General features: G+C 43.4%; 2 protein-coding genes across 2 annotated transcripts; one reads left to right on the top strand and one right to left on the bottom strand.

Moving 5' to 3' along the window:
- The first annotated feature begins 5,268 nt into the window (after positions 1-5,268).
- Positions 5,269-22,483, top strand: LANCL2 (LanC lantibiotic synthetase component C-like 2 (bacterial)). The gene is made up of 8 exons (XM_010018902.1): positions 5,269-5,380; positions 8,133-8,340; positions 10,490-10,637; positions 11,240-11,386; positions 14,877-15,059; positions 17,171-17,347; positions 20,788-20,860; positions 22,053-22,483. The coding sequence occupies exons 1-8, from the start codon at positions 5,320-5,322 to the stop codon at positions 22,166-22,168; spliced, it is 1,113 nt and encodes a 370-aa protein (XP_010017204.1). The 5' UTR covers positions 5,269-5,319; the 3' UTR covers positions 22,169-22,483.
- A 9,367-nt stretch (positions 22,484-31,850) lies between these two features.
- Positions 31,851-58,838, bottom strand: VOPP1 (vesicular, overexpressed in cancer, prosurvival protein 1). Its single transcript, XM_010018901.1, has 5 exons — positions 58,812-58,838; positions 52,631-52,689; positions 38,360-38,437; positions 36,194-36,330; positions 31,851-32,330 (listed from the first exon to the last, which is right to left on the bottom strand). The coding sequence occupies exons 1-5, from the start codon at positions 58,836-58,838 to the stop codon at positions 32,149-32,151; spliced, it is 483 nt and encodes a 160-aa protein (XP_010017203.1). The 3' UTR covers positions 31,851-32,148.
- Positions 58,839-61,684: the final 2,846 nt, after the last annotated feature.

Genomic DNA, 61,684 nt, shown 5'->3' with positions numbered 1-61,684 from the left:
CCTTCCCCCTCATTTTCTTTTCTTCTTTATTTTTTCTTTTTTCCCCACTATCACTATATGCTAGATCACTGAAAAACAGAGCAATGTGTTCTACAGACAGCAGTGTTTCAAATCATTTATTAAACATGTGGTTTTGGAGAACTGGCATTCGTTTCTGGAAGGACCTATCTAAGTAGTAGCAGAGATCTGTGTTTAACTGTTTCAGAGGCTGGGTGATGAAGTTTCTTAACATCTGGTATTTTCAGAGATGAAAAAAATAAAAGCTGCTCTTGGAGCTGTAACAGTCTTTTAATTTAGATAAAACCAAAGTAAAATGTGTTTTCTGTACAAAAAGGCAGGTCACTTCCCAGATGTGGGATACTACTGCCATTCCTTCTGGTCTGCTGTTGCAGGAGCTTTGAAGAGGTGAGCATGAGACCTTATCCTGCTTCAGTAAATCCATGCTCCAATGCCATGAGTGTGAAACGTGGCTCCCTTACAGTCAGTGGCAAAGTTCCCAATGATTTCGGTACAGCCAGGATGTCTTGTTTCAGTAGAACTGTGAGTTGTCCTCCACCCCATTCTCCCTTACCAGCGTCTGTCGTGTCCCTTGTGCAGTCTTCTGCAAGTGTGGTTTTTGAATGAGTCCTTGCTGCAGTGCCAGCTTGAGCTGCATTTTCTTCTCTGTGAAATGCACTTTGGCTGAAAGAAAACTCAGCATCATGTTATGTCTCCTATTTGAACCAAGGTGAAATAAAAGTGCTTTTTTATTGGTCAGTAGGTAGCACTGTGGGTATAGGCCATCTTCTTGCTGCTTCTGCAGAATCAATCGCTTATTTCTTCAGTCTCATTTTGCACATAGCATCAGTCCCTCAAAAGCTGATGAAGTAAAATAGGGTGATAGCAAGATGTTGTTTTGGGAGCTGGTGGTGGCAAGAAAGACTGGTACGTTGGCAACTTGTGAACAAGCTGAGCTCACGTCTCCTTTGGCCTACCACGTGTCTGCGCAAGTTACTTGGCATAGATGTGTCATGATGCAAATAAATGCTGAGAGATGCTTTTGAAAAACACATCAGTATCTAAATGTCTTTTACAAAGGCAAATGAGATAACTCGCCCTGTGTCTGTCAAGCCGAAGTATTACTTCTAGCTGCTAAAAGAGTGCCATGAGGTCTCGCAGTTGCATTGTCAGACTTACGTAAGCACTGTGGTATCTGTCCAAGTGTGCATGCAAGAGTTTAAGTTACAGCCTTCTCTTACCTACCATAACTCATGATATAAAACATACACATAGCCACTTCTCTTTGCCACATCTGTTCTTGGTGCTGGTTTGTTTTAAAGCCACAGCTGTAAAGCTGAGTATGGCTGTAATGAAGAGGCAGGTCACTAAGAACTGATATGTTATTGTAGTAGCAACTGCAAGTGAAATGTGTGTTTAACTGAAGAGATTTTTATTTTGCAGCATGGTGTATTTCTTTGTAACCTGTGTGTGCAGTTTTAGTGCTGGCTTTACAAAAGAAGATGTAAGTTCTTTTTGAAACCCTACGAAAGAAAGAAAACAACTAGGGGAAACAGATATTGTTGACAAGAACAGCATGGTTTGGACACATGTCATTAGTGCCAGAGGTGGGTGATGTTACATATATGCTTACATGCCTTACATTTTTGGTGGCTTCAAAAGGCTTTGGATTGGGATGTAGCTTTGTGTACCACCTCACTGCAATGGAAAAAGTGATATGGTCCAAATAAATCACAAAACAATTCGCAAAACCAACATGTTTGCGTTTTTCTGCATGACTTTTATTTCATGCTGATAATGAGCCTTTCCAAGCACCATAATCAAATATGGTGTGGGGTTCTGTTGGGGAATGAGCTCTCATGTTTTGTGTTTTGGCCATGTAAAACTTGAGCAGTGGTTGGGATGATAATGGTTGTTCTTCGTGCAGCAGCAGAGAAGTAATGCAGCAGTTGAATTCCTGGAAAGAGCCTTTTCTAGTTAAAGATACTCTTTCAGCTCCTTTTATCACCCAGAGTACTGTGAACCAGGAGTAAATGTGGTAAAGGATATCAGAGGTCAGGCTTTCTGGTTTTTGTTTGTCTCTACAGGAATAACAGGAGTAACCTGCAGAAAAGGCTGAATGCCAGCTGGAACCATCCTCATGAAATGAATATGCTTCTCAAGAAAATCAATCTGTGCTCAACAAGAATTAGCATGCTTTATGCTCAGCTGTAAAGCTGCCATAAGATTCCTTTAAGGAGGTTTATAAATCTTCTAAAGCCACCTTTCAACATTCATTTCTTTATGTAATTAATTTATTCTAGTGCATGTAAGCATCTGTTACAAGCTTATAGTGGAATCTTATCAAACGAATACCGACAGTGCTCAGTTGTTAAAGTTTCAGAGCAACAGAGCAGTGGTGAAGTAACTGGGAAGAACTGTTGCCTCTCTTAACGTATTCACACTGGCATAAGCTTGGGAGTAGCTTTGGGCTGATAAGTAATAATAATAATAATATTTTAAAACCCTTTTATCTGTGCTTTTCCAAGCACTAAATCAAGACAGGTATGTTATAATTCCCATTTTAGAGATAGGGATGTGCCAACCTGAGCTAAATTGTTTGTATGGGATGGGTTTCAAAGCAGAACCAGGAGTCCTGATGTCCTATCCTAGTACTCCCCTCCTGCCTCTTAACTGATTTTATGTGGTGTTTGTTTGATAAAAAATACCCTGATTTGGTAGCAGCAAGTGTATTGGCAGAACAAAAAGGTAACCAGCCTGCTTGTGAGGAGCAGTAGGTAAATAAACTGGGAGTCTGCAACCTTAGTTCACTCTTGTCTGCTGTGCCTGGGCCCGTGTGGATATCCTCATGCTGTTTTACCATATGCCTTAGCATTGGCATAGCTGTCTTTTGAAGGAGAGGAGCCTTTGGGAAAGGTTTTGCTTTTTATTAAGACTTCACTGAACTAGTGAAAAGAGTGGGGGGATGTTGTGTGTGTGTGTGGTACAGAAAAGGGTGCTTAACGCCATATTAAGGGCAAAGAGTAATAGACATCAGATGCTTACTGTGTTTGGTTGCTATTTCTAGAGTTACTGGAGAAGGTTAAGGGGGCTCTAGCTTCTTCCTAGAGTGGTATGTGTGTGACATGAGATAATGGCACAATTTCCTTCTCCCTTCCTATCCTGCCATTGTAAAATGGATTTGAGTCATTGACCCTGAAAACTTCTGGTGTGTCAGAGGACTTGTGTAATTCCTGTTATCTTTCTGATTTCTGAATCTGTTTAGTGGATGTTTGAACTCACTGGGTTTTATTTGAAGTTCCGCTCTGAACAAGAGTACAAAGTGTGGTGTGTTTTGAGGAATAAGTTGCATGGTGGCATCCAGGACCCATCATTTATCTGAACCCTTCCCTTTTGGGATGTATTATAATCGAACAAGAACTTACCTTCCTAATGAGCTAATTTCTTCTTCTCCAGTAACAAAAAGAATCATAAATGTAGATGTGTTTAACACCAAACTAAGCCTTCACCGGTCTGCTTTGTTCCAGCGGTTCTTTGGGAGCAGGCTGAGGAAGCAAGAGTTGGAAGATCAAGCACTCTTAAGAAAACAGTAACTTAGTGTAAGCTGATAAGTAGCCCACTTGTGTAATGCCATTTTTCTGATGATTAACTGAGTTGTGGCTCTTGGTTTGGAAGGTGTGGAAGCTCTGCTGGCTTCCATGGTCCTAGGGGGTTTCTCTTCTGGCTGTTCCTGAATAACTAAGATATGGGTGGCAAGTGATGTTTGCCTGGGGCTTTTTATAGATGATGGAAAACACATTCAGGAAGTATTTTTGGGTGGCACAAGATTTGTGTACATCACTATTTTGTCAGAAGCTTTTCCCATAGCCCAGGAAGGGAAGAGGTTTTTCATTTCTTCATCTCTAGCACAATCTAGGTAGATTGTGCCATGAGTAAACCTAGCCCTTAAACTCTGAATACATAAAGTAGTTACTAATAAATGTGTTAATAGGAAAAGCTTATTAATAAGTGATTCTGTTTAATAAAATACCAAAAAACCACAAACATTTTTGACTGTTGGTCCTGATGATCCCACTCAAATCAGAATTGTCCTGAGAAGGGACTTCATGAACGCTCTTTCCTGTGGAAGTTAATAGGGCAGTAAATTACAGTTAATGGACTAATTCCACATTCCATAGGCTAAAAGGAGTAATCAGTAATGCATCTTCCCATACAGTGTGCTTAATAAGAGATTTTGGCAAGAGAAAGTGACCCCTGTTATATTTCATATATAGCGTCTCTATAAGCTTTTCTTTGTCAGAAGTAAAAGCAAGGAAGGTATAAGATCAAACATCTGTTTCTTCACCTTCATGCATGAGCTGAAGCTGCTGAGCTGCTTTTAACTTGTCCTCTTTGTGTCTAGCTCTTTCAGGTATTTTTTTGTACATCACTGCATTTAACAACCTCATCTCATGACAAAGCATGTCAATCCTAATACTGTTTTGGAGAGAGGAGAGAACAAGAAGCAGGAGGAAAGGCATTTAGGTGACCTGCCCTGTGTGTGGTGATTGCAAACACCAAAAAAAGTCTTGGATTTAAGAAGAAAATGTGAATACATCATGGGTGATGTGATTGAGCACATCATTAAACTCGACTTGATGTCAGCTTGGCTTGACTTTGACTTGATTGTCTCAAGTATGAGCATTTATTTTCCTATAGCTACTTCATGCTCCGTAGTGCCACAGAGGATGTGCAGGGACCTTGTGATGAGAGCAAGCACCGGTAACGTCGGGCTTGTAGGTTCACTGTGCTGTGTTCATCCATAACATGGTCTTGGTACCAGTACCCTGGATGGGGCACTGGCCTGTGGAGTAGCAGCAGATGGTTGTCTTCTGTTGGCTTCTATTCACCTTTTACTCAGCTCAGAGAAGGTTTGCTTATTGTGTTGAGAGCCTGAGATAAGCGGCAGTGTGCAATTACATACTGTCACAGTGTCCATAGCTGCTCTTCATGTGACTTTAAAGCATCCTCAGATGATTTTTGTCTAATGTAGTTCCTAGTAACTTACTCTAATATGTAATCAGAATGCATTACATGGGGCACACTTAAGATGAACCACCTTGACCTTGCCGATTGCTGTATATAGTATTTATTCCCTAGTTATTTTCTGTTTGTTTGGGTTTTGGTTTTGATTTTGATTTTTTTCCAGACAAGAAAGTGGAGCAGACAGTTTATATTCTTGGATTCTTTCATTTTCTGACTCAGTCTCCTGTCTCCCATTTTTAGGTCAGTGCTCGGTTCTCAAAACGGATCCAGGCAAAAATCAAGGACCTTCTGCAACAAATGGAGGAAGGGCTGAAGACAGCAGATCCACATGACTGCTCTGCCTATACTGGCTGGACTGGTGAGAAAGCTTGAGTTTGAATGAAGTGTGTTTGTTAAATGATGTAATTGGGTTTATTCACAGGAGGAGGTTCTCATATTCTCACAGGGGTGGCAGAAAGAGTCTGATAGAGGCATTTGTGTGAGCTGGTTTCTTTTAACTCAGTTCTAGGTCGCTACTGTCTGGAATGACTTTAGCAGATCAAGTTACAGAGAAATAATTGGCTTTTGTGTATGGAGATCTTTGTCTTGCTAAAGGAGTGGATTTTCTGAGGCTGCTCTTTCTTTCAGCTTGCCTCTCATTTCTTTAAAGTTTTCTTAAAACAAGTTATTTTCACCTTTTTCTTTTCAACTTTGCAGTTGCTAATGGTAACAACATGTTCTAATCATGGGGGGGAGGTGTTCTGTTCCCTTAAAATCTGAAATATGGATAGTTTGGCTCTGCTTGTTCTGTCTGTACAAAAATGGTAAAATGAACGTGTGAGGAGGGGGAGTGTGGAGGCGGGCTTGCAAGCTTGTGAAGTTCATGAAGATAAACAGGCGTGTGCAAGTGCTGGTTATTGCTAGGCACCATCGTTCATTTAGCATTGAATCAGTGGTGCTGTCCAAATGTGAATGAGCCCTTCGCATCCTTCAGGCAGAGCCTGCAGTTGACAAGCCTGATGCAGCCACTGCTCTTCAAGCTGCCAACACGCTTTTCCATCTAGGCCTCTTAAGTGCCACTTTGCTATTACAATGGCACGTTCTATTCCTGCTCTGTCTAGCTCACTCTTGAGGCATACTTATGCTTTTAGCACAGCATGTTTGAAATGTGCCCTGAGGAGGTCTATTCTTTTATCTTAGTGTTGTGAGGGGGAGCAGCTTGGGAAAACTGCTGGCTTTGACCATGCCGAGGCTTAATTCTGGCAACGAAAGGGTACCATCTCTTTGCTTTCTTCTTGATGTTTTGGTACAGGTGGTGCTGTGGGTGGATGGGTGGGGAAGTTTTGGACAACTCACACTTAAAAGGTAGATGTGTTTCAAGATCTGAAAGCGCATGGCTGCTGAGTGAGAGCGGATGATCCCCAGTGGTGGGCTTTATCGCACTGATGTTACAGAACGGCTCCCGGGGAGCTGTGTTCTGACACTGACTGACAACTGAAGTTATGGCTGATGAACCAGAATATGCTGAAAATGAGTCATAAGCTAAAAGTAACACAGCCATCGTTAGCTGAAACAAGAATATAGATGAACAAGTAATGCAGTCTAATGACAGTGGGGTTTTTCCACTCTGTAGAAGGATCACCAATTGCATCTGTTGCAAGCTGTAAACTTCTTTCAAGGCTCCTGTGGAAATAACTGTGAATAAAAATATCTAAGTGATCTGGCTTTTAACATACTCAGTGCAAATACTTCCTCCCAACTTGCTCTTTGCAGCATTTTGCTGGTGTACAAATCAGAAGGTAAAAGCAATGCTGAAAACAATTGCCTTGCTCTTTATGTACCAGGTCTAGAGAGTCTTATTGGCAGTGCAGTCCTGAGCATTGGCTTGTACTTTGTGAAACATCTTTAAAATCTTGGAGCATGTACTGTTGGCATGAAACAATCCTAAGATGCAGGTTAGAGCCCATCTTATACAAGTACTCTTTGTATGTGCCAGACATCTTGGAGGAGCCATTGTGAGGGTGTTGCACAAGGAAGAATTGGACGAACTGGCCCTTGTGGCTATGTTTCTGGTCATCCTTTGGTCAAGCCCAGATAGCTACACATTAGTTGCAACATAAAAAAGGGTTACAGAAATCCCAGTAAATAGCCCACAAACTCCCATACCAGTCTACTGGGCTCTGCAGCTCTCCTCTTGGACCCATCCAGAAAGGCCTGTTTAAATCCAGTCCAAAGAACATCTGAGGATGTATCAGCACTATTCTTCTGTGCTGTTCTTCTTGTGCTCCTCAGATGGCCTCTGTGGAGCTAAGTGGGCCTTATATCTACACAGCTTTAACTGTGGCTCAGGAGAGTGCTCTCCCTTTTCATAAACGAGTTTGAGGTGCAGTATGATCTGGAGGTAGAGGTTTTCCCTCTGCACACATGTGCTTGCAATTGGCCAATGTGCATCCACTTAAATGAAGAAATAGACTTTCTTCAGTCTGTATTGTTGCTATTTTTAAGGTTTGGTTTTGTTTTGATTCAAAACTGTGTAAGGAGTTTAATGGAGTGAAGCTTAGTATTAACTTTCTGGCATTCTCTGAGGGCTTGTTTGCTTTCCGGCTTTCACAGATCAGATTAGCTCATAATCGTGTTGTGAAATACGTTTATAAAGGACTTGGCAAGTTGAATCCAAAAGCTCATCAAAAGATCTTTTTACAAATCAAATGGAAGATAAGTCACTTCTTGCATGTAACAGACGAGTATTGTACAGTCTCTGTACTTGGTTGTACACATGCTTGTTAGCCTGCATTTTTGACTCTTCAGTGATCTCTTCACCAAGCATTGGTGCCTGTGTCATGGATTTTCTTCATTCTCTGCAAATTGTGAGTCTACTGTTGGGTTTCAGTCTGTTAATTCTTTAATATTTTAGATTTTTAAATTGTTGTCACTACCTGAATTGAAGTGTCATAAAACAGATGACCTGATGCCTTCCCATTGCACAAGCAAGGACCCTTGACTGACATGTTTTAGTTGCCCAAGTACCTGTTTGCACTCAAGTTACTGTTTCAGAGGCACTAAAGAGGGGAATATGATATACCTAAAAGGAGAAGTAAATGAAACTTTACTCTTTCACGTGGTTGTTCCAGGTATTGCCCTCTTATACCTTCAACTGTTCCGCGTGACAAAAAACCAGAGCCATTTGCAGCGATCTCTTGATTACGTGAAGAGAATCCTTCGCAATCTGAACGGCAGAAGAGTTACTTTCCTCTGTGGTGATGCTGGGCCATTGGCAGTGGGTGCAGTGGTTTATCACAAGCTGAAAATCGACGGTGAGTCTAAGGAATGTGTTGCCAGGTAAGTGGTTGATGTTGGAAAAAGCCATGCCCTTCACTTGCAGAGAGTGTTGGTTCAGTAGCATCAAGTGGGCAGTTTGGGAGGAGAGGATTAAAAATGGAGATGTCTTCTCCCCTGATACATTTTCAGCAGAAGAATACAGAACAGGCTTTATCTTTATTAAAGCTGGCTTACACTTGATTCATATTTCGTGGGTTATCTTGAGTCCTCTTATCGCTGTAAGGACAGGATGTCCTGGGCATATCTGTAGTGCCTGCACATTTTGATTTTGTCACATTGAAGTGACATTTAACAAAAGCTTCACGCTTGTCATCGACAATATGTCGTGCTTGTGCAGTATGTGATGCTTTCTGTGAAGAGTGGGTCTTAATTGTAGATTCATTACCAAAACACTTAGCTGCAGGGATCTGGAAGCATCCAGACAGGAACACAGTACAGCGGATTGATATGTAACAAAGATTTAATAACACCAAGAGGAGGTATTTGCTGAACTGTCAAAGACGAGGGCTTTAGTTAGGTCTGAGTATATGAAGGGTAGCCTGAAGAAATCCCAGCCCCTTTTCAAAGTAATCTAAATATAACAAACACCTTTAGAAATCCCATTTAGATGTAGAGCTTCCTTGGAGAACTGACTGTCCTTTTGCTGGCTTGGAGCTGATTGCTGTCGTGGTGAGGGGCTGTGGAAGCACTGGAGCCCTATGGTGGTTGCATTCAGCACCAGCAATCCACTTGCTAGCTGTCCAGCAGCATACCTTAGCTTGCCAGAATGTGGGGACTAGCCTTATGTTCTTATCTCCATTCTGGTTTATGTTTGGAAATATAATTGGTCTCTTTCTAATCTAGAATCCTAGAGTGATTAATCTCTGCTGCTGTTCCTGGATGAGTATCTCTCTTTTGAAATGGGTGGAAGGTTTAGGTGGGTTTTTTTTGCTTTTAGAACTGGCAGTAAACTTGGGCATGTCATTTTGGATGCAGCTGGGAAAGCAGTGTTGCTGTGAGGCATGAAGCATGAATATAGCAAAATGAGATTAGCAATAAATCTTTTAGTCTTGCCTCTCCTTGGAAAGTCATTTCTAGGAGGATTGAAAAGGAGATTAGTTGGATTATTTGTTCTTTTCTTCCTTTTTTTGTTTACAAATATATTCATGACGCCAGCTGGGTGGTACATTATAAATGTCAAAATGTAATCTATGCACTTCTAACATTTTATCTTGTAGCTGTCCAGGTGTATGATTTGAATAATAAAACTTACAATAGACAGTTTAAAAGAAAAAAATCTTAATTTTGTGAGTGGCTTTGGCCTGGTATTAAGCAGTGACAGCATAAACAAGCCATTGGGGTCAGTATTTTTGCTCTGGCGTGGTGCTAATGCTAACATTTCTGATGAATAATAGTGGCTGGGGCAATCTGGGAATTGAATTTGGTCTTAATCAAGATGGTCTTGCCCCCTCCCCCAGTTTAAAATGTGATCATTTCCATGGTTTCATCTCATTGCCAGTTTAATCACAAAAGATAGGAAGAGGCAGAGAGGGGTTAGGCAGAAGAACAGATCTCTGCTCCACCTCAATGCTAATGCAGACTGGTGGAGTAATAGCAGGGAGTCTCTTTGGAGAAAATGAGAGTTGCAGTGGCCAGTCCAAGATTTGGTTTTTTCCATTGCTAAACACATGTGGACAGTAGCAGTGCCCTTTTCAAAACTGAGCTGCTTAAATGCTTGAGACAACATGTTGTCTGTGAAGGGGGCATGCTGAAGGCTGGTATTGGGGGGTTTTGTTCCCTCATACACGTCTACAGTTAAGGGTCCTCCCTGGGGTGAAATTCCCAGAGCCTCCAGGAGGTTTCCCTGTTTGTTGGAGTAGCCTTTGGCCTCCTCCAGCTCCAGCCCTGCATGCCTATATGTGCTTCTGTCTGCACAAAAACCTGGTAATTGCACTAATGCTCACCTGGCCCTGGCTCAGGGTTGCCTGTCTGTCAGGGATGGCTCCTGTGAGTAAACCTGGCAGCCAGCAAAACTGGGGATGACTGAAGGGAAGTGGTGGGGCTTCACGCTCGTTCTGCTTCTCGTTTGGTTGATGGCTTGTAAAACTCATGGTCCAGTACGGTCTCTAGAGAAGAGGCTCTTTCTCCCCACCTTTCTTGTCTGATGCAGGTTGTTGCAGCTACACAGAACAGTCATAAGCACAGATGCTGAACTTCCAGATGAGCTGCTCTATGGCAGAGCAGGTTACCTGTATGCCTTGCTGTACCTGAATACTGAAATCGGTCCGGACACTGTCCCACAGTCTGTTATCAAAGAGGTAAGATACTCTTCTCTCTCCAGTGCCACAGCATCTGTAATCACTGTTTTGCATAATTCAAGGGGTTAAGAGGGGGATGCTGGAGAGGAGAGGAACCTAGAACTGGGAACTCAGTCTCCTCCATCCCTCCAGTCTTTTCCCCCTTTCCCTGCTGCCCACCTGGGGCTGAGGCAGGTCATTACAGGTGAGTCCATGGCAAGCCATGGAAATGGATCTGATCTGTAGCTAGTTTTGGAGCATTCGAGGATGGAAAATTGTTACAAAACACCTTCAGTCAGAAGTGTGGAAGCGTTTCAGTGAAAAGGAGGAGAATTCAGTGTGGGGAAGATGCGCTACTGTTCTGCTGATACCAGAGGAAGCAGGCCTGGGAAAAAAGTGATTAGAAATACTAATATATTAAATTTCTACACTTAGAAAGGTGTTTTTATCATTTAGGAAAAATTCCATTTCTACCTCAACGCCCGAGTCAGGTGAATTGAATATTACTGTTCTGTCACTGTTTATTGTGGGTTATTTTTTACGGTGGTTTTAGTCATGACAAAGTAAAACCTTCTGAACTAAAGCAAGTGAGACAGACAGAGGGGGTGTGTTCTCTTTCTTAGGTAATAGATGCTGTTATTGAATCGGGGAAAAACTTCTCGAAGGAGGAGCGGAAGACAGACCGTTGTCCTCTGTTGTACCAGTGGCACAGGAAGCAATATGTTGGGGCAGCCCATGGAGTGGCTGGGATCTATTACATGCTCATGCAGGTAAGAGCATGTTCTGTAGGCTGGGGTGAAACAACAGTGATTTCTGGTTTTGCATCAGAGGAGCTTATCTTCAGCTTTCATGCATGTGCAGTGTTGTGCTGGGTCAGGGTCTCACAATTTGGAGTTACTCTCTGTAGGACAGAACTATGCAGACATGCTAGCTCAGGTCCTGGTAGCAGAAGAAAACTGTGACTCGGGTATCCTCACATAAGAGTGAATTAACCCTTGAGTTGTGGTCCAGAGCACTGGCATTCCAGGAGCTGAAGTTTCCTACAGAGATAGTGAGGTGCCTTCCCTTATCCTCATACTTACTTCTGGTGCCTGAGGTTAGACCAGCTAAATATTCACTTACTCACCATCCATCACTCTTCAATTTTTTGCTGTTTTTAAATGAGTGCACTGCTGGTGCCTCCTGTCCTGTGCTCCATGTCCTTTCTCTCTCCTCTGGTGACTTGGTTTTATTTTCACTGTCCTGAAGCTTTTTGAAGACTACCCTTAGTCACATGTTAGTCTTCAGTATACTTTTATTCTATAGGTGTTCTTTTCCGTATCCCCTATCTCTCCCCCAAAAATCTGATGTTCCTTAGTGCATCTATGACCCCTGCTCTCCTCTTTCTATTGTCCTGAGCGAGACAGGACATATGCAGAAGAGAGGAACACTCTCTTCTGTATACCTCAGCATGTTCCTGTCTTCTGTATACCTCCTCTTTCCCACCCTTAAATACATTTTCTCCTGCCCTGAGATTCTCCCATAGGATTGTGATGTTTTTCAAAACAGACCTGTATATCTTACTTCTGTTGAGCAGTCAGCAAAAAGAACCTTAAGATTTCATTACGGAAGGTGACCACAGACCTGCAAAATTTGTGTTGTTCCTGTTTCTGTTTTTCAAAGGTGCTGCCAGTCTGTGCTTTTCTGTAAATGTTGATTTTCTTAGCAGCTCCTGCAGAATGACTTCCTTTCAGGACAGTGGAAGGACTGTACATCCTTGCAGCCTTCAGCTGCGTACAGATGTTCACTGCAGAAGTGACTGAGCTGGTATTTGGTGTTGCTGCTGTTCCTCGGTTGCAGTAGATGCTGTGATTTCTCCCCGTCTGTTTCACAGTAGCTCACACCAATTCCACCAGTAGCTCAGGCTGAAGAGGCTGACTTTGCTATGGAAGTGGCTACTCCTCTGCGCCTAGGGGGGTGTCTTAACCTTACCACAGCAGTGACCAACTCACTGGGGTCTTGGGCTGCTGTGATTTACTGGGCCTTTCACTTCCTGCTTTCTTCAGCAAGGATGTTTACTTCCTTCTGGCTCCTGCATCTTCATAGAATCATGGACTAGTTAGTATTGGAAAGGACCTTAAGATCATTTAGTTCCAACCCCCCTGCCATGGGCAGGGATGTCTCACACTAGACCATGTTGCTCAAGGCTCTGTCCAACCTGGCCTTGAACACTACCAGGGATGGAGCATTTGCCACTTCTCTAGGCAACCTGTGCCAGCGCCTCAGCACCCTCATGGTAGAGTTTCTTCCTTATACTTTACATCTTCCTGCTTCCATTTTTTTCCCTAGTTCTGCTGGATTTTCTGAAAAACATCTGGTCCTTTAAGGAAGCCTCTCACCCTTCATTTACTATTCAAGGCTGATGATAGCAGAAATAATCACACAGTGCTTTCTGGTTTAAGCAGAAGCTCATCTGCCTACATGTTAAAATTATAACTTTACATATAATTGCTGCTTTTAAGAATTACCACAAAGCCATTGTTTATGCAGCATTAGGTTACTGTCTTTTCACTGTACATTAAATATTGTGAGTCATGCAGAGTTGAGTCATCCACCACGGAAGCAGATGCCATATTGGAGTCCATCCTTTCCCCATCCCTCCCACGCCAAATGAGAAGGATTCTTATGTATTTTCAACAATGAATTCAAGAGATGGTTTGTTGAGTCCTTGTTTCATAACAAAAGAAGAGCATCCAGCATTGCACCTGAGATCATTTCTGTACAACACCTTTATGAGGAAACGTGTTGCTGGATTTATTTCCGGAAAACTACTGGAGGAATAAGACCTCAGTAGTGTTAAGTAACTTGTCCAGGAGGTAGAGGGGGGACTGTGAAGTGCTAGGTAGGGAATCTAATCCTAGCCCCTTTCACTAACTCTGAGGCAAAAATGACTGTTTGCACATCATTCTCTTGGCCAAAGAGTCAGGACACAGACCTGTAGGTTACTTTTGTAGGTTGGAAGTAGGTGCTGGGAACCTCAGCAGCTTGGGCAAAGAACTCACTTGTACTCAGATCTCCTCAGAAGCCCAAGGTGAGGAGGTGTGTAAAGAGCTCTGCTTTTCTTGGGTTTTCCTCCCAAGGACAGATGCGCTGGGCTGGGCTTGCCTTGCACAGCTCAAGACTGAAGGCATTTGTTGCTGGTACCATCCCTTTTACCTTCTGCTGCAGGGGTGCAGTGTGAAATCAGAGCCCCAAAACAAAGCTTCCCCCAGAGCCTCCCAACCCCACAGGTCAGTGAGTGAGGGCTGATCAGCTCTGGGGTGTTCTTCATGACAGACTGATGTGTACTCTGGTGTATTTCTGGTTAACAGCTTGAAGGTTTCTGTTCCAGTCACGAAAGTGCAGAGGTTGACTTTGAGGAACCTGGTAGGTAGAAGTCTGGCAGAACTTTCCTGAAATGAAGGCTTTTGGTTTTTTCCAGGTTACTGAAAATACAACTAAAGTCTTCTTTCATTTGGCTGTAGACTGTCAACAGTTGCAGACCCAACAGATACCTGGTTTCTAAACATTTATTTATAAGGAGCATGCAGGTTGATGGATGTATTCTCCTTTTGGGAAGGTTGTAAGCTAAATAGAGGAAATGAGAAAGAAAATTCAGAATAGCAATCTAAGGATGAGTTAGCAGTACAAAGACGTTTAGCTACCAGTAGCTCTTGCTTCTGAGATTGGAAATGCATATTTAGAGCCCATAACTTCAGGGAGTTCTGTTTATGATGGAAAATTTAACTTTCATAAGCCTTTGCCAGGTATGCCACTGCTTACACTCCTCTTCATTTACTGGGAAATAGGGCAGGTTTGTCTGTGTCAATTCTTTTTAAAACAAAATGTGTAACCCGTTGTGTTTTAAGTGTGTATTATGAGCAACATAGCTATAAACCATCTTTCTCCTGTAAGTGTTCTCTCTATTTAAAGGTATAAAGAGGGAGTCTTGAAATCCACATTCTGTTCTCAGTTCTTCCATAGTCTTTCTGTGTCACCTCCAGTAAGACAGGTAGCAACTTGGTGCCCCAGTTCCTTTGTCTCTCCAGTAGCTGTAAAAATGCTCTCCACAACTTAAGCAGACCTTAATTAAATCTGTATGAAGTGATTCAAAGTATTTGGATCAAGGGCACATATGTAGGATACTTGGAAGTAGATTATAAAACTAAGTGTCGACACACAGTTTGTTACGACTTCTGTTAATGGTTTTGGTGGGTTTTGTGGGTTTTTTGTATGTTTTAGCCAATTGCAAATGTGGACCAAGAGACGCTGACAGAGCTGGTGAAGCCAAGCATTGACTATGTGCGCCATAAGAAGTTCAGATCTGGGAATTACCCATCATCACTGAGCAATGAGACTGACAGACTGGTTCACTGGTGCCATGGTGCCCCCGGAGTCATCCACATGCTCATGCAAGCTTACAAGGTGAATCATTCTGTGTTCATATAGACCTCTGTTTTCAGAGGGACCTGTATGTAGGCCTGTTAGATTGTAAAGCTTGCACTTTACATCTTTCTGTATCTACTTTCAAACCAGAACCCAGGCTAGGCACCTAAAAATCTCAAAATACTTACATAGGTGTGTTTGTGAAGAGGAAATAAGTGGGTAAAAGTGCTTGTCAGGGTGCTGGTGGTTACTAGACTTTAGGTTCTCTTGGAAAAGGCTATGTATTTAAACAATTTTGAGTCCTGGGCGAGGATATTGACCTAAATTCTTTGAATCTTCATCCCAGGAGTGTTAAGAATGATGTTGGTTTTCAGAAGCGTAGGTTCATGTGCCAAAGAATGTCTTCCATAAATTACTCCATTAATGAGATAGAGCTCTTGGGAACTTACCATCAGAGCAAAGATCCCAGGCCCCTTCTAGGGCATAAATATAACCTCTGAGCTGCCACAAGCCTACTGTTTGCTTTTCTCCATCCTTAACTAGGTTTGCTATCTCTCTTGTGTTGTGCACTTCTGATTTGCATGGCATTTGAGAGAATGCCATTTAATTAAATTCATGCAAATTGATTCTTGCTTTTGACAGCCCTCCTTGGCAGATTCCCTGCTCGGCCTCTGGGTGGGCTGATGAAAAGCAGGCTTGGTATATGAAATAACTGCTCTTGCTGATACCTGAAATGTGAACTGTAAATCTCTTATAGCATCTTACAGCATCTCTTACTGCTGCATGGAGCAGCAGTCACAGTTGCTTTTTCTTTGGGCTGTGGTAGGAGGTTGATTTAACACTGCAGACTACTTGTTAAATTGATTTTCTCTTTTAATTCTTGTTCCCCCTTCTTTGTCACAGAACGGTTTGGGTTGGAAAGGACCTTGAGATGATCTAGTTCCAACCCCCCTGGCCAGGGGTAGAGACACCTCACCCTAGACCATGTCGGCCAAATGTGTTGCTTTCCCCAGCACAAAATATTTCATGGGAGATAAGAGGGATAGGGCCAATAACAGTCTCCTTTCTGGCCTCTTTTTATGTTTAAGGTGATGGGGATATGATGCTTTTCCTTTTATATCATGCTTTTTGAAGAAGCAATAAGAAAATTAGAGCACATTTTGCTGGCTGTGCTTTCCTTTCACACCAAGCACAGGGACTTGTGATAACAGGCAGCAGTGTTTGTCCTGGAAATCAAACGCTGTTGCCAGGCCTTAATTTGAACTGCTACAGCTAACAGCTAGCAGGCAAAACCCTGTTCAGAGAGAGAGACTTTATCAAGCTTGTGGATTTAAGTATCTTGCATGTTAATTGCTTCTTAAATAACCTGGCAGGGAAGCTGTTTCTACAGGACTAAGTAGCGCATCAGTTACTTGGTTTTGGTGTGTTCTTGATCTGTAGAGTGACTTAGGCAAAGGGAAGCAAAAAAGTAGCCTTACAAAGATGGGAATCTGGTGGTGTTCAGTTTAATGACTTGCTTTTGTTTTCTGCTGTCTTTATGGGCTCTCTATGTCCAAAATGCACTTCAGATGCAATAAACTTTGTAAAGTTGGACCTTTGCCCAAGTGGCTAGTGCTTCTGAGTATTTCTAATACAAATACTAATACTAATCAAGGTACTGGAGTGTTCCTACTTGTAGCTGTGACAGAGAAAAGAGCCCTCTGCTATGGAAAGAGATATATATCTTGTGCATTTTTGATGTGGAATTGAAGGCAGATATAATCAAGTCTGAGTGACCAGGAAGAATTACTCAGGCAGACCAGGACCTAGCCCTTTGGGATGAGATTTGAAGGCCAGTATTCTGTGTTACATTTCTTGGAGGCAAGAATTAGATTTCTGTATTTCAAATCAAATGATATTGTGGCTTGGGAACGGAGGGAAGAAACAAGAAAGGACCACATACCCTTCAAATGGCAAATATTATAGGTTGTAGAACCAAGGGCCTTGAACTTGGGGTCCTAATTTCAGAAACAAAAAGTTGAGAAGTTCTATCTGTTTCCATGCAGGGAAAGGCAAAACTCTACAACAGTAAAACATTGCTCAGGTCTAGTTTTCTTCTGTTTTCAGTAGTATTTCAATTTCTGTGTGTTTATTCTCTGTTTTTATTCCAGACTTTTAAAGAGGATAAATACTTGAAAGATGCTATGGATTGTAGCGATGTCATCTGGCAGAGAGGTTTATTGAGAAAAGGATATGGGATCTGCCATGGTACAGCTGGCAATGGCTACTCCTTCTTGTCTCTCTATAACCTAACTCAGGACAAAAAGTACCTCTACCGAGCTTGCAAGGTGAGCTCTGCACCATCCCAACAGAAGTACTGTTCCCTTTCACATCATAACACCTGTGCAAGAATAAGCTGTGATTGGAGCAGACTGTTGCGTGCTAGAGCTGGAACTGGCTGTGCTGCTGGTGGGACAACAGGGTCCCATCACTTGCTCCCAGTTTGTGTGTGTGAAACACAAGAATGTTCTGTAAAGAGGGATGAACTAAACACGTGCTCAGACACTGAGGCTGAAAATCAGCCTGCCTGAATAATAACAGACTGATGTTCTGTGCTGCTAATTATTCCATTGAGACATCCACTGTCATCCTCAGCTCCTCAAGCGATACTGTTTGTACTCTTTTGTAATTATTTGTTTCCAGACTAGTGTCTGTGTGGGGCTTTCAGAGCTCTGAGTTGCAGTGATTAAATTGCTCGCTTGGATTTTTTTCATTAGTGCAAATTGCAGAGAATGACACTCAGGATTTTTCCACTAGAGTTGTCCATGTTTCTGCTGTCAGCTCTGACTGCTAGCTGTTACCAAATAAGAACGCCTTCTCTGCCTCTGTTTCCTCATCTCATAAGACTTTGGTTGGGTTGGGTTTTGGTTTGGTTTGTCGGGGGTTTTTTTCAGCTTGATTCACTGATGTTAGGTTTTGCATTGCAAACACAGCTGTTCAGCTGTGGACTTTGTAAAAAGTATTGCAGTGGGAAATTAGATGAGTTGCTCCTTAGGTGCTTTTAGATGAGCACTGGCTGTGTGTAAAGCTATTGTATTTATAGAATCATAGAATGGTTTGGGTTAGAAGGGACCTTAGAGCTCATCCAGTTCCAACCCCCTGCCAGAGGCAGGGACACCTTCCACTAGAGCAGGTTGCTTCAAGCCCCATCCAGTATTCTAAGTTACCTGCCATCCATATCCATCCATTATCTACCATCAATATTATCTGCACTGTCAGCCGGTTCTCTGTCAGCAGAGCTTTAAAAAGTTGCTGCTTGTTTCACATTTACCCAGGCATCACACCATGAGGACACCTGTAGGCATACCTGCATCCTAGAGCACTCCCATGGCATTCGTGTGTCTGTCTTACATGTGGACTCACTCGCTGCTGTTGTGTGAGCCACAGCACGAAGCAGGCGTTGCTGTTGGCATAGCTGTTGGGCTCTGCCTCTCATCTTTCATCTTTTGTGGCTCTGTGCAGCATTTCTGGGCCAAGAGAGCCCTGACATTCTTCCATACCAACCTAGAGAAAAGCAACCACATCTGTTTTAAAGCCAAAAAAGGAGGAGAGTCAGTTACATACCTGAAATGCCTTTGAGAGGGAAGACGTGGCACAGTGGCCAGAGGCTGTTTGCTGGAAGTGGCCAGTATAGTCAGGTCTGGCAGCATATTTGCAGCCATTCTGCAGTTCAGCATCTCCGGCTTCAGTCAGGCCCTTCGGGCTCTTGCAGGGGAAATCTGGAAGCAGGGAGAGGAATTTGCTTGTCTGGCATTCTTGAAGTCTTTTCTTTCTGAGCCAGAGCATGCAGGGAAGCAAGCGTGCAGTTACGTTGGTACCTGAAGGGATGTAACTGGGAGAACTAGATGGCTCCCCTCCCAGGGGTGTTTGCTCACACCAAAAACATGAGGCCCAGGGGAAGGAGTCTCTCCAGGAATACCTGGTTACCTCTCAGGAGCCATGGAACACTCACAAGTGAGCCAGAAGAGCTCGAAAGGCCATGTCTCACAGAGACCCTCATGCTGCTTGCTTTTGGCTTTGCAGCTTTTCTCCAGCATTATCAGAGAGGCTCCCAGGAGGCTGAGCCTGCCTGGGAGAGGAGAGAGGGGCTGTGGTATCCTTGGCTGTGTGCAACAGAGAGCATCCGAGCTCTGTGCTGCTCAGCATTGTGATTAAACCACTGCTGATGGCAAGCGTGCCTGCTCTGTGTGACAAGTAATGGCAGATGTCATCCTGCTAGAAGAGATTTCTTTCTTTTTCCCCTTGGTTTAACCAAGATTAGTGTGGCTTACTGGTTCTGTGAGTTGTGCTGGAGCTGTGACCTTGTAAATGGTGGTTGTGCTTCAGTAGTCTGGGGTGCATTTGTTAAATCTCTGTTGCAGTTCCCAGGCTGGCAGTAATAAGAAAGGCTAATATGCAATAAGATGTGCATGTTGCAAGAACTGATTGTAGTCTGGAAACTTGCCATAAACGTGTTCAGTCCTCATAGATAAGATTACATGGAGGATTAAACCTTGGTTTGAAGATTTATACTTGGGGGGAGGGGGGGGCAGAAATGTTTCATTAGTTCTTAATAACAGTGTGGATCACAGTGTTTGTGTTTGTGGGGGTTTTGCTGGGTTTTCCTCACGACATTCACACACATGCACACATCCCTACTAAGGGAAGAAAAAATCCACCTCCCAGTAAACATTTAAACAGAACAAAGTGAGGGGAAGAAGGGAGGAGATGACACTCTTCATCCTCCTGTTGAACAGAGTGATGGCTGTGGCATGATGCTCACACCCCATATACTCTAACTGTATAGCTTGGGCACCCTTTAGTTAGTAGGATGTTAAGTTAGTAAGTTAACCCTCTGATTAGTTTGCTAGCAGGTTGCCCAAATTGCAGGGGGAGCTAGGAGAGACGTGTCTGTGCTTTGCTCTCCAGGAATCTTCACACTGTATTTTGAATAAGCAGTGGTTTGCTTCCCAGCACAGAAATGCCAGGGGGACTTGTAGCCCCTGGTATGCTCTGGGGAGCCATAAAGGAGGAATAGATGGTTGCTATTAAGTTGATCCAGATGCGATTCGTAAGTCATGTGTATCTGATGGTAGCTACTGCAGCAGTGTTGATCAGACACACTGTGAGCTCTTTTTAATGGTATTTCATCTTCTGCAGCAAAATATTGATGACCATAATTGTCTAACTGTATATATAACGATTTTTCATAAGGCTTGGGGAGAGCAAATAAATAATGCTAAGTAACAGCAGCTGGAGATTTAATACTCTAAATTGATGCAGAGGAGTGAACGAAAACCAAAATGCAACAAACAACCTTAAGTAAGTGCTGAGCACATGGATAAATTAAGCACCAAGACTAAGAAACTGGTATTATAGTATCAGAACAATTTTGCCCTTGAAACTGAATGTATCTGTTCTCACAGCATGTTTCATTGCTGTGTAGCAGGGTTGATGTATAGGAAACAGAAGTGAAATACAGCCCACCTAATGACTTTGTTATGGAACTGAAACTTCTGCTGTGGAAGTACATCTCCTAAAACCTAATTGCAGCCTTGTAACAGTTGAAGTGGGACAAAGTGATCTGGGACAGTGATATCTGTGTTGTCTCTGCTTACACTCTCTTACATTTAGTACCTGTTAAAGAGATGCAGATACTCAAGCTTTCACTTGACATTCTTAAATCAAAATAATGACTTAAAAAAAACCCAAACCCACTTTTGAGGTATTTATTTTTTGTGTTCTCCAGTTTGCTGAATGGTGTTTGGAGTATGGTGCACATGGATGTCGTATTCCTGACCGACCTTACTCTCTCTTTGAAGGTAAAGTGATGTTTTAAACGGCATGCATTATATGGGACACAGGACAACCTCACAGTTTTGGGTTCCTCTACTATTAAAAATAGTCTCACCCTGTACCAGTACTTCCATGTAAAAGAATTCTATTCCTTAGTTCATCTTTATGTTTGAGAAACATAAGGAATCATAGGCGTAAGGAGGATTTAAAGTAGTGCTGCTGCTTCGAGAAGAGTGAGCCTAGTGTGCCACCTACCAGAAATACCTGAAATTACAGCAGACCAAATAAATAGGATTATTTTAGGAAGAAGATAGTCCAGGGTGTGAATACAAGTAGTTATATACACCCCTTCTAAATGCTGCGTTATTATCTTAATATTTAAGGGGAGAAATATAAGTGTTCTTATTCCTGAGAGCTCCCTTGCATGCATAAGGGGAAAAAGCAAGCATATAATCTGTTGCATAACAGCTTTGAAATCTCTTGAGATGGTGAAGTAGTGCAGCAATAGGATGATTTGTGCTTTAACGTTGACGTACAGTTTTTTATTTAGTTTCTTAATTTGGGGGTCTTTTTGTATGAAGTTGTCCAATTCTGCATGTCCGTGCACATGTGCATCTTACAGAATTGTCTTGATTGTTTCATTTGCATCTGATGCTGTATTTCAGGAAAGTTCCTTTGTTTGTATGTGCTTAGCTGTTGATAGATTAGGATTTTAATGTTATAAAACTGACTATGTATTTCTATGCTCTCCTGCTTTAGGGTGCCTCTGTTTTTTGTTACCCCAAGAATCTTATTAGGTCATGCTGGTGTTTGTTAGTGCTTCAGGCTCTGTATAACTTCTTCATGAATAGCAAACAAATGAATCTGTACATCACAAGTATAATGAAGTTTTGCCTTTGTTTTTTAACCAGTGAAATGATGAGCAAGACCTGCTTGAATTCTGAGGGACAGCCCAAAATTGGGATTTACTTTCTTAATTGAAGTAGCATTGAGGTTGTGCAGCAGAAGAGATCCTGGTTCTTACCTTTCACCTTCTCAAGTGAAACTTAGTTTCCTGGGCAAAGTACAAATGAACTTGCCTTTCTATAGGCCCTAAGTTCACCTGTTCAGAAAAGGATCTGGTGAGGAGGTGTTCAAATGGGTGCTGTTGCCTTTGCTGTCACCTCTGCTATTTTAATGCCAAAGGTGCACAAAAATCCCTTTCTCCTTATGTTTTAGGCATGGCTGGAGCTATTCACTTCCTCTCAGATATTTCAGTACCGGAGACTTCCCGGTTTCCAGCATTTGAACTCGGACCTCAAAGGAGGGAAAACAAAGTGGAACAGGACTGCTAAAACAGCGTTTTGAAGGGAAACCGATGCCAAAAGAGATGAGACTGTTTAGTGCCTCTGAACCAGCTCGACCCTGAACTGATGGATGGATAAACCCCTTTTCTCACCCCACCCTTGCCCCAGAGGACCATGAAGTCATTAGAGCATGAACGGGAGAAGCCACATTTCGGTTCTGTTAAAGTGACAGCTTCAGACGTAGGACAAGAGAAGTCAAGTTTTGAACTTTCTCTCTACTGTTGTATTTGTCTTCTTCAGGTCTCTGACATGCTCTGCATGTTTTTTGGTGTTGTGTGTTGACTCGAGTCTTTTATTGTTAGCAAAAAGCTGGTCTCTGTGTGAATCTCTGTCCTGTACCTTCGTGCATGACTCACAACAGCAGTGTTGCCTTCTGCAGCATGGTTATCCAGAGAGCTCCACCTTATGCCAGAGTTCGCTGCAGGACGGTGCCCAGCTTCACTGCTGAGCTGGCAACTTCTAAAGAGATGAAAAACATGTTCATGTTCATATTTTTCTGCATTTTTCTCCATAGTTCCTACAAGGTAAGGTGATGGAGATCAGCCTTTTTTGGTGAAGAGGTATGTTTTCAGATGGGTTGAAAGGGACATGAATTGTCTTTTGCTGCTGTTGTGGGATGGTTTTGTTGAAAGCCTTAAAGAGAGGCTTCCTTTGGTACTTGCACCTGGTTAGTGTGTTAGGCACTTAGAACACCTCCCCACCTCTGCAAGCCCCAGCCCATGGTATGAGCTTAAACTGCAGGTGGTCACCTATGGGAACCTCCCACTGCCACCAGCAGCACAGCAGGGACAGCATTAACTGTGCTTTTCCTCTCTCGTACATGGCTTTGTAATAAACCTGTCCTGCAGCATCTAGAATGAGTATGGGAGGGTGCCAAGGCAGTTTCTCATACTGGTAACTCAGGATGGCTGTGGCTTCTGAACCAAGGCAGTGATTTGTTCTGGGCCCTTCCCTTCCTCTCCCAGCGCCCCTGCATTTAAGCCCATGTAGTATGACAGGAGCGATAAATAACAGCTGCTTGTGGAGGCCACAGAAGATTAATGAGCACTATGAAACCATTGCTAGAGGCTGTAACTGATGTTTATTTCATCTTAAAATCCAAATAGAAAAAGCCCTTTGCCCATACTTTTAACTGTGCTGCTAGTGCTTTGATTCACATTGTAGTGTGGTGGGGTTGTGAAATACTAGACCTGCCTCCCAGTGCTCCTGAGGCTCTTGGTTTGGGAGAAGTGGGACATACTCTGAGTACACTTACAGCAGGCTTATATGTACCAGATAGTAGATATACTTACTTACTGCTTGAGAAAGGTAAGTAAGTAAGTGTGGTGCGCTCTCACTCGCTCAAGCTCCGTTGTCATCCTTTCCCCAGTTCTCCCTGTGCTCTGTCATTCCAGGTGCTTATTTTAATGGATATCTTCTGTCGGGTGCAAGTGTGACAGATGACAGTTTGGCCTTTCAGGCACCCATCAGGCTATATGTGACCTATGGGCCATCTGCTGAGCTCCAGTGTTTGCAGACAGGCTTTGTTGCCTAAGTGACTTCCTTGAACCTTATAGAGTCTGTTCCCAAATCCATTGGGATGTTAGTCATCTCCACGTTCAGTTCTGCCAGAGCAGGGTCAGCTTAATGCAGCTTAATGTCACAGTGTGACTCCTCTGCTGGTTTGTCAGGTAGGACTAAAACACCGGAGCAGCTTGGGCAAAGAGCAAAAACTGAGGTGTGAGACACCAAACCCAGCTGCATCTATACAGTCTGGGGCGAGGGATGCTCCATGGCAAGGAGCTGTGGTGAGGCAGACCTGAGCAGAGCTGCACTAAGCAGTGAGAGACCGGGAGAGCAATGCTCAGAGCCCATCTCAAATGAGATGTTCCTCCATGGCAAAGGTCTGACCCTGTGTTCCTTTTCTCCACCTGTGCATCACTGATCCTGCCCATAGGTAAAGCCAGGGAAGAACCTTGCCCAGGGTGGTGTCTCTCAGAAGTTCTAACAAAGGAGGCAGATGGCAGCTCTCATCCTGTTTCACATCGCCCCACCCCTTATTTTCTTTCCCCTCCACACCTGGGGTGAGTTGACAGGGGCTCGGGGCAAATCCCAAGCATGTGTTGTACTGACAGCTTCACTAGGAGGGCAACAGGCAGCTGTTCAGCCAGCGGCTGAATACAGAGAGAGAGAGAGAGAGAGAGAGAGATACACATACACACACGTTGGCTGCTGAGCTTGGAATGGCACCTATGGGAGGTGATTTTGGCTGGCTGGAGCCCAGGGGGAATTAAAACTTGCTGGTTTAAAAAATCCATAGGTATCCGTACACTTGGAGACCTGCTCAGTATTAAACTGTTGTAAGATGCTTGAGCGTACCTGTCAAACTAAGGCACAAGCCAGCTATCAGCTCTTTGTGTATCACTGTCAGTCTTCTGCTGTGCTGGGGCATGGCCCTGACTTCCTCCATAGAATCCTCTTGGAATTGAGCAATACTGGAAACGTATTGAGTTGGGAAGCATCTGACAATGAGTCTGCCTCACAATGTGACTTTCCCCGTGGCTACTCCTTCCTGTTCCTCACAGCGCTGCAGGATCTGGGTACTAGTTAAGAAAGAATATTGTGTGAGGGTGAAAAAATGCATTTCACCAAGGCATTGTTTTCAGAAATCACATCAAACTAAAAACGTGGAAAATGTCTTAATATTCCCTGGTTTGCTTTGTCCGTGTGTAATAGTCTTATCTGTTGCAAAAAGCAGTAGTGTTAAAAATGGAGACGCTCTTTGGGCAGAAAAAGAGGAAAAAAATGCTGATGTTTTGTTCTTTGGCTTTATTAGTAAAGATCAAGCTGTGTGGTGGTGACTGTGATTCTTTTTGTTATTTTCCTTTTTGTTTTCTCCTGTTGTACTCCTTCCTTCCCCCAGCATTGTATCTGACTGCCGAATACCTCCCGATCTCATAGTCCTGCAGGATGTAACACATGCCAGAAGAGGGGGCAAATGGCTTTTGTTTAACCTTCACCTTTTACTAGTGTTGCAGGCCTCTTCACTGCTCCTTCTCCCCAGTGATTTTTAGTGTAGATTTTGCCTAGTGCAAAGCATTGCTTTCCTTTTTGGTCACATAGGTCATAGAATCCCAGACTGGTTTGGGTTGGAAGGGTCCTTAAAGCTCATCCAGCTCCAACCCCCTACCATGGGCAGGGACACCTTCCACTAGAGCAGGTTGCTCCAAGCCCCTGTGTCCAGCCTGGCCTTGAACACTGCCAGGGATGGGGCAGCCACAGCTTCTCTGGGCACCCTGTGCCAGCGTCTCAGCACCCTCACCCGGAAGAACTGCCTAAGAGCTCACCGCAGTCTCCCCTCTGTCAGGTTAAAGCCATTCCTCTTGGCCTGTCCCTCCAGGCCCTTGCAAAAAGCCCCTCTCCCTGTTTCTCATCAGCCCCTTTAGGCACTGGAGCTGCTCTGAGGTCTCCCCTTAAGGAGCCTTCTCTTCTCCAGGCTGAATCAGCCTAGCTCCCTCAGCCTGGCTCCAGAGCAGAGCTGCTCCAGCCCTTACAGCATCTCCATGGCCTCCTCAGGATGAAATCAGTATGAAACACGTCTGTCCAGCTGACTAACACCCCTTTTCCAGCTTTGAGAACACTTGATGTGTTTCTCCAGCTAGGCTTTAACAGAAGTAAACCTCAGGTATGCTGCAAGCAAGGGGCAGTGTTCCTGTTTCACAAAGCTGTGTGTGCCACTCAGAGCTCTCTGCTACTGCTGCTTTTTGGAATTAATGGCGTGATTTCTGGCCTGTAGGTAAGATAACCTGTACAAACTGAGCTGTAGCTAGATAAATGCATTGGGGCTTTTCTGCCACAGTACTTCTTTGTAATCCTATCAAAATAGGGTAGGATAAGAGGTGGGAGGAAGCCTGTATGCTATGTGTCAGGTAATACCTGAGCCCTGTCCCATCAGGGTGCTTTGATGCAGCAGGCTTTTTCCTGGTGGAATTGTTCACTCGGCTCCCGCTTGGTTTCATGCTGATGTGGAAGTGCAGGAACCCACTCTCTGCACAGCACTGCAGCTGTGATTTGTACACGGGGAGCACTCCTGACCTGGCTTTAGCCACCGCTTCTCCTTGACATCTGCAAGTGGGCTGCTGTAAATCCTGCAGCAGCTATGAGACAAGCTGGGGTTAGCCAGCAGAAGAAAGACACAGACATATACACACAGCTATCCTTGTGACTTCTCTCTATATCATCTAAAGCCAAAATAAAACATACATGCAACTAAGGAGCTACCTTCATCTGCAGGGGCTGGAGCTTCACTTGTCACTGTTCCCTCTGCTTTCTCTGCTGTCCCCTTCACCCTGCAGCACACAGCAGCTTGGGACAGTGCCTGCCAGTTGTCTCTCTCCTCTTTAACAGCATTATTATCTAGCAGTTGCTTTGTAGGAGCTGCCTTATGCTGGATCTTCCCCTGCATGGGCTTTCTGTAGTGGTTTCCCTGTCAAAGAGTACTGTAAAATCCCAGAAGGCAGCTCAAACCCCAGGCAACAGGGCACTGAGCAGGGGGATGACTCCCGTATGGGGCCTGGAAATGCATCCTGGCCCATTTCTTTCACTTACTGAATTAGCAGCAATACATTAGATGATAGATCAGAAAAAGGAAAATGAAAGAAGGAAAAAACAATAAGGCTCCACTATCTGACAAGATGTTTTAACTTCCTGGCTGACCTATGTGCCAAAAAAAGTGGCTTCTTGGGTACATGCATATAAAACTAACCCATTGGAGGGGTTGGAATTTGTTTGCTGTAGGTAGGGAAGAAAGAGCAATACCTCCTTTGCTTCCTCACATAGTCTGAAGAGCTTGTTGGAAAATGCAGTCCCAGCATTGGAAGCTGTCACAGGGCTGTAAGGAAAATAGAAAACCCATCCACACAGCAAAAAAAGCTTTCACTACATTATCTTTTCCCAATGTGATGAGACATGGGTGCAGCTGCCTGGCAGCACCAAACAGAAATGGGAGGGTTGGCACACTCCTTGTCAAGCCTATTGACAGCACAGCTGATGACCGAGAGGCCCTGCAGATGATGTCTGCCCCTCTCCTGTGAGCCATGGGGCACTCAGTCACACCAGGGAGCAGCAAGAGAGACCCAAGGGGAGGGGAGAATCGAGAACAAACATCTCTGAATCAGGTTTGTGCCATCTCAGCCCAGCAGCGCTGGCTTGACGGGCTCTCACCCACCTTGGCAGCGGCGCTTCAGCTGCCCTGGGCCTCACAGCGAGTGCTGGGGCTGCGTATTTGCTGTAAGGCTGAAGCAGCAGCAGCAGCAAAACCTTATGAACCCTCAAACTGCAACAAACTCAATTCACCCATCAATACAGAGCCATCCTCCAATAAGGCAGCAAGCAGGGTGGACAGAAGACGCTTTATGGGAAGAAAACTTACCTTCCTGGGGGGGAAAAAAGCATCTCCTGAGCCTGGGAAGTGCTCTGGCTACAGCCAGCCCTTCAATGTGAGCCTAATGTCACCAGTGGCTGAAGGGTGAGCTCTAGCCTGACTGCTCAAAGAGGCTTTACAGCCTTGCTGTAGGACATTAAAGCAAGCCCCATTGCTGCTTTTCTTCCAAGCGGGGATCATCTTGAGTGAGATGTCACTGTCCTGCTGCAGGGCTGAAAGGAGATGTGTGGAATGTACAAGGAGGGGTGAGGGAGAACCAAAAGCTGAAGGCAAGTTAATTCCCAGTGTCTCCTGGGATAGGCAGCATCTGAAATGACAATGACCATGAAGTCACTGCACCCCCGCTTACTCCTGACAGTAGCTAACTAGAGGAAGGTGATTTATTTATTCATCCTCTCCTCCCCACTTAAACCAAAGCAACCACCCCAGGCCAGTCAGAGGGTCTCACAATACCACCTTCATTAGCCCTTCAGAGCCAAATTTGATTGCAGTACACCCGGAGGCTCAAGGGGCACACAAGGATCATCAGGTCCTTACAAGTCTGTAAAGACCTCTGCTCATTCCCTCCCTGCATAATCCCCAAGGAGGAAAGAGAGCAGAGCACAACTAGTCTTCTATAACCTTTGCTCTTCTTCATGGAGCCAGGACTGACAATGAAACCTCCAGCTGAAAACCAACTGCCCAGACACAGGCAGGGCAGGTTCCCTCCTCATTCCAAGTCTGGGCTTGTTGCACAAGCCTTGGACATATGAAGGAGGCCATACCAGAGCTAAGGGTAAGTGTATCAAGAGTCCCTGGCAGTGCTTTTGCTCTCAAAGCAGCGTATTTGAAGACTGCACTGTGGCAGAAAGGGACTGACCCCCGTCTCCTTCTCATTTCTGCCAGGGTCACAGCAGCAGAGACCTCAAAGGTTCCCTTACCCATGTAGCATGTTCCTCCCGGTCACTGCCTCCTCACAGCTACAGCAAACACATTTTGAGAACACACAACTGAAGAAAGGGCCTTAAGGGGGTAATATTTATGCTCCTGGCTCCCCCCACCACCCCAGGCTCAGTGGCTCAGCTCACGCATTCTGCACAAGCCCTGTTCAAGGCATTTACACTCCATCCTTTATCACCCCCAATCTTCAAGAACCACGACACGGATCCCCACAACACATTAAATCAACTTCCCAATGTAGATGGTGAGATCCCAAAGGCAAACATCACCCTGCCTCATCAGTGAGGGACCCAAGTACCTGCTGCGCTAGAGAGAGGATGCAGGAGCAGCACCCAGAGAATCTGACACAGGAATCCCAACAGATAAAGCACCATCACACCACACAAAGCCCACGCCAGTGAAGCTGCAGCAGCTGGCAGCTCCTAAGGCATTACTACTGCCAAGTGAAATCCTCTTGGAAGATGAGGTTTTCCTCCACCTGTGTGACTCCTGCTGGTAAGGAGGAACCCTGCCCTTTCCAGAGGTGTAGCCTGTGTTTCACATCTGGCTTACTTAAGTGCTGTCGAGTACCAATCTCTTGGTGGTGTTAGCCCTGCCTTCGCTCCTCCTCTGCACACAAGAGGTCACACTCTGAACACTACTCAGTGACATAAAGAACTTTAAACATACAGCACAGGAAATAGCAATGAAGAGGGTTAAAGGTACAGCAACATCCAATCTTACTTTACTAAAACACATTTCAAAGGAAAACCTGCACAACTTTTATGAGCAATAGAAGCCTGCAAGACAGTAGAATCATAGAATCAACCAGGTTGGATAAAACCTTTAAGATCACCATCAATTCCAACTGTTCCCCAGCACTGCCAAGGCCACCACTAACCCATGTCACTGAGGGCCTTATCTGCACAGTGTGTGAACATTTACAGTGACAATGACTCCAGCACTGCCCTGGGCAGCCTGTTCCAATGCCTGAGCATCCTTCGGGGAAGGAATTGTTCCTAATCTCCAGCTAAACCACGCCTGGTGCAGCTTGAGGCTGTTTCCTCTTGTCCTAGAAAAGACCTTCACTTCTGCTCCATCCATCCTCCAACCCACCAGCCTAACCTTGCGAAACGTGCAATGTACACTCCTGATGAACTTCATGTTGTTGTTATCACCCTACTGAAAGTTACAGGGCTTCTCCCTTCTTTCTCTCCACTTCCTGTTTTTTAAACTAAGGGGAAGGGGGGGGGAATAAAGGAAAACCTAAAAACTTCCAAAAGCCAGGCAATGAGAGGAAAGGCACGTAAACAGTTTGCAAGTAATTCATATGGATGACCACGCAGGTACTGCGTTTTCAGGAGAAGACCAAGCAAGTTTGCTAGCAGAGGAGTACATGGGTTGTAAGAGGTAGTGTTATCCATCAACACTACAAATAAATGAGTGAGACTTCACCAGAAGTTGGATTTCAATGTACAGCATAAGAACTCACTATAAAAGGGTTCTATTCAACGCGTTCAGGAAAATGCCTGCTGTCACAGATACATCTTGAAATATAAAAGGATTTTACAACATCTATCTACTAACAGGAGGTCTGTGGTCATTTCTCTTGACAGAAAGAGAAACATCGGATTTTTTAAAACATTATGTTGTCTATACACAACCACATTCAGTGACATTCAGCTTTGAACTTCAAGTGCACACCAATTTAGAAACTATACACAGTTGTGTGCAGATGGATCCAGTCATCACATGTAAAATGTACTTCTTTGTCATCTTAAGTGTTCGCTGGGTCTACACTGCACACACACAAGTACTTTGCTTTGTCCCTCATTATGATGCACAGTAAGGGAAAGACTTCATTACAATTCCACCCAAGTCAGGTCTCCTCAAAAGCTAGCTCTGCTCCAGATGACTAACTCCACCAGCAGCTTTTAGTATCAGTGGCCCTCAGTGGTTTTGCATAACAAAAGGCATGCTCTTTTCTGCCAGCTCTGCAAAGCCAGCTTAGGAACAAGTTCTCATAAACCACTGGCATGCATTAACAGCACAATAAAGCTCCATCTTCTTGTGCAACACAGATCTTCAGATTACTGCAAACCACCTTGGTGACCTCTGCGCCCTGGCTGGAGTGACATAGGAGCAGTTGGTATATTGGCAGTGAGTGAGCAATCAAAGGACTGTACCAGACTCCTAACCTTTAGCTATGCTGTTTCTGCAGGTCCTTCAGAACTAGAAGGTGATGGCATCTTCTTTTTGTCACTCATTAGTAATATGGCTCTGCGTAAGCATGAGAAGGTTCCAATAGTATGTATGTAGTCATGTCTCAGCAGCTTCACATTTTTGCTAGACATAGATGGGTGTGAGAGCCCTCACAGGTAAAGGGGCTTTATGGTTATCTGAAGGTGTTGACTTGTGGTCACTGAAACAGTCAGCCACAAGCATGAGATGGTGAACTGGGAATCCTGGGGCCCTTCACAACAAAACGCATGACAAGCTAAGTCATAGAAAGACAAACATCTGTGCATTAGGTCAAGGAACTGCTCTTAAGGACCAGTCCCCAAAAGCTATTTGTTTGCCTGGCCTAGAGAAGAGAGCAACTTTACAGATGTGTCACCTGGAGATGACAGCTCTCCTCTGTAGCAGCAGTAAGACCATAATGAAAGACCATACTATGTCTCAGGGACGAAACTCCCCATTAACGTCAAAGGGAGCAAACCTGGAAGTGTGCTCCCATTCCGACTTCCCAATTTAGGGAAGAAAACTTTGCTACGTATTTCAGTGTTTCTAACTGTTCCATTGAGAGGCACAAGCACAAGTATCACTGAGGTTATAACACCTCTCTCTCCCTACCAACACTTAGGTCATTGGCTGTTTCATACAATCTCACTGCTGTCAAAACCAGGGCAGGCAAGATGCTGGTCACGCAGGCAGAGTCCAGGTGCTGGTCAAGTCCCAGTCCTCCACTTTTGAGATGCATGGTTTAAAGTAATGACTCCCTCTTTTCTAGGGCACTTGGCAAAGCCCCTGCTATGACTTGGGGCTGGTGCTCTGGTCACAGCGACTTCTATCTCAGCATCTTTCTGTTGTGTGTCAGAACCAAACTGTACAAGAAAATTGTAAAAGAAAAAGATGGTGGTTACCATTTCTGGTAAAAGCATTGCCCTGCCTCTTCTACTTCTGTCCTCTATTCTCTGTCATTTCCCTCAGATGAGGGCATTTGTGCTATGGGGTCATCACTCTGGGGTTGCATAAAGAACTGCTATCAATAGCCTGCCACAATGCAGTTAAACTCATGATTGAAATGAACAGTAAATAAAGAGAAAGACATAAAGGTTTTAAATATAGGTTTCCATTAAAAGCATTACAAAGACAACTTCTCTCATTTTGAAGACAAAGAAAAAATCCACTTCTACTAAAAAAAAAAAAAAGAAAAAAGAAAAAAGAAAAAAAGAAACCTTTAAAATCATCCCTTTGCAAGTAACTTTAAATGGGGAAGGTGCAGGGAAGGGAGGGAGAGAGGACTTGCAGAACTAGCAAGTGTTCAAAAGGGTGGATGCCCTCCATCGTGGTCATTTTACAATGGCACCTTCTTCTCACACAGTCAGGTCAGAGAGCCAGAGAGTCCTCACGTGGAGGATTTCACCACCTGCTCGTAAGGGGGAGGTGGTGTGTTGCAGTAGGAAGGTGGGGGGGGGTAAACCGGGTTTCCTTGCGGGGAATTGGGCTGGACATGGAAAGCCATAGCCATGGGGTTCATCACAGGTCCACCTGGATCTGTGTAATACGGCACTCCAGGTTGTTGTGACCCTGAAAGAAAGGAAAGCAGAGAAAAGGTATCAGCAATGGCATCTGGTTGTGCTCTTCCAGGGCCTGTGCTCTGCATGCTTGGACAGGTTTTCTCACGGTGTTCATCAGAGCAAAGACAAGAGCCACCTCTTTCCCATTCCAGAGAAAACCCAGGCTTGCACGACTTCTTGAGATTTCCCCCAAAAGCTTCAATTTTGCATGCAATGGAAATCATTTAGTGAAACAAAGGGCACCACTGACCCAAGTGACTACCATCAGAGAGGGAAAACAATGAGCTCTGCTCAGTTCCCCAGACAGAAAAGCTACTACGCCTGCAGAGAGAAGTGTAGGATCCCAGGTGGACAAAGGGATTTCCACTGCAGCCCTGACCCAGGAGTCAAGCCTTGCAAAAGGGATTCACAGACTGTTCTGTGGTGTACTAGGTCTGCCTGTAAGCCGAAGTGCATCTCAAGCAGATAGTTTCCCTTCTAGGCATGATAAAGCTAAGGAGTAAATATGTATGAAGCAAAACACCAAGTTGAAGCCAATTATGGCTGGCTAAAACAATGGGACAAGATTGCTTTGCGCAGATTAAATTTAGGAAATGATGTTGGAGCCTGCAGGGACAAGGAAAGGAAACGGAGGATCAAACGCAGAATTCCTTAGCTGTGACACATGAGGGGTAACAGAGCCTGCTGCCATGAGGAATAACAAAGGTGGCGTGTAACCCTCCTCAGCTGTTGCAGCGGCTGGTGGAAGATGACTTAAGGCAATTAATTCCAGCAATTAAAATCACAGACTGTCTCTATCTCAAGATGTAAATTAGTTTTCTTCCCTTTCTCTCTATTTACATAAAGCTGGACTTAAACAAACAAACAAAAAAAGCATCATGACTGAGCAGTAAGTTTTCTTCTTTTGGAGCTAGTCTGGTTTTCCTATAATGACACAACCTCTAAGGGATTTTCCCCTCACTCACTCCTTTCTGTGTCTCAGTGACACTAGGACTCAATCTTGCTACAGAAGGAATACAGGCTTATTGAAGCTTTAAGCATCCTTAAGTACTTTAAGCATTCAGGAGCTACATACCAAACCCAAAAAGGTGTCGTGATTATCAAATTAGATGGGTCGAGCCATAAGGTTTGGGGATGCAAACTGTCCCAGAGCCTGGGGTGTCTCCCTAGAGAGCTTTGGACACTCAGGAGGAAAGCAGATCAGCAACACAGTTATTTCCTTCTTAACACAGTAACTTTTAACACACCACCACAGTAATTTTTCCTTTTGCCTGAGTGCAGAGAGCTGCTGCACAGCTTTTTTTTAGAAGCCCTTGTTCTGCTTCCACCTATAACATCAGCATATGGCTGCAGGAGAAGCAGGCTGGGAACAGGAGCCGAGTCCTACCTCTCCACAGTTTGAGCTAATACCCTCTTCTGTAGCATTTTTCTTAAGCATTTTTGTTTTAAAGTTATATCCTGCCTAGCTCCACATTTCTGCTGGGGAAACGGGAGAGGTTGAGGTAGCTCCCTGCAGCTTGCTCATTAGGAAAATAGCTGTTTTCATTAAAACTTCTGTGTAGTATTAAAACTTGGAGGGGGAAGGCAGAGGGCAAGTGTGGACACTAGTCTCTTGAGATGCATTTTCAGTTCATTAAACCCAGCAGAAAACCACACCTGAGTATTGACTTCCTTATAGGATCAGCTCAGGAAGTATTTGCTAAGTGTCTACAAAAGGACCCGACCTTTTCTAGCACCTGAACTGCCAGTCTGGGGCTATGAAGTGAAAGATAACCACCAGATCTGCTGCTTGAGGTGTTCAATCCATTTTCCCAGTCAGGCCCACAGAAAAAGCACCTCCCACTTCCAGGCTGCTGCTGGGATGGCAGGAGACGCTGCAGGGAAGGAGGGAGAGGGGCAAGGAGCCACATTTCAAGGGCTCCACCTCAACAGTGAACTGGCTACTGCCACCAAACCTGGAAGAGGAGCTAGCAGAAATGAGAACCTGTTTGACTACTAATTCCCATTGCTTTTGCTGTTGAGTATTTCTAGGATAGAAGTGCAAAAAAACCCCCCAAATTGGTGGGGTTAGCTCAGAGCCAAAAGCTTTTAAGTAACAGTAATAACAGCATGGATGCAGGTGGCACAAGCAGGTCATCAAGGGGCTTGTGCTCATTTTATGATTTACCCACAACTTGTGTTCTGTGAAGTGTCACAAAAACCTATAAAACTGTGCTCTAAAATTAAATCTGGTATTTAACAATCAAGCCAAAAATGGTCCCTGTTCACATAATCTCGAGGCTATTTTTCAGGCTTAAAAGTACAACTTTAGTTACTTTGGCTCCTCCCCAACCTTCCACTGTTGAAAAATAAATACACTCTGTGGAAATGCTTGTTCAGTCAAGCAGAAAAACAGATGCAGAATGGAAGCCCTATAAAAAAAAACAACTCTTAGGATTTAAACAAAAAGAGGGTGAATAAAGTGTCAGTTTGTGTCTGTAACATCTTTCTATCCATTTAGACCTGTGAGAGAGACATAAGAAGCGCATATCTATAAGTACATGCTTAAGGGTGCAAGAAAGCATTTCCACAGCCTGCACAAGGCACATGGGTGTGCAATAGCTGGCACAACAGCAGGGAGAGCCCAAATGCTGCATCTCTGCACAGCACTCGTAGTCATAAGTAGCTAGAAGGGCTTTAGAGCACTTCTATAAGGAGGCTGTCTTGGTGCAGCACAGTATTGCACAGAGATGTAACGGCTCAGAAGATGATTTCTGATAGAGAGGTTTGAAGCACCAGATTTTCAGAGAGATCACCCTTCTCATTACAAAACAGTTGTATTTCCACTTCCAAGTCAGTATGAAACAAAACCAAATTGCCAATTAAAAAAAAAAGTTGTCAGAAAAGGTAGTTATCCTCTGGCTTCAGCTCTCGCCAATACAACGTGCAATAAAATGACAGCCTGGGAGGAGAAGTGTCAGGGTAGAAGAAGCCTGCATGTGTACTTTCGCTGGCACAAATTAGCACTGGCTTATGCAATCTGGAGAGTGGTTAAAAATGTCTCAGCTTGGCCTTGATGAGGCAGGAAGAAAGCAAGCACCAGAGTGCACACTCAACTAGTATCTCAGCACTGTAGAAGATCTTCCAACTAGAGAGAGCTGGATTTAAAATGCTTCTATAAGGCACAAACATCTGCTTACAGGTGAGTCTTACTTCACAGGATCCTCCCAACTGGGACTACCTAACAGCCAGAGGGGAAGAAATAACAAACTTAGAAAGCAGGACTGCCAGAGGAACTATCTCTAGGTAGATCCCCCTGTTGCTCACAGCCCTTACTGACCAGAGAGACAGCAATGAGACTAACGAGGGGAGAAGGACTACTTTGCTGCAGAAGAACTGCATCACAGAGCATGGAAGGCAAATCAAAAAGAGAATACTTGATAGACAGATTGTGAAAGAAAAACTTCAGGCTTTCCTTCACTTCTGCCAGATGTTACCAGCTGTATTTAAAAATCTTTCTTCATGTCACTGTTCATTTTGGATATCATTTCACTATTGCTTTGTCTACGCTGCAAAGTGTGAACTTGCTACACTCCCTCCATGCATGGACAGACAGCTGTAAAGGTTTTAGGAACCAAAACAGGAGGGAACTGAAAGTCCTGTCATTCTGGGTTTCAAAACCATTCAGTACACTGCAGCTGAATTATGCTGTTTGAAAGGCAGAAGACTTCACTCATCACAGGAGGTGGCTGCATGGCTTCATGCAGTGCAATCCCTTGTCCAAATCCCAGAGTTTCCAAAACCCAGACAAACAAAACCCCAAAACCCATCCTTTTCAAATGCTTTGGCAAATATAAGAAATTAGTGAAACTTGTTTAACAAGCAGTGTCTGACCTGATGCAGTGTTGACTGGTTGTCTGGTGTAAGACACGTTAAAAGTAGGTTCTTCTACTAGTGGAGGAGGGTACATCCGTCTTCGGATAAAGAAGCCAGCTCCGCAACAGAACAAAACTCCCATCATCAAAAGGAACCTAGGCAAAGAGAAAAGGGAAGTCAAAATCCATATGCATATAAGTAGCTCTCATAGCCAGGCTGTTCACTGAGAGAAACAAAAGTATTGTCTAGCAGTCATCAGCCTATGACTTTCATCTGGGTTTCTTAAATAGATTGTCTCTTGAAAGAAGGTCTATTATTTGAGATAGCATTCATGGGGCACTTATGGATATATTATAGACATCTTTAGCAATTAGTACTATTGTCCAATATTTTCTGTTATGTAAAATAGAAATCTGAAACTAAAACACCCCTGAACTTTTAGGAAGTTCAGATTCACACCTGATCTTCGCCACTGGGATGCTGAACTGAAATTCCAGGTTGGTACAGTTTCAGACTGCGTATCTTGTACACAAGCCTCACGCTTACAGCATTGAGGCTGTCCAGAAGGTTTGTGGCAGTTGCCCTGAAAAGAAGATTCTTAGATGTGCTTAAATTACTCAACACTGTCATTTTGTTTCCCATGGGAAATATGGTAGCTGTCACTTAAACTCAAGCCAGAAGACTGAAGCATTTGGCACTGAAGTTTACAAGCTTTGCTTTGTGCTTCCTAGGTGGGATATACATTCTCAAGGAAAAGGACATCATTTTGCTTCAGTTCTTCTCTTCTCAGGTCCTTTTCCAACCTGACTACTCTGTCCTCATCATTCTCTTGCCTGGGTGCCGTGGAAACGGGCACTCGCATCAAGGGCATGTCAGAAGATTTAGTTCTTCAGACAGTGGCTTTTGCTGTTTCCTTGATCCATTATCAGACATGCTAGTGACTGAATCAAGCTCCTGTAAACCCAGATGGTTCTTCTGCCTATAACTGCCACATCATTTTAGGGCTCTTTACTGGAAGACAGTGCCAACTGTGCTCTTTTGGAAGGGATGAATTTGGACAGAGGCCACTGAAGCTGGCCAGCGAGGCAAGCCTACGCACCGTGCTTATCTCCTCTTGAGCATTTCTAGGTGCCCAAGCAGAAGAGTGTGACACTGCATGGCACCGAGTGGTATTTCATACAAAGGGTCAGATTCTGTTCCTTGTTTTTACAGTGGAAACAAGAGCAGAAGGAGGTCCTGTTTCCCTAAGCCAATATTAATACATTCCCTTTTGGCAGTGTTCCTGCAAAGGATTTGTTCTGAACAGAAAAACAGAGATTTACGACGTCACCCCAGGGATTGAGATGCAGAGCTCCTCAGTTATATCAGTGAGGATTGTACACCAAAATCCCACAGTCAGCTTCAGGAAATCTCTGTATTACTATCAGGCTTCTGTTTTTCAGTGTTTATTTGTTTCAATTTTGAAGGACTTTTTCTTTTAAGCAGTCTTCAAATCAAATTCTATATAAAAATGCCTGAAAATCACATTTTCTAGGAGAGCTTTTGCTTTCTCTCTACTGCAATAAGAAGGTTTTATTCAGGTGCTTTCTTAAATTCCTCTCCAAAACGAATTTACCTTATTTTTTCATTATGCATATAACAGTGCTTAGTTTAAGCTTTATCCAGATTACTGAGCTGCTGGTTTCACAAGCTCAGATCTTCCTGCCTTCTTTCCCCTTGCTGTCATCTCCAGTAAAATCCTCATAGTCACAAATGTACTTCTCTTCCTTTTTAATTGAAGCCTCAATTCAGCTGGCAGGAATATCTTAAACCCTGCCTAAATGCACAATCCTCCTTATACAATCCTCTTCTAAAACTGAGTGCCCAACAGAAGTGGACAAATGCTGCTGCTTGGTAGTAGCTGGGACAGAAGTAAGGAATTCAGCAATTCTGGATAGAATTGGGACCACTGCCTGTATAACCTAGCAGGAAAGGTCAACCTGACACAAGGAACCCTTTTTCAATGTTTTCTCACTACATCAGGAGAATTTTTAAGCAAAAACCTAAACTCCTTGCATATGTATGTACAGACACTGCATATTTGTACCCTACTTTAAAATACTAAGGCTGGCAACACCCTGATTTAAGTCCTACAAACAAAACAAGAGCAAGACAGACAAAAAATTCCTAAATACCCTGACCTACCAAAAATACCATAGTCTCTGGATAGAGAGAGCTCTCACACAGCATCTTGAACCACAGCAATCCTCATAGGAGCGACATCTGCAGAGAAATAGAGAGAAAAGGCATTAGGGGAGTAGTTGTCACTCAGATTAAAACAGCATCCCCGACTCCTGATGCCATCTGCATCCCTGTCCGAGGCGTTATTTACAACATTGCCATGAGCTTGGGAGGCAAAGCCTCCCACAAGTGTTCTAGACCAGCTGGCTGTAGCTTTGAACAACCTGATCTACTGAAAGATGTCCCTGCCCATGACAGGGGGGTTGGACTTTCCAACCCAAACGATTCTGTAGGTCTATTGATAAGAACAGACTGCCCTTAGCCAGATGAAGTTGTCAATCACATGTACACATCAATGGCACAGTTCTATCACCATTCAGGAACTTTTTGCATGTTACTGAAACTACCTTCCTGTATACTTCTTTTAAAGCCATCTCAAAAAGACTGAATGTCATCTTTAATTCTATATAAAAGGACATACTATAAAGAAAAGCAGCATTACTGTGTTTTTCTTCACAGTAAATGAACATTGCAGACCTCAAACATGAGCCATTTGGGATTTTTTTTCACTGCAACAGACAAGATTTGCAAGGTCAGAACTGCCAGATCGCTCATTCTTTGCAAGTCAACAGCTTCCAAACAGAGAAATCACCAAGTGCAGAGAGAACTTCAAGCCTCCTGTTATTTGCAAATAACATGGCATTTTTTGTTTCTCAGAAGTTGCACTGGACTGCAGCTGCCAACAAGGCCCATTATTTAAATAGGCTTTCCTCCAAAAACATAAAACCCCAACACATTTTAAATTAATATTTCATACGGAATAGAAGGTATTTAAAAGGTATCATAGCACCAACCATTGTAAGCACAAGGTAGCACTTCACTAAAAGCCAGCACATTAACAGTAAACCCCAAACAATTTCTATGGTAACTGCCCAATGAAACATGTTTACTAGGAAAAAGGACAGAGGTAACACAAAAACTATGTTATGTGACAGACGTGGATGAAAACATGCTGATCAGCATATCCACATATCAGAAGAGGAGGTTACACAACTGGACCGATCTTTTTAAGAGTGTTCACATCTGTATGCTCAAAGCACGTGTTTAAGCATCTGGGTTTGGAAAATCTGCCCAACTGTATGACTATGCTCCCGTTTTTGTATGCTAACTAAGAAGAAAAAAGAATCAATTGGATAATTGTCCAGACAATTACACATTTACACGCTCAATTACCAAGCCTTTGCTCACAAAATATGTCACGTCACATAGGCTTCAGCCTCTAATTGGGGCCAGAGAAGGATGCTCTGTGGATACATAATCAGTTGTTTTCCAAGTGAAAAGAGTTACCCACTCTTCTGATGACAAGTAGGCAGGATTTATTTAAGCAAGGCAGAGGAACTGACATGATCAGCAGGGGAAGGTCCATTAAGATACTCAGACACCCTGTCTGAGACGCAAGAATTGTAAGATGCTCATGCCAAAAGAGAAAACACCCACTTTGCTGTCCCTGGAACTAAAAGCAACCCATCTCCAACCTTTATTCTTTAAAGCTTGCCAGGACACTAAAAACTGCTCATAGTCAAGACTCACAAAACTACTAACAAGATTTAGCAATTCAGCATTAACTTCAGTCCTGTCAGAACCAAGAGATTAAGCCTTCCTCCATGTTCCCCAAATGGATCAACACAAGAGCTTTTAAGACATATCTTAAATGCATGGATAAGTTCTGGCCTCTTGCAAAACGGGGTGGCAGCAGCTGCCTTCTGTTAAACCAGTGGTCATGGTACCCCTTCTGCTCTTCAACGTGCTTTTGGTTGGAGCACCTCATCCACGTTGATGGGCACTTACCCCTTTTGCTGCTGCTGCACAGCAAGGACCTAGTTGGGCCAGAAAAGCAGAGAGGAAACAGAGCCCATAAAACTAGAAGCCCTTCTTGAGGCATTTCAGGCCAAAAAAAGAGAAGGATTTTAGGGGCATGAGCAGTCTTTACCTCTGCCTCCACACACTAGCTCTGTCAGCACAGACACAAGCAGTGCCTGGCACCAAAGCCATTTCCCAGATTAAGCTCTAAAAGCTTAACTTGCATTAAAAGTTGAACTAAAACAGAGAGAGAGGATGCACATACGCTTCCTCCTGCCCACCCCTGCCTGGCTTATTTTGCATGTTTCCTCCAGAGCCAGAAGAGATGGAAAAAAGCTCTTTTAAAATACTTAATTATGGTCATTCAAACCACCAAAATTAAAACAGTGTCTGTATGAGGAGTACAGTACCTGAATTTACTTTTAATTTTTAATCTCTAAATTGTCCAGGCTACAAGTCAGAACCATTTTTAAAGTCTCAGTGGCTTAGCTTTTCTTCCAGCAAGAGAGGACTAAAGTACCAGCTGGAAGACAGAAAGGCTCAACTGCTGAATGTTCATGAAGCTCCTGAGACAACTGAATGCCAAACAAGCAGACCATCAAAGAGAAGTTTCATCTTCTACACAGATGATCGCACTTTCAAATGGCTGAAAACAATGATGCAAAGGATGAAGTCTCTCATTAAGGCTGTGCTTAGAGAAGCTCCATTTTCTCATGGCCAGTAAGCTTTCTGAGGCAACTTATCCAAGGCTTAGCACTGCATTTGCCGGGTGGATCTGTGAAGCTAAGCCAGTATCACAACTCAGATGGAAATCCCTTTGAGCAACCTTTTCACTTTTTACCCATAAAACCAAGCAGGTGCTGTGTTTTGTGTGCTTGTGAGTCTGGACACATGCACCCATATGTAGGAGTCTTGAATCAAGGATGATGCCATGGTAACAACCTGCTGTTTCTATTCCCCACCACTTGATAGCAGTGCCAAAAAAGACTGGAAGAACAAGTGGTCCATTTACTGATACTGCCACCAGGGTACCACAAAAGCTCTGCTGATCTCTTGTTCTTGATTCAACGTGCTATGAAAAAGCAACACAGCTTTTGACAACATTGATCCCAATTACAAGAAAATTAACTTACAAAAGCCAGATTTATTAGCAAGCAAAAGATGACAATAAAATCAGCTTATTAACAGAGTCACACAGAAGCTTAAGGGTAATCAGTCTTTGAGGTACTATCTTTTACTGCCTGTCAACAAATCTCAGCAGAATTAAGACCCTGATTCATTAAAAAAACAACCCAGTTAAACACATGCACATGTATTTATTGAACTACTATGCATATCCTTTAAGTTACACTTCTGCTTTGGCTCTACTTTATGGAGAAGGACTGGGTGTGCCCAATGCCAGTTGAAAAAGAATGAGCCTTACTTCCGATCTGACCTGGACTGAGCCCATCTCCTTCAGAAGACTTTTCTAAATCCAATTTCCCTCTTTCACACATAAATTATGATCCCCAGAACTGCATTTCCCTAGGGCAAGGCTTGTTTCATTGATCAAAATTTAACCCATTACGTGGGATAAGACATGATCCATTAGTTGCTGATCTGCACCTTCACCAAGCATATGGTCTCTCTTTTGAAAACTGTCTGCAATGTGACTTATGATTTAGAAGGTACATCTTTTCATTCATAATTCAGTAGAATGAAATGAATGCACCTGCATGCCCAACAACTTGTACTGCTAGCACACCAAGGAACTGCTGCGTCAGAGACCAAAGCTACACTGCACGTCAGATCATAGTGACAAGCTTTCTGTATGGATTCACACTTTAGATCACGATGCTGAATTTCTTTCCTTAATGGACAAGCAAAGCACAGTTTCACATAAAGGTATATGGTATGACCCAAACCCCACAAACAAACCCTGCACTTGCAGGTGTTCTGTGGATAATAACTGCTCAATGCAACGGTCCAGAAGCTCTTTTCCATTTATACCCACATCTACACAGCTGAACAAGTCCTTTGTTAGCAGAGCTGCCACAACGAAGAACTCTATCTAAAAATAATTCCCTGATCAGCAATTACTGAAAAGTTGAAAAGTTAAAGAGGGAAAGCAAGGATCACAGAATCCAGTAGACTCTATGGCCTGGGTGGTCTGACAACATTCCCTGTCCTCACCAAACATGGGTATTCCCCATCAACACCTTTGAAATGCAGGCTGCAGCACTCTCTAGTTTTCCTCTCTACACCAATTGCATCATATGTACCAAAACCCAGTTTAACATTTCACATGACTGATTATCAATGCCTTTTGGAAGAGTAAAACAAAACATAAATTGTTAATCCCCAGTAGTGGCAGAAATCCAACTATAGACACAGAGGATGGGAGATGAAAGAAAACCACAAACCCCCCACAACCTTTACTGTATCTGTAAAGTGCATGATTTCTAACCAGTGTCCTGAAGAAAAGCCTGACTTTATTTAATTCCCAAAAGGGTTGCATGCCAGTCATAGCTTGAATCATTGCTGCATGTATGTGTAAGATCTGAGAAGCAAACTGGGATTCACTGGAATAAAAATCAGCACTGGCAGGTTTTGAAGTGAGGGGAGGAAAACCAACGGAAGCCAGGAAGTTATGTAAAGGAGGATATAGCAATAGGCCAAAACTAAGATCGGAAAATAAAGATTTTTGGAGGAATGGCCAGTAGCATCAGATTTCCAAGGAAGTCCCAGCTCTGGTCTTAACACTGGCATGGGCACACAACCAGAAGGAGAAAAACAAATGCTCATAAGAAGTGGAAGGGGTGGACTGCTGGGCCACCTCCAGGCAGACTCAGTGCTGAGCCCTCAAAGCCAGAAGGCTCAGGTCTGCTAGAACTGAAGAGATAAAGGGAGACAGCTGAAGTGTGCATATGTATTTACTTGTTCTAGGACAAAAGGTTTGGGTTTTTTTTTTTTTAAATATTTAATCTGTTTGGAGCTCAGCTGCCAGCACCCAGCGAGGCTGAACAGAGACAAATCAAACAAGCCAGGAAACAAAAAGAAAAGCAAAGCAGGCAAGCACCACAAAGTGACTAGCAGAAACAGTTCTGCTGAAGCTCAGTCTTGGCTGTGCTCTCCATAAGCAGTAATGCCACCGAGCTCAACAGGACTACGCCGCCACAAGACTTCGAGCTGAAGGATGAGAAATGAGGATCAATAGATAATGTACCACATAATTGAGAGGGACTTATTTTTGTACCAACTTTATTTCACCATGGATTCATTGGAGCCCATTCTGTATGTGCATTTCCATCTTTCAATAAAAAGCAGTTTTCAAAGCAAAACCATCGCCTCTGCTGCCTATGTAAGGAAAAACCCAGGTTATTGACTGCATACATGGGGAAGACCACCAGACATGTGGAAGAGCTTAATGCTACAAACATGGTGGAGATGTTATCCCAAGGAATCCATTTTGCCATAGCAGCCCACTGAACATGGAAATCAAAACGGAGTCCAACTCTGCTCTCAGGAGTCCCACCTAAGTAAATATTTCTGAGTCCTAAAGTGGTTTAATCACTCTCCAGAAAGATGCTGCAACCAAAGGCTCCACTGGCATTCCCTTCCATTCTTGAGGAGCAGTAACATAGGCAAGGTCATCGGCTGGTGGAGCAGCGATAGTCAACATCTACTTTCCAGCCTTAGTCTTAGAGCTTCTTGTGTCTCCTTAGCATGCCTAATTTTCAGCAGGGACACAACCCCACCTGCAGTTACAGGTTCTAAGCATTTATTTTCTTATACATAGCAAAGATGATCTCTCAGCACATGCAAGAACAGCACCTTGTAAAACGTAGGTCTGATTTTGGCACATATGTAACTATACAAACAAGTGTAACTGCTTCATAGATGAACGCAGCAATGGAACATCTGTACTTGAGAGTAAAACACTGCTGCTTGTACCCAGAAGAGCACTAGAGATATAGTGACCCAGGTACTTGGTAAGTCACCCAGCCCTTAACTACATAAGAAAAACATAAGGCAAAAGAGGGAAAGGGGCCGTCGGGTCATTTTTTCCTCCAGAGTAGAAACAACAGAGACAGAAACAATATTTACTCAGATTAGATTCCTGTCCGCTTTGACACAACTAAACTCTTCTCCAATGAGACGAGATACTCGACTCCTGTCCTTCATACAGACTTGAAAAACAGGAGGAGGCAAAAGCTGAAAAGGGATTAATTCTCAATTATTCTTTAGGTGAAGAGCCTATAAACACTGTCTCTGCGCGAGAACTGGGCGGAATATGGTAAATCCTCCCCCATTTCTGATGTGTTAAGAAGCGTTTGCTCAGCTTTTATCAAACTAACCCTGCTAGAAGCGTTCTGCTACCCTGCAGCATGCCATAACACCACCTCTCCCTTCTCAGACCCCAAGAGGAAAGCCACCCTACGGAGGGACTCTCCCTGCTGTCTCTAAAGGTAGCAAGTCCCACCGCATGGCATACTGGCCAGCACACATCCATCTAGAAATTTCCTCTGCTCCTCCTGTGGCAGAACCTAGCAAGAATGGCTGTGGTTTGGGCTTGGTGCAGTGGCAGTACACGGTACCTCAAACAGATGCTTTTCAACATAGGCTACAGGTCTTTCACAGAACAAAGCAGAGAAGCAGCATAGCTCAAGGCTCTGGAAAAGTAAGCCATAGATAATGTGCATGATGAATTTTAATTTTCTGGAGGGGGAAGTGCAAATTTCTCATACCAACAAGAACAAGGACGTCTAGTGAATCATCAGGGCCCTTATTAAACAGACATTAGTCTTCGGTATCTCAAGCTGCTCCCAGTGGGAGAGCAGTCCTAGTGCATCTAATCACTGCTTTGGGAGACCATAAGCAGTCTGCTGGCAGGGGGCAATGGGTGTCTATGATCTGCCTGAATTGAACATACTAATGCATGGTACGTCTTTTTTTCCCTTCACCAAGCCACCACCTCAAACACAGAGAAGGACACAGGAACTAATGACCAACAGTCAGGTGCCACTTTTAATTCATGGTCTCTCCCTACAGTAAGGGTTAGATGCTTCAAGGTGACTTTGGGGTCAAGTGCTCCTTGATGCTGTCCACTAGAGCTCAAACCAGGTAGAAGGCTTCCTGTCCCATGAACAGAAAGCCATAAGAAACTGATTCTCAACCTTGCATTAGGGTTCTTGCCTAGGACACGGAAGACCTAATGCTCTGATGAGTATATGTCAGGTCTAACAGCCTCAGCTGGAAAAACTGAGGCTCACTGCTGATAAGCCACAACAGTGATTATTGCATCTTTGGAAATGAGAGCAGTGTGCGACTGAGCTCCCTGCTCCACCTCAGCCAAAGGAGAGCTTGGTTTCAGAGTACTCCACTAGAAGACAGAGACTGCCCTCTTCTCTTTCCTCACCTTTCTCAGAGTAATCTGTCTATGCCTGGTGAGCCTGCAACTCTGAAATCATCCAATGCTTCAGACCTCAAATCAGGTCAGTCACCTGCCTGACTGCTTGTGAAGGCCGAGATATTAAAAACCTCTCCCCTCCTCAGGACTCACTCCTAGCAAGTTGAATGGGTTGTTAATTTGGTTGCCCAATTCTCCCCAGGTTGTGCATCAGGATAACTGATCCACTGAAGCCAATTCAAGTGTGTGGTTGCTGGGTGATTATAGCTGTCAGGACTACAACCTCAACCAATCACAGAATCATAGAACAGTTTGGGTTGGGAGGGACCTTCAAAGCTCATCTGGTCCACCCCCCCTGCAGTGAGCAAGGACATGTTCAACTAGTTCAGGTTGCTCAGACCCACATCCAGCCCAGCCCTGAATGTCTCCAGGGATGGCACATCCACCACCCCTCTGGGCAACCTGTGCCAGTGTTTTAACACCCTCATTTTAAAGAATTCCTCACGTGTAGCCTGACTCTCCCCTGTTTTAGCCTAAAACCCATCAACACTGAGGGAATCTTGTTCTTTACTTGAAGCAAGGAATATACCACCTTGAGGGCACAGACTGTTGAAGCTAGTTGTGACGGTTTGTACCATTATTGCTCAAGGCCACACAGGACTGAGCAATGGTGGTGGGTTTCTGTTGCTTTTATACACAGATGGTCTGATAATTACTGCTGTCTTCCTTCACTATACAAACTGTGCGCTTACGTTCTTGCGTTGAACTACATATGCAAACAGGCTCTTCTTGAAGCTGCTTGCTGCTAAATTGGTGGCCCTGGCCCGAGTCCAGGCCTCCATTTCCGTATGGTGCCAGCTATTCAAGGTGCCTGGAAGCATGCAAAACTATTACGTTGCCTCCCCTCTCCTTCCTCCATGCCGGCTTCAAATCAAATGGAAGAATAAATCAACAGCTAGATTACTGCCGTAAGCACACACCTGCTGACACTTCATGCAGCTGTAATTGCAATGGGAAAGCTAAAGTGTATCATCAGGAAAGCCAACTTAATTAAAAGCAGTAAACATAACAGGACCTGGAGCACAGAAAGAGGCTCCCGTCATGCAACATGCCACGTGTCTAGATTGGGGGGGTTCCCAGCCTCTTGCAGACACGTTGATGGAAGAAGTGCTCTCTCAGCTGTCTGAATAACAGCAAGAGAACATTGCTTTTTTATTGTTCTCATCTGGAATGTTTTTCAGGTTCTTGATAATGCACAATGATTATTATTATTATAGACTCACCACCGAGCACATAAGGGCTTACATTCAAATCCCGGATGAATACGACTGTGTGATAAATACAACAAAATTTAATCTGCAGAGGTGGAGAAGTGTGGGGAAATGCACAAGAAATTCATTTCAAAAACCATGAAAAACCATGAACAGAATGCAATCAGCATTCTTCTCCATAATAAGAAAAAGAATCGTTTCCATGTAGGGCAGAAACATGTTTTAAACATGAACAATATAGCAAACATTCTCTTTTTTTTTAGGTTTACATCAATATTCTTACATTAATTCTACATTAGAAATTAAACAGATTTAATCAACATAAATGTGTACACGCGCAGTTGTCTGCTGTATGCAGTAAACTACTTTCCATGGCAGAAACATATTAGCCTAAAAATACAGCACATGCTGGTAACATTAACTCAGGTCCTGCTTTGGATAAGAATTAGAAGAGGTTGTAAGATGGCACTCCCCTTATTCTATTCTTCACATTTACCAGCAGCAATGGTTAACATTTTCTTCCAGAGAAAGTTTCTTTCTGGAGATCTTTCACCTAGTAGCACATCAGTGAACATTCAAAACATACTTAGACAAGGAACCTATGGCTGAGCTCCGGTGCAAAAAGTTGGTATTCAGGAAGTGGGAGCAGGTACAGACTGCCAAAGAGGAGTTTAGAAATCATCACATACACGAGTAGGTGTGATGTTTGGAAGGCCAAACCTCACCTACAAGTGCAGCAAGAAGAGCTTCTACCACTACACGAGCAGTGGATTGTATCTGTGGTCAAGCCAGAGAGCAGCAGATGTCATTAACTTCAGCAAGGCTTTCCACACTGTGTTCCATGATATTCTTGTACCCAAGTTTGGACATCACAGTCTGGACAGGCAGACAGCTAGATGGGTAAAAATAACTGGCTGGATGGTGGGGCTCAGAGGGCAGCAGTCAACTCCCTAGACAGTACTGGTAATTGGTGGTAGTACTACAGAGGTCTGGACCTGTCCTTTGGAAAAGCATGTTGCTCGAATTGGTGATAGAGTCACAAATTTGGAGATGGCACCAAACTGGGCATCAGTCAGTGACCTCAAGGGCAGGGCTCAAAGATCTAGACTGGTTGGAGGAATGGCCTGTCGGGAACCTCATGAAATTGAGCAAAACCAAAAGCAAAGTGTTGCTTGTGGGAAGGATGAACATCTTGCTGCCTGTGTGGCACCTCTGCTGAAAAGACCCTACAGTCATGATAGACAGCAAGCTAAATGTGAGCCAGCTGTGTGCCACGACAGCAATAAAGGCCAGTAGCATCCTCTACTGTGTCAACAGAAGCCTAGCCAGTGAATCAAGGGAAGTAAATCAGCACCTTCCACTGAGCACTTGTCGGACCACATCTAAAAAACACCCATTTGGTTTTGACATCCCCAGTAAAAAGAACAAAATTAAGAAACTGAAGTGAATACAGCAAAGGGCCACCAATATAGGGGCTGGTGCACTTGCTCAATAAGGAGAGGCTGAGGGACACGGGCTTGTTCGGTCTAGGAACGAAGTGGCTTCAGAGAGACCCACAAGCAGCCTGCTAATACCCAGGAGGAGGTTACTAAGAAGATGGAGATAGGACCTTCTCAGTGGTGTAGGGTGGGAAGACAACCTCTGAGCAAGAGGTTTGACTGGAGGTCTCCTGAGAACCCTTCCCATCTGAACTATTCTCCAATTAGAGTTATTTCCCTCACTACTTCTCTTATAATATCACACTTCCAAAAATTCAATGCACAATAATCCAACAGGATGAGCTGAAATAACGTTAACTCAATACTGGATAGCAACTCTTTTCTCCCTCTAAATCAGCTAACTCCCTCCCTGTGGGTGATGACTTCAGTGACCCAGTGACATCAGCAATGGTATTTCTATTGCTGTGGACACGTGCTTACCATTCATACTCAAAAACATTTGTGCTGCTTTATAAATGTGCCTTGGAGCCTGGAAAGGAAAGGATTAGAAACATACAGGTTCTAGCATCTGGAATTTATCACCTCATTAAAAGCTCCAATGTGCTGGTAGCTAACAACAGGAGGAAAACTAAACATAAAAGACCTATGGGATTGGTCAGTGATACCAGGGAACATACTTCATCCTTCAATGAGGGGGACATTTACTATCATTCTGATCAAACTACTCCTCACCAGCAAAACATAAGGCAGCTTTCCCTCTACTATTCATTCCCAACTCAGAAGTGGACAAAAAAATTGGAGTATCTTAAGTGCTGCTGGCATCTGCATACAGAGGAGGTGATTTCACAATCTAATGCATTCACTATGTCATTATTCACATTACTGCCACGTAAGAGAAGTATCTTTACCATCTCTTCCAGCAACCATAAGCACTTTGGGTACATCTAGAATAAGACTTAGCTGGCTTAAGTGAGAGTAGGATGAGGATCCTTGAGAGGATCAGAGTTAAGTCTGTCGAGACAGCTTTAATTCTGAATTGCTTTATGTCCATCTACACAAGGAGATGTATGGTCTAATTCTTTAAGCAATGTCAGGAATAACTTGGCTCTCTGCTTTTCCAAATGATAAGAATTAGGACTCCTATGACTAATCCATTTCTCTGCTTTATATTTGTTTACTTATTTTTCCAGGCCACATAAACATTTTGCTGACACAGGAGAAAAGTATCTAACTGACAGTATCTTGTGACTCAGGCAACTAGGACATAGAGAAATGGTTGGTTTAGTTAGTGAAAAAAGTTAAGAGCAAATTGGAAATTCTCTGTATCAACAGTAGAAGAAGCAGGCACCTTCTAGGACGACGTGCCTACCCAAAAAGGATAAGGCATATGGACATGCCACTTCAGGGATGCCTTGGTCCAAGCATGCCACACTAGATCTGTGAACTCACACACAAGACTTAGTATTTCTGAGCTGACAAGCCAACCTTTTCATTATAACACAAAATGTCTCCAAGAGAGAAGTGACATATTCTCAAGCATGGGACTGAGATCACAGGGAAATCATTAAAAAGTATTGCATTGCTGGGTTTCATAAGGCTCCAAAGATAGTCTCAAGACCAAAGGATAGACCACATATGTTAACTGGGTAGAAAAAACTTCTGACAGAAAACCAGTGACAGAAAGGAAGGGAATCTATTGCGAACTCATTCGACTAAATATATCTGCTTCTCATGGAGTGTTGCTCCAGAAATTGTAAGATAAAATAAACCCCATTTCACTACAGCACATCCCAGAGCTAGATTTGCACAGAGGAGACACTCTCAGGATAAAGTTACATATTATGTTTTTAGATGATTTAACATCTAACCATATGCTAATAGAGAAGATCCTATCTATTCATGCCTCCTCCCCCACAATATGCAGAATACCCCCTTCCTCCCATTCCACCAGTGTTCGCCAAAAACCGTACCAAGCTGATTCAACACTGACTCGAATGTGCTAAAATGAACAACGTTCTGTGGGATTAGCAAGTAGAGTTAACTCAGCAAAGGGTCAAGCAAGTGCCAAAGCAATGGGACTTCACCCTGAGATATTAAGACTGGCGTTGTGCCTCTCCTCTACCTCCTACATACAGTGCAGGTAGGAAGCAGCTGGGGATCCTAGACACAGAAAATGAAATTGCAGAAGTAACAAAGTAGGAAACCAAAGACATCAATGACCTCCTATTCTTTTGATGCACACCCCCTTTAAACCTACTGGGCTCCTATGTACTCAAATACCCTCTTTCCCCTCCCTTCCACATTTTCCACTTGTCACACCGTATCTATCCTCTGAGCTATATCATCCTCAAATCCTCATTGTCTTTCCTTAGTGTTTCTTCTTCCTCACTCAGACTCATAATCACAATAACAACAATAGCAATAACCTGACACTCATCACCATTGCAGCAATCATCAAGCACACACAGCTCCCACCCCTTTCCCCTTCCTTTTTCCATTTTCTTACACTATCCCCTGCGTAGTCTGGCAATGACACCACTTCTGTGCAGTGACTCAGATAACAGGGTGCTGCAGTAACTACCACAAACACACATGCAGTCGATATACAACAGTTTTGCTTCCACATTAAAAGATCTCCCAAACCAAGCAAGCAACCAACACGATAGGCCCTCTCACAACTTCCTTCCTTCCAGTGTCCAAAGCCTTGTGCAATTCTAATCAACCTCTTTGACGGACTGGAAAATAAACACACTGCTTTTCTACAGGATGCTCCATGTCAGCACACAAACAAAACAGTAAACTAGTTCCTAAAAGGAAACTAATTAGAAAGCAACTTTGCATGTATTGGATGTATTGCACACAGCAAGCCTCCTCTTGGTACCCCTTGCCTTTGCAGGACTCAGTGTGTATTTATCTGCGACATGAACAGTCTGAACTAACACCCAATATCCAAGTAGCTACTCCTTTGTATTACCAAGGGAGAAAAACATTGGCTGCAAAAGCATGTGGGCAGAAACATAAGCAGAATATCGAGGTGATGATGAATAACACACTCCTGAATGTCAAAGTATAGTGAGATGGCACACTGAGATTTTCATAATTTCATAACATCTCAGCTTCTTTCCCACATTGCAGTAAAACAAAATAAAATGTAGGTGGAACCAAAGTCCTGTTATTGGTATGCAAAGAAAATTAACTTATTTAAATTCACCCATCTGTTCTGGCCAACCATTTATGAGTAATTCTCAACATTCCAGTCACCTGAAAACAGGATAGTGAGTTCTAAGCACAAACACTTCCTAAGCAGATAATATTGAGGATCACAGATGAATAAACCACACAGTGTTTAATTCTTTCAGTGAGCTTTCTTTCTCGCCTGGTTTACCGGCTGCTTTTTGTCTCTAGCATTTCTCTCCTGTTTCTGGCAGATGAAGTGGAGGTGGAGAAGAAAAGGGAGGAAAGTTCTTGGGTAGCATGAGGATTACAGTAATTTCCAATCTTTTAGCAAGGAAAAGCTTGCTCAGGGAGCAGACATCCTAATGCTGCTACCTGCTCCTCCACTCCACTTCATGTTTTTAAACTTAGGTTTACAGATGGTTGCAATTATAAAGCTGTACAACTCAGGTACAAAGTTTAGTTTACCTCCTTTCTGCCCCCAAATCCACAGGGAAGATACCTTCCACCCATACATTTCCTCCACCTCTTTGTTATTGCTGTGGGCAATTTAAGACAGAAAACTGCAGTTCAGAGAGATATACCTACAGGTCATTGACACTTGGTTCACACCGAAGCCTGATGTGAACGTAGATGCCACTCATCAAAAGGACAGTTATGCAATGGATAAGAGGTTGTCCTGACTCCCTAAATTAAACAACACTATTAGCAAAGGGACAAATTTACTTTCAAAGCACTCTTGGTATTCTGCCTGATTACCTGCCCTTGTTCAAAACAAAGGGAGAACTGTCCTCATGTGGCTCTACTTATGTTTCCTTTCATCATTCTGAAATAAGAGCTGTTTAAGAAGTTGCATTTTGTTTTCAATTGGAAAGGTCACTTGGATTGAGTGGTGAAACAAGTCTGTACACTTTTGTTAATAAGGAGAAAGGGAACGAGATGGAACAGGAGGAAGGAGGGAAGTTTATTGCATCTTCATTTTTAAATTAGAAAAAGTCTCTGAGAAGTTATGGAAAAAGTGTAAGTAGTGAAAGAACAACACTTCAGAATCTAATTCTCTCGAGCACTAGAAAACACAAAAAGGAACGTGATGACTACTTACATATAATATGTAGGATATAATCCTTCAAAGTACCAGCAATGCTTTTTGGCCTCTGTACACTATAAAGGAAGAAAAATATGGAATTAATATTTACATAGGACAATGTACAGTTATAAACACAAGCACAGAGTACTTATAAATTCCGCGACTTCAAGCAATTGGGAAAGGTTTGTATTCCCAAAGATTTCCCAATCCCAATATACACAGCAACCAACAAGTCAGGACACATGAATGGCAGCGTGCCCTGCCAGGGTTCACATCCCTTTGTCTGCGAGGCCCCATAGCTTCCCCGATTCCCGAACAGAGTCAGTACATTCCGGGCAGGCCCAGTATCCAGTTGTATGTGTTCCCTGGCAGAAGCGCTGTCTTAAAAGACAGCTCTTAAGAGAACTTAAGAGCCCACTCATGGTCATAGTTACTTAAGAGGCCTCCAAGGCACAACCAGTTTGATGACACTAAGCATATGACTATCCAGTAAATTCAGTAATTGCTGGGAATTATTTATCTTCTGGAAGTCTCTGGCGTGCGGAGCCAGAGACGGGAGAAACCATCCATCCCATCTCCTCTTCCTACAGCTTGGAAATATCTCAAGTGTTCATTAAAGTACCGGGGAAAAGAAACTGCTTTCTGCAGCCCAGGGGTATTGTTCTCTTTCGCAGACTGCCAGAGTATCCTTGTTAAAGGATGGAGACAAGGCGTTTGCTCAGCGTGTGTGTGCAGGCGACGTGGGAAGCGCACATCATTACAGGCACTGCCAGAGCACAGACGGCAGCTGAGAACAATAGGGGCGCTTAAAACAGAAAAACAGATGTCAAGCCCAAATTCTATAGACAAGGCACAAAATATTTCTGTGTATCCCACTGACATCACTAGCATAAAATGCCGTCTTCATTGCAGACATAGCTCCAGGAGCTCCACCGCAGGCTGCATTATCCCACCACACAAAGCCAGGGTGTTGTGGGACACCTCTGCAGAGGAATGTCTTGCTGGGGTTTTAGCTACAATTCCCTTGGCTGCTCACACCTGACACCCGATGTGGGAGAGTGCTCGGTACACCGGCGGTGCTTGGATCATCCTTCATGTTCACTTGGCAGCTCACCTTTAAATAATAGCTCGTGTAAGTTTATTAGCCTCCCTGAATCCCAGAATACTAAATGAATGCAGTTAAGACAAAGACAAAGTGGTTTTAGATCCCTGACTCTCATTCCTCATGAATAAGAAAGGCTGCAAGCTCTTTAATGAGCATCTGATGAGCTAAATCACAGACAGATCAATTACAGCCCATGAAGACAAACTGCTCTGGATTAAATTGTTAAAAGCAGTACACGAGATGGGGGGAGGAGAAGGAAGACACTTTTGAACGGTGCGATAAGGCCTTTCCGCTAATACAACAGGCTCACATCAGTCTTCAAGAGGCACAAGCTCCTGTTGAAAGGGCTGGAGCTTTTTCCTTGGGATAAACAGAGAGGAATCTCAAACTGATGCAGCAGTCCAGGCAGTATATGAAGGTGAGCTCCGTAACTGCTGCTGGTATTCAAAGATCTGTCTCCACATTTGACCTTTTTCCCTTTTTCTTGCCTCCTTTAAAGCTTCCAACTTCATAACCCTTCCTTTCAAATATTTTCATCAGCTGGCTCTACTCTGAAGTCAGAAGTATGCCAAGTTTTTATCTGTAACACCCTGCAAATGTATATGCATTGTAAACCCAGCAGGTTTGCTGCCAAGTCAGCGTAAAATACTTTGGCTCTTCACCTTTGAAGGCTGCAGATCAGCAAGCCCTGGCTAAAATCCCAGTGCCTGCGGGTCGACCCCTTGGGAAGCCTCATTTCAGAGCCCAGCTGAGGCTGAAGGCCGTTAAGTGTTTTTCCTTCCTGCTTCTCAACCAATATGAGTCACTGTTTACCTCAACAGCTTTAAAGCCTTCGTCAGTCTGGAGCATTTTAATTGATGTTTTCCCAGCAATGTTTCTGAGCACATGGAGGCTGCGTACCCTTTACAAGTGTAAAGGAGGCATTTATATTCAGCACTCATTCTGCTCACCCTTCTCCACGTATTTTAATCTGCTTTACAAGTTCTAAAACGAGTTGGGAAGATTCCTCCTTCCCACACCTCCCAAGTCGTAAGATTTCTGTTTCTGCCTCTTAATTCTCTGTTTCAGACAACCAATATGCTTTCCATTGTCACAGGAAAGACTCCAGCCTGGGAAAGTTGTGCAAGAAACAATTCCTTCTAGCTTACAGGGCTTAGATACCTGCACTGAAAATGCCAGACTTTGCTTTTATACGGACCCTGGAACAGCAGGTACCAGTCCCAGTTCTGCCTTCTTTTAACATCCCAGTGCTATGAGTACTGCATGACAGCTGTTCAGCTCTCCTACACAGAATCAGGCCAACAAGGCAGTGGACCTCAGGTGTGAGCAGCACAGCCAAATCTGATACACATGACATGTCGAACAGATTTATACACACAGGGAGAACCATTGCTGTCCCCGCTCAGTTAAAACTCCTACTGATCTCCATGGCAACTTTATGCCTGTAAATGCTGACATAAAGCAGCGGCTACTAACCACTGTCTACTGCCGGTTAGCAGAGCTCACAGAAATTCACTGCTGAGAATAAGGCAAGAATGTCATTGCCTCTAAGGATTGAATGTCTTTAGCACTCAAGTACCAGAGAGATGAACAGGGTAACCAGGGCACAGATTATTTTTTCCCATCCCACACACATTCTCTGAAGCAAGTTGTGATCATCTGTGTCTTGCCAAGATCCACATTACTCTTCTGAGTAGTACTGGCCTCTTAGTTAAGCTGATGGAGAGCCGTACCAGCGTGAGAGGGGTTGTAAGCCACCAGCATCAGGCTCTCATCCTCACAGCGCCTTTGGAGGATGATGTCCTTGTAATTGTTTGAGACTATTAAACCCTCAAGAAACCACATCTGGCAGCAACTCACTGCAGTCCTCAAAACAGAGATGAAGGGAAGATTAATCCTATGACTGCAATACAATAACACCTTAGACATCAGGGTTGGTGCGCACTGCTAGCTCCTGTATGAAGACAGGCTGTACCTCAGAGTTTCTAACAACCATTTGTTCACGTCTTTAAAAAGCCATTTACCCATTCACTGACAGCAAAACCAGTATGTTTATGGGTTTTAAACTGGCTTAGGTACAGCCCTGCTGATGCTTTTAACTTTTCTAGGAGAAGGACTCTGCACATTTTGCTTATAAGACTCCTCCTTCTATGTCCTTTAACAATTTGACACAGATACAAAATATAAATATACATTCATTTTTCAAGTAAATGAAGCAGGTCTGATTTGATGTCCATATGTAATCTTTAGGGAATTAATGGTATGCGAATTAGACAGATGCTTGAATACATTCCTTAAGATTCCATATTTGGAAAGAGAAAAAAAAACCCCACAAGACTTGGTTTTCTTGTTTGTTTGTTTTTAAATACATCAGCATCTGTCTTGGAGCCTGTTTTCTTTGACAGACTGCAGCAACACGAACTGCAAGCTGTCCTTTTCTGTGGCCTCTAAATTCATTCAATTTCCTTTAAGAAAGGAAACGTGCTTCCTGCCACAGATTGAAATTGCAAATGTTACCACTGCGAGTAAGAACAATGAGGAAGAGAAGTTACTAAAACATTAACCAAAGACTGGTTTTGATCACGCTGTGAAATACAGAATGTAAATACATACGTATGCATGTGGTGTGGGGGAAGACAGAGCAGGCAGCCTGCTCACCGAGTGTCAGATGGTACTCTACAGATCATTAGCTATGCTTTGCAGGGTTTGCAGAAATACTACCTCTAAGCAGGAATATCCTCCCCATTGCACATCATCATCTTCCAGTCCACAGGATAATAAAAAGAAAACAGAGCTGATCAATTAAGTACTCTTTGCAATCAAGAGAGCGGTGGATTCACGCCCAGTGCTTTTACTGGAGGTTCGGAAATTAATAATGGAAAAGTAAAAACAATTAGAGCCCCATCTGCCGACAGTAAATACTTTCCAGTAGGACTATAGTTCATTTTTGTTACGGGTACCAATGAAAAAAGCAGCCGACTGTGGACAAATGTGTTTGTGGAGGGCAGAGGGAGGGCGATTGCTATCTATATGCTGAAGGGACTCAGAGTGAGTTTGTGACATCTCTTCAAAGCCACATTCTGTAGGAGGCACAGGTCTGCTATCAATCACAAAGTCAATGAAACCCTATCAGTTATCAGCAACTGAGTGTGAGGCTCCTTCTTTTAAGCCACACAAAAATTTAAATGATAAACAAAATTTCCATGACATATTACAGTTATAAGGATTCAAATGGGTAGATTCATTAGGAAAAAAACCCCAAAAGGTAATTGAGAGAGTGACCTGACACACTGATGTGTCAGAAATGGCTCCTAGTATTCTGGGGTGACCCACTTAGTGCTATTCCCTCTCAGTCAACTGGGTATATGCTATACATTAGCAGAGTGCAAGTTGATCCAAATGTCATTCTTGTGGTGACAGCCTCTGAGGCTCTGCTAGGATTAATTCATAAATGAACAGGCCAAAAAAGAGTTAAAAGTATCTAAGACATGGAACGAGACCTCATAATTTCTGAACATCACACAATCCTATTCCAACCTGCACCCAGAACTCTGTCTTCTGCACAGCTAGATCAAACTAGTCATTGAGGAAACAGGAAGGACAACATCTTTCTGACCATATGGCTCCATGGCATCTGAGAAACAACTGGCTATACCTGCTGCCTCTGCTACAGAATGCCTCTTGCAAAACTCACTCACACACATCTTTCCCAGTGTTATTGGTCACTGTACCTGGCAAGTATTTGATGAAACCCAGAAAAAAGGGTGGGACAGTCTACAGTGAAACTCCAGGCTAAATAATCAGTTCCAGAAGGCACATTAATGGATAGGAATCACAATGCTTTAAGGGATCTGACCTTTAAAATTGTATCAGTTTTCAGAACGCTATCCATTTCAGTGCCTAGACAAGAGCTGAAAGCATTATGAGCTACAAGCTGCTCATTAGATATGGTGCACTGAAATCAGAAGGACTTCTGCATGCTGAAAGTTTGAAAGATTGGATTTACAGAGACAAGAATATGAGCATACTGCTCTTCCACAGCCCAGAAAAGGGTAAAATATCATCCATTAGAGACAACACATGCTGAAACTGAAAAGTGTAGCCTAAGGGTGAATACATTTTACTAGAGAAAATACATTTCGTTTTAACCTTGCCTGATTCTATCTAAATTCATCCCCCCTTCTCCTTCCCTGGTGATGCTAACGGAGGCTAAAAGCAGCCCATCTCCAAACCATTCTAAGAAACTGAGTTTGCAAGCCACGTTACCAGTGATTTCAAGACATGCTCTTGTCACAAAAGACAGAAGCAAGTCTTACTAAAGGCCAGAATTATGCTAGGGTATTTTTATTAAGTAAGGTAATAACAAAATAGCATGAAAGTCTTGTATAAAAGGATGCTGATCCTTTACCAAGCCTTCCCTCCCATGTAACCGTAAACAGGACAAATACTATTCCAGATATACAGCTGTCTCATCAAGACCAAGATCACAAAGTCATTTAACTTGTAGTATAAAGAATGATTTTCACATATTTCAGAAGGAGGTGTTTCTGGACAGTCTGTTTGGGCTGTTCTCCAAGAAAGAAGGGAATGTTTCCCATTCAGGATTCTTAGAAGATGCACCTTTTCCACTTTGAATTAATCAATCTGCATTTTGCAACAGTAAAAATTTCAACATAAACAGCAATTTCTTGTTAGTTCTTCTGCTGCTCCGAACACATGCATTAATAATCATGTTTTTATTTTGAATTAATGTGAATTTAAACATTAGCTAGCCTCCCATCACAAAGCATTACTTTACATTTAGATCTATTAACCTTTCCCACAAAAGAAGTACGAGCTATCCCTTGCATGCAATTTCATTTCAGGAGCCTGACTCATTATTTTAATTCTTTTTTGCCATTATGCAGCAAATTGGAAACGCACTTCAGTCCTAGAACAACAGTTTCAATTGAATATAACCCTTTCATCAGCATCAAAAGGGGACGGGGGTAAGGAAAAGCAGGAGACCCTCATTTTCCGTAGCCCACAATAAGGAAGATGCAGGGTGAGCGGCGGGCGGCAGGGAGCGCATTCAGCACCGCGGACAGCTGCCTCCCGCCGCGCTCCGCCCCGCCGCATGGGTGTAATACATCACCCGCACCGCGCTCGGCCCGGTGTGCGGGAGGCACTGCACCTGCTAAACAGCTCCTGGCATATGTGAGCGCTAATTGAGACATTAATAACTCATCATCGACTCGCAGAACATCTCCAGCCGGAAGGGACCCAGAAGGATCAGCGAGGCCAACTCATCCACTCCTTGCAGGACTACCTAGCGCGAAACCAGATGATTAAGAGCGTCATTCAGTTCTCTCCTGTCCAGAACTCTAACAGGCTTGGTTCTGTGACCACTTCCCTCAGCAGCCTGCTCCAGTGACCAAGCACCCTTTCAGTGATGAACCTTTTCCTAAGGTCTGATGTGAATTTACCCCAATGCAGCTGCATTCCATTTCCTTGTGTTCTATTGCTGGTCACCACTGGCTCATACTCAAGTTGCCATCAACCCAAACCCCCATTGACTGTCTTGGATGGAACAACTGTACCAAATCATCTTCAAACTGTTTGGGAAACCACAGTCATGATAATTATTGTAGTTATGTGAAATATCCAGCTAGGATCTACATCAGAATGTCAAGCCGGATGCTTATCAAAGCGCCAAGAGATCCTCAGTACCAGAGAAGGTCAGGACTTGCTTTACCTTCTTATTTCTACACCCATAAACTCAGCAACATTTGCTCAAACCTAAAAGCTGGGGTTTTTGTTACACCTTCCTGGTGGAACTGACCTTACACTGGAAGTTCTAATGGCAGATTTGCAAGAAAGCATGAGGCATGCCACATACTGAAAGCATTTTCACCCAAGAAAAGCAAAAAACATTCAACATTCCGTTGGAGTCTGCAGCTTCAAAAGGGTAGTGGTAGCTTTTTTTTTTGGTTCCAAATGGGAGGAAACAGATGTAACATTTTCCCAACTCTGCTAGAAGCAGTTGATCTATTCCAAATGATACTGGGCAGGTTCCACAGCTCCAAAACTGAATTTAGCTTCTGCAATTACTCTGTTTCCTTTCATATGTGCATGAGAAATAAAACCAAGGTTATTATTTGCAATCTTTAACTACAGAACAAGTCATAAGTCACCTTATAAAACAAACCATAAAATAGGGTGCATGGGGAGAAGGGATCATTTGTCAGGAATTGAAAGGAAAATCATGCCAAGAGCGAGGAAATTCACTATTTCCACCCTCAGACTCTTTAAAAAGGAAGGAAAACAAATACTATGATTTATAATGTATAAATATATAGCATACATATAAACCAAATACTATGACAGCAATACAATGATTTTACTTTCAAGCCTCTAATGAACATAGGTAGCACTTCCAGTGTCAGCATCAAGACGCAGATACCAAACACACTTCCCTTTGACTAAGAACTGAAAGCTTGGTTCATCTCCAGCCCTAGCCTTAGGTAGGCACTTACCCCTCACAGGAACTTATTCTAACAAGAGTACTAGTAAGAGCAAATTATAGATTTGGGTTTCCCCCAGTTTTTCTAAACCCATGCCAGCATTCATTCCCTTCAGTTCATGCTGAACTAGCAAATTTGCCTGTTCCCTATGTACATTTCATTCTTCCTTTTACCATCCCAAGAACGAAAACAGCCTTTAAATTACCTAGTACTTAAATTCCTCAGGGGCTGTCTTTCATCTCCCATAAGAGAAAAAACAAAGCAAAGAAAGACTGAGCAAAAGAAGATGGATTCAGAACTCAATTTTCTCAGTCATTTGCAGCGCAGACAAGATTGAGGTAGTAACAGCACTGTGCTACATACAGATGCTGGTTAGTTAAGCTATGACAGCCCATCAAAGGCTGCAGGAAAATAGATATCTTTAATGGTCTCCAGGACTCAGGGCAGTTGCTTTGGGAGTTCCTGGGCTTTGTTCTGTTGATGTTATGCATCCCCCACACGCTCATTTGTTCTGCAGAGAGCATACGAACAGGCCAGAGTGCAGCTGCATAATCACAGCAACTCTTGCTCCTCACTCTACTACCCTTATTTTTCATTCTTGACATTTAATCCAGTGATGCACACCTTCCACAGATCCTTCTTATGAGCAGTCACTGGAAAACAACAACATATTATTTTTTTTTTAACTCAACTAAGACTTTTTCAGTTTTCTGAGATATTTATTCCAATCCTGCAACTGCTGCATCAAAACCCTTTGTGCTCTGAAGTCCTGTAAACATCTGTAACACTGAAGGCAGAGACTCCTCAGTCTCAAGAAACAAGATGCTGAGTTTATGACTAATCACACACCCAGCGCAGGGAACAAAAGAAATCGATAATAATGAAATACCATCTCAGTCCTGTTCCCCTGGAAGGTATGCAAGGCCGAGGTAAGTTCTCACCTTCAAGAGGTTATTCTAGAAACCCATCATGTTTAGTGTTAGACTGTTGTTAGGAGCATCTGTTCATTCTAAATCAGATTACACACGTCATGTGTGTATTAAATAAATGAGCATCTGAATACAGTGGAGATTAAAGGGGTTACCTTGGAAACATTCTCATATTGGAAAACCAGTTTCCAGAAAAACCCAGCAACTCAAAATCCAGGTATTTCAGGAGAAGTATCTAATTCAACACTGCTTGGGGGAAGCTTTACTCTTGGCCAACTCCCATCTGCTTAACAGTGAATTATCAGATGCTTACCTCCATTACCAGCCATCATGACTGTGTCATTCACATCCTCACAAGGCATCTCAGTCTCTCAAGGGAAAGGCACAGATGTATAATTTATGGCACAAGTCCAGTCTGGTTTAATGACCAAACCAGGGCTGGAGAAATAGTTCTAAAGGAAACTTCAATGTAGCTAGGCGAAATCAACTAGACTAACCACTTTGAAGTAAACATTGAAACTCACATAGGAAC

This window comes from Nestor notabilis, unplaced genomic scaffold (assembly GCF_000696875.1).
Source record: "Nestor notabilis isolate BGI_N333 unplaced genomic scaffold, ASM69687v1 scaffold3837, whole genome shotgun sequence".
Lineage (NCBI taxonomy): Eukaryota > Metazoa > Chordata > Aves > Psittaciformes > Psittacidae > Nestor > Nestor notabilis.
Note: the sequence above shows the minus strand (reverse complement) of the source record. Positions and strands in the feature narration are given on the sequence as shown.

Coding starts and splice junctions, on each gene's coding strand:
- LANCL2 (XM_010018902.1), top strand. CDS start 5,320: ATGGAGGAAGGGCTGAAGACAGCAGATCCACATGACTGCTCTGCCTAT. Junction 10,638..11,239: donor CACAGTCTGTTATCAAAGAG/GTAAGATACTCT, acceptor TCTCTTTCTTAG/GTAATAGATGCTGTTATTGA. Junction 11,387..14,876: donor TCTATTACATGCTCATGCAG/GTAAGAGCATGT, acceptor TGTATGTTTTAG/CCAATTGCAAATGTGGACCA.
- VOPP1 (XM_010018901.1), bottom strand. CDS start 58,838: ATGCGGCGGGGCGGAGCGCGGCGGGAG. Junction 38,438..52,630: donor TTATATCCTACATATTATAT/GTAAGTAGTCAT, acceptor ATTTCTCTGCAG/ATGTCGCTCCTATGAGGATT. Junction 36,331..38,359: donor CAGAGACTATGGTATTTTTG/GTAGGTCAGGGT, acceptor CTCTTTGCCTAG/GTTCCTTTTGATGATGGGAG.